We start from the raw sequence: 72089 nt of genomic DNA, 5'->3' as shown, positions 1-72089 counted from the left end.
CTTCACTTAGAGAAAGTATTTGAACAGGGATCTGCCCTCCTCTCCGGTGAGTGCTCTAGTCAGTGACCTAGGGTATATTCTGATGTGGGGCTTCCTCCATCTCTTCTGGTGAAGCTATTCCACTGTAGATAACTACTGAAAGACTCATCAGTGCTTGGGACTGGATTGTGAGGGTCCCACGTCCCAGGTTTTGCCAATAAGGCCACAGAGTCATATATTTTCTCTCTCTCACCCAGTGATTCTTTCATATTTATCCACAATGGAATATCTTACCACAGGTGAGAGGTAGCCCCACATCAGACTGTCCTGTAACCCAGTGGTTAGGGCACTCACCTGAGAGGTAGCAGATCTCTCAATTCTTTTTTCCCCCTCAGATGGAGGGGGACTTGAACCAGGGGTCTCCCACATTCCAGGTGAGAACTTTTAGCCCAGTGGCTAAGGTAATGAGGGAAGTTCTCTCTCCTTGCTTCTTACTAAAACAGCATAGGCACCTAACACCAAGAGAGGGCAGCTGAGAATCCCAAACAAAGGGAGGTGTCTTACTGCAGCCTAGAGTTGGGCCCTTATCTCCAAGAAAGGGGCAGAGCTTATCACAGGGCACTTGGCTTCGGATTGGCCCTTGGCTAGGTTAAGTGAAGAGCCACCTAGTATGCTGGGTTTTTGTGACTCCTATTCTTAGGCGCCTGTCTCTCCCCATTCATTGCATAGGAAGCCTAGGCACCAAGCTCAGGCTTTGTGAATCCCAGTGACTTTCTAGGTACCTGCGGGTTAGGCATGGCAACACTCACTATCACCATGCCTGCTCTGCAGGAGCATTTGACGCGTAGGCAAGCCCTTAATGTCTAATGGTAACTAGATGAGTAAGGGTAAAGCCATCAATCATTTTTAAAGAACTTTGTCGCTGAGTTGTTTCTGGTGATGAAGTATGAAAAAAATACTTTACGTGCTTCAAAATAGTAGGCAAGGAACCTTATGCCCAGGCCTAATCACACTGTAGTGAGATCTCTTCACTTCATTCAGTTAGGACTCAAGCAAATTCTATCAGGAGTACTGTGTTGCAGCACTATTTTCCACCACATCTGGAAAGACTGATGTCAGCCTGTTCTTACAAGAATGTTTGTTTCAGTTTTGCTCCTACCCAGTAAAGATCATATATACCTGACAGTCCCTTCCACTTCAAGACAATCACTTCTACATGGACATGCCTGTGGTACCACAATATTTGCCTGCTGGGGATGACTGACTGTAGATTTTAAGACCAGAAGGGATCATTAGATAAAATAACCAGACCTACTGAGTAGCACACCACAGAATTTCACCCTTTCTTTAGTCCAGTGACTTGTTTGACTAAAGCATATTTTCCAGAAAGCTATCTAGTCTTAATTTGAAAACATCAAGAGATGGATAATCCACTGCTTCCCCTGGTAATTTGTTCCATGTGTGGCTTGCCTGTAACAAAGTGCACCTAAAGTTATACCTAGAGTTATCTGCTGTAGCGTTGGATTGCTGTAAGGGGAAAAAATACTAGCTTGTACAACCATAAAACTGCCATTTATCTTGTTGCAGGTGCTGCTGGGGTGCTAGTAGGACATCCATTTGACACTGTTAAGGTGGGTTGATTTTAAACAGGTTTAACTTCTGCACACTCCAGGCAGAAAGTAGTGCAAAAGTATTTACAAGGGAAAAAATGCAAACACCAGCATTTCAGAAGCGTAAGCCTGATGGTCCAAATCTTGAAATAATCCTTTTCAAGTATTCTTCTAGACTTGCTGAAGTCCCAGAGCTTTAAAGCAAATGAAAATCATTTCAATGTAAGATTAAAACCAGAAACAGGACAGGGTTTAAACTTAAGAATTTAGATCCAGGCTTGCTTCCCTGCAGCTGTTTATCACTGACATCTAAAACTGCCTGTACCCTCTCTCGTAATTTAAACTTATTTTGTTATGGGCTGGAATTTTTCATTTAAAAAAAAAAAAAGCTTTCCTATTCACTGAAAGCATTCATTTGTTTGTTATATTGGCCAATAGTCCTATCATTAGTGAACAAAATCAATTAACTGCATGAAGCAGCAGTTTCACAATTTGACACATTGTTTTGGGCTTTTTTCTTTCTTCCTCTTCAAGGAATCCTTTTACCTTTCCTAGCCAGAATTGATTTTCCTTTGAGACACTAATGATTATCAGCTGTATGTATTGTATGCAGATAGGCTGAGATAGAAGACATATTAGATAAAAGGGTAGTATTTTCAGAATTGGCTATGTCTCTTGAAAAGTCAACGAGGCTTAGCCCTGGTCTACACTTGAGGGGTGGGGGGGGGAGATTCGACGTCAGTTATGTGAATAGCGTAGCTGAAGTCGGCGTATCTTAGGTCAGCTTACCTGGCCGTGAGGACGGTGGCGACTCCACCACTGCCACTCCCCTGTCGACTCCACTGCCGCCTCTTGCGAGCTGGAGTTCGGGAGTCGATGGGGAGCGTGTTCGGGGATCGATCACTAGCCGCCAATTTGGCAGGTAGTGAAGACCTGCCCTAAGTGTCTAAGTCACTTTTCAAAATGGGATATAGGCACTTTGAGAGCTTTACTCTGTCTAGTCATCTGTAAAGGCAGAATATAGTCTCCCAATAGAAGATGTACCCAGAACTAAATTAACATACTGTACTTGATAACTTTCTCCTCTACAGAGCATGCCATCTAACATTATACTTTTTAAGTTCAGGACAAAGCTGGATATCTAAATGCAATAAATAAGGGAAATATCTGACTGCTATTAAGGGTGTGCATCACCCTATTTTAGCCACATGGTTATTTATTATTGAAAAGCTCTCATATTACTGGGTAATAAGTTCCTATAAATCCAATGCAAGCTGTTCTAATATAAAGTTAAATACTTCAGGATATGTTAACCTTCGCTATTAAAGAGATTCAGCTGAATTTCACTAAACACATTCTCATTGATTGTATTACTTGGATTTGCAACTATTTTTAGAGTTGGTGCCAGAGGAAAAGTACTACAGCCCCACACCTACACAGATTTAATCACATGCTTAAATTTATGGCTTGTGTCTAGTTTAATTGACAAAAGTGGAACTACTAAAATACATGCTTAACTTCAGGTTTTGGGAGATGCTTAATTTTTATATCCTCTCAGTAGTTCCACTGACTTAAGCAAGTGCTTAAGTCTGAAGGATTGATGCTCTAGTGTTGAATATTGTAATTTTTTTAAATTAAGCATTATTTAATGCACAGTGAGAGCTGGATTGGCCGTAGACTAACTGGCATGACAGTTCAATGGAGTATTGTCAATTTCTGTAATTGTTTTAATAGTTGTTGCTTTATTAAATCCAGGGTAATTTATTTTCTTAGTGGTAGAAGGAAATAGGGAAGGCTATCTTTTCCATGCTGGAGAATACAATATAACCAGTATTTGTATAATCAGCCAGTGTAAACACTAGTAAAGTGTGGGGAAAACTAAGAATTTGTAACCAATCTTTAAAAAGAGAGAACTGTTTATAAAATGCTGTCTTTTGTGTGTTCTGAGATTAACTCTACAGGACTGATGAGGATTAGATGATTAATTGGATTGCCTTTATTTATTTATTTATTTTATTTTTAACTATACTAAAGTGTTAATACAGTAGCTTCAAAATGAGGAAGCTGCACCAGTAGAGCCAGAATTCTGCTTCCTTCTCAACTTTTCAACCTTTTTGCCAGTGATCATGCTTCATAAGGGCAAAAACATGGGGGAGAGGGAAGGTGGGATGGCGGGGGAGGGGATGGTGGAAACACATAGGATAAAGAATTAATTTCTAAATCATGCTAAAACAAATCAAACTGATTTTGAGTCTAATCTCAAAAGTGGCAAACTCCCTTTCCCTGGTTTGTTGATGTAATATGTAAAATTGCTTTGTTGCTTTTAACTGCCTTTACTTTCTGAGCTAGGGGCTGTCTTCATTAACAGCAAAAGTGTTACTTTGTTGTAGATGACAGATAAGCCTCATCACTGGAGAGTTACCTAGTAAGTATAGACCAGGTGAACACTTCTGTTTCTCTCAGTCTTAATTTATTCCAAAATGTATGATTAGTTCAAACAGACAACCTTATATAGTTTTTAAACTGATGTGTCCCATTACTAGTGTTCTGAATTGGAGGGAGTGGGGTATGAGAATCCCTTTTTAATGGGAACATTTAAGTCTTTTTTGTTTTCTTCTGAAACTCTTTCTGGTGTGCATTTCTCACCAGGTGCTTAAGGTTGTGCACAAAGTGGTTGTGAAACTGGATCTTGGGCACACTTTCAATTGATCTGTTTCATCTGCTTCTTAAATTTGGAGGGCATATGTTTAGCTTAGACGTATCTAAAATGCACCAAACTTGTACATACGAAATATTTGCACGCTTTTTTTTTTGCTGCTCACTCTTTGGTATCTTAAAACAAATTTTCAGTAACTTGAAATTGTGAAATGAAGTTACTTTTGGGCCAGCCTGTTTAAATCACCATGAACTGTCAGATACAGGAAGGAGGAGGAGAAGAATTTATCAGCAGATCAATGACACAGTATAATTTTGTAATAAAATCCACCTCTGCACAGACTTTTTTAAGCCAAATTACATAGCATAAAAGCATCAAACTTTATTTTCTGCTCAAAATATTAAAATGTGGCAGTGAGCCATAGATAAATGCAGTTTATCAAGCATTTACCTCCACTATGCCAGTTAACACATCTCTGCCCTGACTAGTTCTGACATTAACAATTGAAGTGTCTTTAAAAGGCTGCCATTTAAAAAACAAACAAAATCCCTCCCTTCACCTCTAGATTTGGTGTTTTTAGGCCCAATTATACTGGCCTAAGGTTTGAGAGGTAGTATTCAGTCCTGTCCAGTGATCGGTTCAAGATCCAATATTTCACAGTTAGGGCTAGAAACTGAAGCTTTATACCAAGGGTTCCAACTTGGATACAGAGCATGCTTTTGGTAGCTTTTATCTGCAAACACTTACGTACAAAAAAGTTATTGGGCAATGAAAGGTCTTAAGTTAAAATAAACTTAAGTTATTTTCTTTACTTCCAAGGCCTATACAGTTGGGACTCATTGTAAACAAGGCAACTTGGCTTTACAGCCGGGGATATGAAAAATAGAACCAATAAAATTAAACCGATTGCTCTCTTATTCATGATAGTGAAGTATACAATTTATTGGCACTGCTTGCAATGAGCTTCATAGCTCACTTAACAGCTCTGCTACTTTTAACAATCCCAAACTCAGGCTGATAAATCCTTTACACCACACTATCACCTATTCAGTAATCTGTAGGAAATTAAGAGGCTATGATCTCTTTAAATCACATTGTAAACTTAGTTGAGGGTGGTTTGTAACTGGTTCAATATCTCACTCTGTACTGCAGTATTTTAACGGTTTCTTCCCTGGAGTGAGTTGTCTTGCCATAAGGCAGGCAAAAAAGGGTATTCTTGTGCTTAGATAGTTCAAACCATCTTTTGTTTTTAAAAAGTGACCCTTGACGTTTAGTTTGCATATTACATCGTCTAGTATTTACTTTGAGGAAAATACTAATATTTAACTTTTGAAAGTAAATTTTACTGTCTCTTTAAAAGTGAAAACTAAATATGAAACTTGAACAAAAAACTAACAAGGCCAATATCCTTTCCTGACCTGTATGTTGCCTTCACTATCATAGATATTCTGCTGTTGCTGTATGCATGGGTCTTCCATTGACACCAGTGGGAGCTTTAAGCAGATAGGGAGAACAGTTATGGGGGTCAATAATCCATCATGCAAATTGGCGAACTACAGTATCTAGAATTAAAACTTCTTTTAAAAACCATGTTTTGCTTTGAAATTGCAGCATATTGGATAGCTTATAGGTATCCCCTCCCCAAAATGCTTACAACCCTGCACTCTGATAAACAAAGACAAAGTTCTAGCTTTATCATTCTAGCCAGAATCAATGTTAGTTACTGGAATATGGCTTTTTACATGTGTGTATCTGAGTTTAAAAATGTTTTTAAAGTGCAGGAGACACATTTGATCCCCCCCACCCCACCCATAATTTAAGCCTTAAAGGAGTGGCCTATAAATACATGAGAATATGGGGCCTTCCTCTAACACCCTACCCCATCTGACTCCACACACAGTTATGGTGGCATCTTCCTGACCAAAAATATACTAAGGGTAAAGTGCATGTTACATAGGGAATATATATATACAAATCAGTAAATAAAGATCACTTAGAGCACTGTAGCTTAGAAATATGCTTTATAAAGCTTATTGAAATCTTAAGTTAGCATTCTGCCTTTATGGAAAAAAGAGGAGGAGAAAAAGAAAAGCAGGCCCAGGATTTAAAGAGTCTTGTGATTTTTTTGGGGGGGGGGGTATGCCCAATTTGAGACACCTTAGCAGTTCCTGATTTTTCAGAAAGTGCTGAGCACCTGTGAGAAAAATCAGACCTTCTTAAGGTGTCTTAAGTTGGGCATCCACAAACACTAGCCACTTTTTGAAAACCTTGATCCAGACATTCTAAAATTGTTCATTTGAGGACTGTTAGTATGTCACTGGCCACATTTCATGCCTAATTTGTAGATCAGTTATAAAAATTCTCCATTACATCCCAAAGCGTTGACAAATCATTAACATCTAGATTAAGAAAGCGTTGGTTTTTAGCGTTGGTTAAACCTATAGCCACTTTTCACTGTATTGCACTTTCAAATTGGCTAAATATTTCCCATTTGTTTTGTAAAAAGGACTTAGTTTAATGAATGCTTCCCCCCAGGTTTTATCATCATCTCAAAAGCAATCAACTCTGAACGTCTCTTTAAAACGATTTTACATTGCCGTTATGGCATTCTGGAATCTTTACTGTGCGCTTTGTGTAGACATTACTATAATGTACCTCCATATATAGGTACCAACACTAGTGTACCAGTTACATCAATATTGCCATACAAATAATTTCTTCTCACTAAACTTCTTGTAGGTGCGTCTTCAAGTACAAAGTGTAGAGAAACCTCTCTACCGTGGGACCTACCATTGCTTTCAGTCTATCATAAAGCATGAATCAGTAAGTAGCTAATTGCTGTTTTATACAAGGATAAATAATGTATTTAATGCGATTAGAAAAACTATGAAATGATAGTGTTTTACATTGATCTTAATTGAGCTCCAGATGAAATGTGAGAGTTTCACATCAGGACAGGTTAAGAATTTGCACCAAAACTTTTCAAACCTGGTTGTCAAAGCACTGAAATGGTTTGTAATCCAGATGTCGAATGCATAAACAAGATCCAGTGCTTGGAAATTGAAGTCAACAAAGTTAACGCTTTGGAAATAAGATACAATTTTAAAAAAAGGAAATTAACAATTGAACATCTTAAATCCCTGTGGAGGGCTCATCACTAGGAGCAGTGGTCCCCAGACTGTAAGGCATGCGCCCCTAGTGGGGCATGGAGAAACTTCAGGGAGGCATGTTGTGGCCTCTGGGCCAGTCCCCACAGTATGGTGTGGAGGCAGCACAGCAGCTCTGCTCTGCCCCCAGATGTAGCTCCTCTGCTGAGCCAGCTGCATTAATGGAGTGGGTGTAGACAGAGCCCACTATTAGTAAGGGGGGGGGAGCGTGACAGGAAAAATTTGGACACCACTGACTCAAAGTCTTTAAACAAGACATGATGTCTTTCTGCAAGATGCTCTAATTCAACCACAAGTTATTGGGCTGGATACAAAAATAGTGGCGTGAAATGTGTGGTATGTATAATACAGGAAATCGGATGAGATTATCATAATTGTACGTGCGACCATTAAGTAAATTCGAGAACTTTAAACATTTAACTGACCATGTTCTTATGCTGAAAGATGCTTTTTGGAGTTCTAGCTGTTGATCAAATTACTGCTTAATGCAAACAGAAAATGTTGTACTTCGTAGGGAAGCTCTCTGTCTGCCACCAGCCACCTTGTTGAGAGGTTAGAGCAGGGGTGGGCAAGCTTTTTGCCCTGAGGGCCACATCGGGGTGTGAAACTGTATGGAGGGCCGGGTAGGGAAGGCTGTGCCTCCCCAAACAGCCTGGCCCCCACCCCCCCTCAAAACCCTCGACCCATCCAACCCCCTCTGCTCCCTGTCCCCTGATTGCCCTGCCCCCTATCCACACCCCTGACAGGCCCCTGGGGACCCCACCCCCTATCTAACCCCCCCTCCCTCCCAAACCTCCACGCCATCTAACTGCCCCCCCCCCCGCCCCTTATCCAACCCCCTGCCCCCTTATCATGCAGCTCAGAGCAGCAGGAGCTCGCAGCCCCAGCGGAGTCAGCCATGCTGCCTACACAGTGGCATAACTGCAGGGGAGGAGGGACAGCAGGGGAGGGGCCGGGAGCTAGCCTCCCTAGCCAGGAGCTCAAGGGCTGGGCAGGAGCTCAAGGGCCCGCAGACCGTACTTTGCCCACCTCTGAGTTAGAGCAACAGTTGTACAAGAGCTGAAGAGAAGCTTATTTTCTTAGAAAATCATTAACGCTATTCTTAAACAGCATTTTGTTTTTAATTTATTTCCTAGGCATTTGGACTTTATAAAGGTATTGGGTCACCAATGATGGGACTTACCTTCATTAACGCACTTGTGTTTGGCGTTCAGGGAAACACAATTCGTGCTCTCGGAAAAGACACTCCTCTAAACCAGTTTCTTGCAGGTTCGGCAGCAGGAGCCATTCAGTGTGTGATCTGCTGCCCTATGGAGTTAGCTAAGACAAGAATGCAACTTCAGGGAACAGGTGAATACAATCTAAAGTCAAAGAATTACAAGAATTCTCTAGATTGCTTGCTTAAAATCTACCAAAAGGAAGGTTTGAGAGGTATCAACAGGGGCATGGTGTCCACATTCCTAAGAGAGACCCCGAGCTTTGGCTTTTACTTCCTGACATACGACTCTTTGACCAGATACCTAGGCTGTGAAGTGGAGGACAGTTACATCATCCCCAAATTGCTGTTGGCTGGAGGCATGTCAGGAATTGTATCCTGGCTGTCTACCTATCCTGTGGATGTGATCAAGTCCCGGCTTCAGGCAGATGGAGTCAGAGGAGTTGTTCAATACAATGGAATTCTGGACTGCGTTAGAAAGAGTTACCATGAGGAAGGTTGGAAGGTGTTTACAAGAGGTCTTACTTCTACACTTCTCCGAGCTTTCCCTGTCAATGCAGCTACTTTTGCCACTGTCACGGTGTTTCTTATGTATATGAGGTCAGAGGAGAATCTACGTGACTGTGAGGCAGGTCCAGCAATCCAGCAGCCTTCAAGCTTGTGAAATCATTGTTCAGTGATTTAACACGTCTGTTACATGTTTATTTTCTGGAGTTAATTTTACTTGGCTTATTTTTGTAAACATTTTATCTATAGAAATTGTGTAAATAAATTTTATCTGTATAAAGGCTGTTACTTAGAATTTCATCTCATCACTCCTGTAAGCAGCTTATTGCCTTTATAATGATCAAAATGTGTTAATTCAGGCAATGTAGGGATCTGACTTTAGAAACATACTGTACAGACAGTGCTGCTATATCGCTATGTATGGTCTGGAGAATCTTATAGTACCAGAAACCAAGTTTTCTTCCAATCGTGTTTTGAATGACCAAGTCGATCATATTTGAATACAAAAGAGCATTTTTTTTATTTGACAGGGACACCTGTAGCCTTCATAGAAGTCATGGTTTATTATGCTGGAGATGTTACAGAGATAAGGCTTAAATGTTTAAGACATGAAGTAGCCTTCAGCTAGCTGTGGCTTTTTTTTTTTTTTCCTTCCCCTTGGCTTTTGTAAATTTCAGTTTAGTTATTTAAGTAGCCAGCCTAGTTTATTAAAACTTGATCTGTTCCATAACTTCTCACTTCCTTCCTTCTATACACACATGTATTTCTTTTTTCATTGTACTTAAAAGGAGCATTTGAATCCCACCTACATTTGTTTCTTTAAATTGCAGAGTTAAGGAGACTCAAGGCAAGTGAGCTTGATGGCATGATTTGCTTTTACCTTCAACTTTATTCATTTTTGTGTGTGCATGGAATGTGTTAACTAGCTTTAGTGCAAGCAACTTTCATTCTTCTGGAGAGGTTTATGTAATTACATGCCACTGCTGGCCATTCGCAGAACAGGCGATATGGCAGTCAGTGATGTGTAATACAAAGTCTATTCTTTTACTGCTCAAATTGTTACATGTATTAAACTGTTGGGTCATCACTTATATAGTCACTTTTTTTTTTTAAATATATAGTGGTGAAAATACACAGTGGCATAGAGGTGGAGGTTCCATTCCACACCATGCAGTGATGGATAAGGGTGTTATGCTGAAATGCCTAAAAGGGGATTAGGGTTTGATGGTATTATATTAAGTTCTTATACTACACTGTCCTGATTTACTTTGTGTGTTTGGTTACAGCACATTGGAATAAAGTCATACTGAAAAGGGTTCTGGAGAACCTTTTGTAACATTCACCAAGTGTTATATTTATAGCAGTGTGCCCAAAAGGGGATTGCTTTAAACAAAACTATTCATGTTGGATAATAACCACGATTGCTTGGCACAAACAGATGGAGGGGAAGCATGTTAAAAGCATCAAGCTTGCTCAGTGGATGTTGAACATGTTACACTTCTACTTGGGACAGGTGCAATATGTATTTCTATTTTTTTAAGAAGAAACTTTCAGTTTATAGCATTTTGTACTGTAACAAAATATGCTGGAGAAACCTGTAAAACTGGTATGTCTCTTTATACCTTGGAGGTATGTTGGATGTTTTGGTGCCTACTTGCACTGAGATTCAAACCATGTGAAACATGTCTAAGCTGTATATGCGTAATTCAGAGCAAAGACAATTTACACCTTTGTACAGTATTCTGTATTTACTGTAATAAACTTAGGGAATAAATTTTTTTTTTAAATTGACACCAGTCCTCTGCTCTCTTTATAAATAGAAGTGAACCTCTATTAACTTCTGTATTTAAACACCCTTTTGATGTGTCTAATATACCTAGCTTCCAAATGGAGTAGAAGATGCACTTTTCTGCCTGAAGGAAGCTATTTTCCACACATGCTACTGATAGCCCATTGCCATAGCTTTTGCTGTTTTCAGCATGAGTGTAAAAGCTGAGCTAAACTGATCTCTTTAAAACAGCAACATTTTAAGGTGTGTTTCAAGCTGCTTACTAACTGCTTTTTCTTTATGGCCAGAAGAGTAGGGTGACGAGAGACCCTGATATTAAGGGCTTTATCTTAGATCCAGCTACACCATCTCTCTTCTTCCCCCCTACCCCCCAATTCTTTCACTCATCTGTAGGGTGACTAGTTAGCAAGTGTGACAGGGTACACAGTACCTCCTTACACAACAGCTCTGGGCCTACTCTTCAGTGTTTTATTGATTTCCTTAGTCTTGTTAACTGTGTTAATTCTCCAGAACGATGCAGGCTTGCTGATGAACAGAGTTAAGTTCTGATTGTGCAATCAGGGGTATTGATGCGTGAGCCAGAAATAAGTTTGATTTCCAGATTCATGTGCAAATGTGCAGGGCTAGTCATTTTTTGGGGGCGTGAAAGCTTTTCTAGTAAAGTGAAGCAAACTCATGGAAGAAACACACTGAGAAGTCAGTAATGTTGCTTTTTCAGAAGTAATAATTGTTTAAAAGGGATATATACAGTTAGAACATGCTGTTACTGGGATTCCTCCCAACACTTAATTGTATTATAATTAAAATGCCTCAGCACAGCTTCTTTACATTCACCTAAAGGAAAAATAGATCTGGTTACAGGCTAAAAACCTGACTGACTACAGGCTGCACTTCATGGAAATGAAAAAGGGCATGATGTTGCAGGATAAGAGATCCTCTTGAGATGAGCAGGTTTCTGATGTATGTTATCTAATAATTCCTACCAGCAATGGAGTTATCTCCATGGCTGTTCACATTTCCTTATATTTCATGATGCTTGGCAAAGGGAGGGTCATGTTTGGCTTAGCACAATTCACCTGTAGTTGGCTCTCCCCAACCACAGGGAAGACTAACTGTTCCTTTTCATTACTAACCAGTTTGACTAGAACTGCTCCTCCTTTCCCTTTACTGCTCTAGGAACCAGCCATGATCTTTGAACTATTGTCCAGGCTGCCATATTGCTTTAGTTATCACAGCAGTAGCACCTTGGAAGTAGCAGGGAAGAAGCAAGAGGGAGGTGGTTTGAAGGGACAGCATACCACGCTGCTCAAACCACACACTTGCAAAGCCCTCTAGGAATAAAAACTGAAATAGAATTCCAAAAAAAAAAGTGTAATACTGCTACTACTGTGGTGGTGAAGGCAGCCATCTTGCTCCAGTGAAACCAGTTGCCAATCCATCTTGAATGCCAGTTAATTGACAGAGTGGGTGAGGTAATACCATTTATTGTGCCAATTTCTGTTGGTGAGAGAGTGCTGCTTTCAACCTTGCTGCTTTTCTTCAGCTCTGTGGAGGTTCAAAAGTTTGCTCAATACCAGGTGGATGAGGTAATATCTTTTATCTCTAGTATCCTAGGACCATCAGGGCTACAACAACACTGCACACAAGGGTAGCTATTTGACAAACATTGTGCTATTAAAGCAAGTTAGGCAACAGCTTAAGTCCTCTCAAGGGGATTCATGGTATTTGTGTCACAAATGATTTCATTTTCCTGTCAGGTGTTCACATACCAAGCAGTAAATCAGGATTATTAGATAATTGGGCACACATCTCACCAATAGCATACTGTGCCTTCATCCAGCTGAGATGGAGACATGCACCAGCAGTTAACAGCAAGCCCATTCAAGGTCTACATCAGAATATAGCTCATTGCTCTAATTGTTTAAAAGAAACCCAAAGAGTCCTTGGAATTGTGTGTAAATTAATCTTTCCCCTATAAACAGTTCCTAGTAGCTGAACACTGGCCCTAGTTCTCTCTTCTATTTTTATTAGCTTTCCCTTGCAACCTAGTGTAACAAAATGGGTGAGAGGGGGGACAGAGAATTTCCATTTAAAATAAGTTTAGGTTTTGGCCACTAAAGCAAATACTACCACCTACCTTTTTATATAGAGTTTAAGCTGTAGATCTCAAAGTGCTTTACAGAGGAGATAAGTAGCATTAGCACCTCACTGACCCCCTTTTTAGAAAGAAAGGGAACAATTTAAGCACTGGTTTAGGATACAAAACTGAATTAAAAGGAAACCCTATACTCTCATTCCATGGGAATGCAACTGTTGGAATTATTTCCTTTCTTTCACCCATTTAACATAAGGCAGATACACACTCTTAAGTAAGCAAGACCCAATAGTGGACATCAAAAAGGCCAAGCAGGCCCCCTCAAACATTGTTATAGATAATGGGGTGCTCTCAACTCCCATTTTTACTTATTGAGCAAAATATAATGGCACATTTGTCTTACGACTTATTGTTGGGATGCTCCTTATTTAAAGGGAATACAAATGTCAGATCCTTAACCCTTGTAAAGGCAGCTCTTAGAGGTGGATGAGAACATGAGTGTTGGGGCAGTACTTTCTAACAAATTTCTACTTCAAAAGTTTCTCTATCCCAGTAAAATCTCAAATTGGGTTTAGGGAATATACTGCTGTGTAGATTGGTAGCCTTAGATGAAAGCTGTTCTAAGGTGCTCTAACAGACCTCCTTCCTTACCCCTGGCCAATAGGTAAGTAATTATCCCTGTTTTACAGTGGGAAGGGGAGAAGCAGAGCCCATTTCACTTGTGTGTCAAGGACCCACTGCAGTCAAACAGAGGTAGAAATAAAACCTAGGACTCAACTCCCAGTCCTCTCCTCCAACCCCCAAGAGAACAGTTCCTTGATACTACTATTGTTTTTGATGGAATACAACAGCAACAGGTACCTACAGTTAATGCAAGAGACAATCACCCAAAGTGGTGGTGGGACTAAAAAAAGACCAGTCTGTCCAGAGACCTTAACAGATGAGGTCTTTTAAACTAGTTTAATTTGGAAATTGTACATAAACAGTTCTTTGAGACAAGTCACCCTGTCTAAAATAAAATACTGATGGAACCCTAAAGTACTATATTTCATGAAGCATTTGGAGGTCAGCTGTGGAATGTCCTGGCTGAATTCTACTCACTTATCAGATCTTTCATCAAAATATCATGGATTCACTACTACTCTATAGCCATCCTCATCTCCTCCTTGTCCTTAAGATTGTACTCTTACAGTTATTTTGTACAGCTCATGTTGAAAATGCATGAAAAACAACAAAAGTAGTATGTACCTAATACAAAAGTGTTGTTCACCTAATACAAGTAAGGTAACAGACTGGGTAGAACCAGGCAAGGATTCCTTTTCTCGTGAAAATGATTGATAGTATAACTAGTTCAAGACTGGTTTTCAACATATTACTTAGAGGAGGCGATGTACTATTTATAACCATGCATAGGTCAGCACTTACTGCCATGGTGGTATGGTGCCATATGCAAGGGCTGGGTTATGAACCCTGAGTAGATGGGTTTTAAGTTTCCCATTCTAGCCTCACATCAGTATATCACACAGTTAAGTTTGGTCAGCTAGTATTGCAAAATCATCTTATTTCAAACTAGTTTGGGACCAGAAGTGGAGATTGAGTTCTTTACTGGACCTCTGGGACTTTGGCTTCAATTGTCAGCAGCCTCTGGGCCATGTACCCCTCTCTGTGCCCCGCTGCTGCAGCCCAAGCTGGGGCAGTGCCTCAGCCCTGTGGCTTCAGTGGGTCTGGAACAGGATTGTGCCGCCCCCTCCTCCTTTATGGCAGTAAGGCTGGGGCTGTCAATCCTCCACCCCTATGGAGGTCCAGGTGTCATTCCCTAAAAGTCATGGATAAGTTAGGGCTCTTGTGAATGTGTTTATTGCCCATGACCTCAGTGATTTTTACTAAAAATTACCATGACAAAATCTTAACCTTAAATATTAGGTACAAACCATAGCAAGGACGATCCTTAAATACCCATTTAACACTCAAAGGGAGAACAGCATGGGAAAGCAACAATTTTTCCAGTTTCACATTGATTCCCTTGCTGAAAGCCAAATACCACGAAGTTGCCTATCAAAGGTCTGTGGAAATAGAGTAGAGTAGTTTGGCTTCCATGTTCGAGCATTCCTTTCAGTGAACCCAGATATCACAGCCTCTGATGTAGCACACATTAATGCCAGCTAATGGCATCTCATTGGTGCTCGGTTATTTGCTCTGACAGGGAACTAGTAGTTTTTCAGTTTCACAACCAGGCCTCAGACTCCTGGATGGTTACATAAATTGCTCTGGTCTGAATTAAAATGTGTTAGCTTGGTAAAATGGCTACAACCAAACATTCCCACTCCAGCAGCCTGGCAGCATGTTCTATCTCACCAATGTACAAGTTACTTACTTTGAAGTTTATCTGGTGAGTTTTTTGGGCCTTTTGTTGGGAATCCAGAGGGTAAAAAATTGGTGGTCTGCTAACATGCACTGCTCTAGCATTAAGTGTCTTGGACTGTGGCCAACAGTCCTCAGAAAGCTGGTAGATAACATGGCGCTAATTTAGCACCTGGAAAAAAGAAGCAAAATTATAATTAGAAACAGATTTAAAAATTTTATTAAAACAAATGTTAAAATTATATAATACATAGGTTGAGAAAAGAGTGTCTGCACATCTGGGTATAGTGCTTATATTATCCACAAATAAAAAGTTTGTTTTTAAAGTCAAAAGATACATATCGTACATAATCAGCAACAACCCAAATGTAGGTGAATGAATTTACGGCACTCCAGGTCATTCCTCCGGATATTGCCAATGTCCGGTGAGGTGTTCTGTGTAGATGTCCCTCAACCACCTGATGGCATCCAACACCATAAGTTGCCGCATCAGCCGAGCGTAGCATCGACCGACTCCACGTTCTCTCAGCACTCACTCGTTACAGGGGTCTCATGCACCCATGGCTCCGATGATCAGCATGTGAGTTTGGACCTCGTCACCCTCTCAGGGTGTTGGCCAGAGGGGTGTATTTCTCCAGCTTTCGAGATTGGGTGTCATGGAAAGCCAGGGTCCTGTTTTCGAAGGGCACTGTGACTTTGCTAATATTACTTTCAGTTGAGCAACTGCTAACAATGACACAGGGAAGTGGAGAGAAAGGCTGTCTGTGGGATTACGAATTGTTCACGAGACTGAATATTGAAATGTGATCCTCCAATAAGAAAATGCTTGATAAGCTGCATGTAGTAAAATCAGGGCCTTAACCTGTACTGCTGTACAGAACACCTTTTTGTTAAAGGGCAAGATAGTCGCTTGTGACAGGGTGTCAGTATTTGCACCCCACTAGCAAGCACTGATAATGCTGGGAAAGAGTTAAGTGGGTTCTAATGACTCATTGGGTCCTGTCTAGACTCTAAAAAGGGGAGGTGTATTTAGCAAACATGTTAACCAAATAAGTTGTTAAAGCGTTAGCTAACACTTCTTTGTCTACACTACGTTAAGTGGTGTGTGATTACCAAACATGTTAGCTAACACTTGTTCAACACACACCTCATTCTTCTAGATGTAGAGGCAGGAAGCCTCAATGACATACAAGGGAGATGGGAGTGGCTTAGGCTCTAGGTGAAATTTTTGCAAACCCAAGGCAAGAGTTTTAGGAGAGCCAAGCCTGAAGAAAATGCTTGAGGTGATTTTTTTTTTTTTAAATAAAGCCAATGCCCATCAAGGAGGACCTAGAAGATTTCTGTCCCCTAACCCTGTTGCAGGGGTGGGCACAAGAGAAGACAACCTAGGACACAGTCTCCCCCTCCTCCCCCCCAAATAATCATTAAGGGCACAAAGCTTCCCCTGCCTGCGGCTGCAGGGGTAGAGGGAGCTCCTCAAGCCTAGGAGCTGTGGGGGGAGCGGACAGCTGTTTTGACCCTCAGATGTGGGGGGCACCTGTCCCCCAATTTTTGTACTGGAGGTCTGCTCACAGTGCACGCCTAGGCAGAACTCTTAGCTGCAGCGCTGGGCAGCTGGATCCCCTCCTGCATGAGCCAGTGTTTTCCAGAGCTCACCCACTCCATGATACACAGAGAGAATCCTCCTAACCAATAGTAGTGGGGCAGTGAGCAGAGGCTCTGGGTGTGGGGCAGAGAAAGAAGGGATCAGTTGAGGGGGGAGATGGTGCAGGGAGTACAGAGTACCCCGTGGCAGGAGTAGGTAGGAGGGAGAAGTACAGGGGCCCTGGAGGAGCAAAGAATGTGCTCCCCCAAAAGGGGTCGTTTTTATCTCTGCACACCCCGCCCTGTGCTATAGGAGAATGTCTCCGTTTCTGACCTTTACTCCGCTTAGAGGGAAGACAAACGGGAGAGGGGGCCTAGGAGTAAGGAGAGAAATGCCTCTGCTCTTCTGCTGAGGGGACTCTAAGATGGCTGCTGAAAAGACAGGCCAGGAGCGTGTTCTAAAATGGCTTCCTGGCTGTAGCACATGAGCTCCCGACACCAAAATGGCTGCCATGACCTCGCTACCAAAAAAAAAAAAAAGAGGAAGAGGCAGAGGCAGGAAACTGATTTCTCTGTGCCACCAACAGTTTGGGATCCTGGAGAAACTGAAGGGTTGTCCTGGCCATAGCAAACCTGCTGGCAGGGTCATAACAAAAAAACAAAAAAACACGTCTCACCCCATCACGATGCTTTGGCAGATGGAAGGGAGGAGGAAAGGTGACTGGGGCTCTGGTGTTTTACCACAAGCTGGCTCTGTTGACTGGAACCTCCTTAGTGCACCTTCCTGTGGGGCAATACCCAGCAGTGGGGGCCAGGTCTGAATCAGTGGCTATGGATGGGGCCCAGTTCTCCTGGGCTCTTCCTTCAGCACCTTGACTTACTGGGTCCCTCATTTGCTAGCAACCGCCAACGTGCAGTCCTATAGGGCAGGCTGCTACTTTCAGCAGTGCTACAGCCTACCTTCTAGCTGTGGTAGCACCAAGGTTGAGAGCATGAAAGGAACACTTTTCTCCTTCAATGCATTCAGCCTAAGAGTGTTGAGCACAGGATACAGACCTGCCCTTCCCCTTCTGTTATATTTTTTCAGCCATTATCAGAGCTAATTGGAGGGGATCACTTGATTTAAGCCCTCAATTGCACAGCCCTTAAAAAAACCCAGTAACCCCCATGCAAAAGAGGAGTGTGGAGTTAAAAAAGGAACCTCAGAAAAAGATCACAAAATTAACCAGGTTATGCACAATCAGAGGACCTGACTCTTAAGCCTGCTGTGCCTTTGAAGGCAGAGAAAATTCTGGAGGAGCTCTTCAGTGTGAGGAGTTATCTGGTGAGCCATCCCAGCCAACCAAAATATCTGCCTCTTACCAAATCCAGGGCCAGCCCACAACATTTTGGCACCTGAGGCTGGGAGCTCAAATGACCCCCCCATATCTGCTTGCTTGGGCCAAAACTTTGAAAGGTCTCAATTCTGCCTTCTTCCTGTTCTACTCCTCTCATGGTACTGCTCTGCTACCTACCCCAATAAAGGAGAACAACTTAAAATGTCTCGTTCAAAAATTTTAAGTAACACTTAACTCTAACGCCTGAACAGCAAATGTAACTTTTCTTGTCTGCATAGTAAACACTGGCATTTTTATCTGTTTGAATAATCAAAGTGGTGCTTTCCATGCCTTCTTGGTTGCAAAGATTTGAACTGCTTCCTGAAGGTCCACAGTCTGGGCCAGCTCATGTTATATTGAGATGGTTGCAAGGCCAACCAGCCTCTGTCTCATTGTGGAGCGTAGATGTGTTTTATTAACTTCAGCTTGGAGAAGCTGCATTTTCCACTGGCAACTGTTATAGGCAGTGGTGAGCTGGAGCTGGTTGTTAAATTTTGAAGCCGGTTTAGAACCGGTTGTTAAAGGGGTGGTCAAACTCCGGCTCGTGGGCCACATGTGCCCCCCGTGGGACCGTCCTGTCCTTCCCGCCTGAGCTCTCGGCTGGGGAGGTTCCCCTGTGAATTTTTACTCACCCAGCAGCACTCTGAGCCTTCGGTGGCAGGTCCTTCAGTGCCGCCGCAGACCCGGAGCGACTGAAGGAACTGGTTCTTCAGCTTCTGGCAGCTCATCACTGGTTACAGGAAGTGTTAGAAATATGCGTAGAGCAACAAAAGCATTTGGAAAGAGGGTGTTCATCTTATTTGTCCACATATTTTCCAGAACAGCCTTTGGAGTTGATCCTGCTGAAATGCATCTTGAAAGAGCTTTCAGTTCATCACCTAAAATCACTCACATCAATATAGCGCATGTCATTGTGTCACTGTCTCTAGTGCCCTGCATTGCTGGTGTACGTCTGCAGGTATAGTGAGGAGTTTTGGAATATCATACAACATCCCAAATATACTGCTGTGTTCCTTGAGCTGCATGAAACGTTCAACTGACTGTATTGCACAATCTAGCACCTGGTTAAAGAATTCAACTTTGAATTGTTGTTTGGGGTCTCTTACCCCATGCCTCATCATCAAAATGTCTTCTTCGGTGACTTGTATTCATGAATGGGTGGGAAAATAGCTTCAGTGTGAAGTTCCTCTGCCAACTTCTGTGCACTCTTCAGAACATTTTGAAATCCCTCATCTGACCGGTAAGACTGTAGGTATGACTTTGCTTTGTCCAGTTGTTCTATTGCTCCAGATACATCAAGGTCAACACCTTAGAGTCTCTTGCTTACAAGATTTATTTCAAACAGTATGTCATGCCACAACACAAAGCCACACAGAAATTTGAAGTTATGTATGTCTCTGGTGATTCCATTTCCCTCTGCCACTGTTCTCCCACAAACAGTTCCTGTCATAGCATTATCCTCCATAATGGCAACTATGGCATCATCTATCTTCCCAACTTGGTGTTTGATAGGCTTTATTGCCTCCACTCAACTTTCCCATTGTGTGGCACTCAGTTGTTTCAGTGTCAGAGGATGTTCCCATATGTTGCTTCAAAATTTGCCATGAGCTGATTCAGAGAAAGATTCAAAGCATCTATGTATTACATTAAAAAAATTCAGCAGCCTCACTAGAAGCTGATGCTGCATCACTGACTATCAAGTTCAATGAATGGGAACTGCACGGGACAAAAAAAGCTTGAGGGTTTAACTCTTGGATCCATGTCTGCACTCCTCTGTTCTTTCCTCTCATGTTGGCACCATCATCGTAGCCCTGACCTCTCAGCTAATTTGTTAGTCTCTAAGGTGCCACAAGTACTCCTTTTCTTTTTGCGAATACAGACTAATACGGCTGCTACTCTGAAACCCTTAATTTGTTGCATATGGCGGATGTCAGGTGTGCAGCCCAGAATAATAGAGTAATATCTTGCTGACTTCAGATCTGCCACAATCTTCTGTTTGACTTTTGTTGCCAGTAACTGTATGATCTCATTTTGATTTGTTTTTCCAAGGTAGTGGTGTGTGTACATTTCTTGTGTGGTGACTCTTCTTAGGTGCTTCTGGAGTACAGGATCAAACTCAGCCATTAGCTCTGCAATTTTAAGGAAGTTTCCATTGTTTGGCACATACAGCTGATCTGAAGTGCCACGCAGTGCTAGGTTTTGGGTAGCAAGCATTCTCACAATGGCAATGAGCCTTTTCAGAACATTTTGCCAGTAAAGAGACTCTGATGCAATCTTCCCTTGATGCTGATCTATGGTGGCCTTTAACCGTAATCTTATCTCAAGCTCTTTCCACCTATGGAATGCTCTCTGGGGATTTGCTGCCTTCTCATGGCATGCCAGATTTCTAGCCAGATTTTTCCAGTCCTTTCTTCCTGTAGAACCCTATGTGACTGGAACATTAGACTGGAAGAGTTTGCAATAAAAACAGTATGCAGCATTCTGGGTTTTTGAGTACATGAGCCATGGCCTCTCCATTTTGTCACCATTGGGGATTTCATGCCAGTAATGTGTTGGATGGAAACTTCTATTTTCATTGTCTTTGGGGAACATGAAGTTTTTCACTTGCTGTGGCCCATGCAGTACAAGGAAGTCCCTCAGGCTACTGCTCAAGTGGGTCCACAGTCCTGGATCATCTAGACCTGAGGTGGGCAAAGTACGGCCCACGGGCCACATGTGGTGCATGGGACCATGCTGCTCAGCCCCTGAGCTCCTGGCCTGGGAGGCTGTCCCCCCTCCCCTGCAGCCACGTCACACAATGCTCTGGGAGATGGAGCTGCAGAGCCCAGCCTGACCCAGTGCTCTGTGCTGCGCATCTGCCTGCCCTGGTGCAGCAGCGCTGCCAGTCACCAGTGCGCCAGGCAGCATGGTAAGGGGGCAGTGAGCGGGGGGGAAGTTGGATAAAGGGCAGAGGAGTTGGCGGGGTCAGCGTGGCGGATAGGGGTCAGGGTGGTCAGAGGGCAGGGAACGGCGGTTGAATGGGGGCAGGGGTCCCAGAGGGGCAGTCAGAAAGGAAAGGGGGGTTGAATGGGGTTGTGGTGGGCAGTTAGGGGCAGGAGGCATTTGGGGTGAGGTGTCCGGGGCAGTCTGGAAAGAGGGGGGTTGGATAGGGTGGGGGGGCAATTAGGGGAGGGGAGTCTGCAGGCGGTCAGGAGACCAAGACCAGGGGGTGTGAATGGGGCAGGAGTCCCAGGGGGCCGCCGGGGGAAAGAAGCCGGGCGAGGTTCGGATAGGGGGCAGGGGCCGGGCCATGCCTGGCTGTTTGGGGTGGTACAGCCTCCCCTAACCAGCCCTCCATACACAGTGCAGCCTTCAGGCCAAAAAGTTTGCCCGCCCCGATCTAGACTTAAGAAACTAAACTCAGCAGCAGCTGTTTCTTGCGCCTCCACCACACTCTTCTCTGATCTACACTTTTCTTCAGGAATGTGCATGGTTACATCCATTTGAGATGGAGATATGGATGCTGCAGTAGCTGCCAGGTCACCTGCACTCTGACTAAGTGGAAGATCAGGCATCTCCTCACCACTCACATCCTCACTGGGGCTGGAAGGCTCACTGTGAACATATGCGTCTATGTATCTAAGGAAAACTCCTTCCTGTGTTGATAGGAAAGCTTCCTTTGCTTTCTTTCTTCTTCTGAATGCTGCACCAGAGGGGCATTTTCTTCTTTCACTCATGACTGCTGTTCTGTGCCAGCTACAGTGGCTCTCAACACTCATTTGAAGGGGACAAATAAGCAGACTGGTAGCAGGGCCTGAGTGAGGGAAGATACCAGCGTCTTAAGGGCCTAACTGGCTTCTACTACTTCAGCTGACTGCCTGTTCTCCTCAAGTGGGTTCAGGGAAGCAGCAGGAAACAGGAAGCTCCCTGAGAAGCTGGCGTTAATCAGTCCAGAGTCCTGGGGGTGCTAGACAGGTACATAAGAGGCTGCTGCTCCTCCTCCCTCTTTTCCTGCAGCTCTGCCGCTTTCTGTTTTCCCTTTCACATTTTCTCCTGCCTGCCTGCCATGTCTCGTGCCCTCCTTCCTCCAGCATAGCACTCCACCATCTCTGTGCATCTAGAGCAGAGAGAATACACATGCACCAGTAGCAGACAATTTTCTATACTCTCGGTCCTAGTGGCGCCCTCTACAGAGTCTGGCACCTGAGGCAGCCGCCTCAGTTCACCTCATGGCCAGCCCTGACCACATCAAGACTGAAGACCCTATCACTACTGAATTTATGGACCCATCCCACAGCACAAGAACCCCCTTGTTTGTTCAGTACTATGGAGTACAAGCTGCAACTGTTTAGAGGGAAATGGGGAGGGGCTAATCACAACCTAGGACAGAGTGCATCATTTGTGAATGGAATTTTAAGAAATATTCATGGTTCACACTGTCATCAGCACCTGGAATTTCAGGTGATGTGATTTGGAAGTAGATTAGCTAAGACTTCAGTCTCAAAGTAAAATTATGAGAGACACAAAGTGCGGGAGGTAATCTTATTGGACCAATTTCTGTTGATGAGAGAAGTTTTGAGACAAGCTTTTGAGCTTACAGAGGAAGAGCTCTGTGTAAGCTCAAAAGCTTCTCTCTCTCTCTCTCACCAACAGAAGTTGGTCCAATAAGATATTACCTCACCCAGCTGGTCTCTCTAATATCCTGAGACTGACATGGCTACAAGAATACTGCTTATAACAATGTAAAATTAGGCATTCAATGTAGATGCCTCACAAATGATGATGTTCCATACCTTTTGCTTTAGTTATGGACACATTAATATATTTTAGTGCCTTTGGCAAAATAGGTCATCTCTTCTAGGCAGGGACCACATCTTTGTTCTGTAAAGTGGCATATATGTTTACTATATTGAAGCTTGAAGATGTTGACAGTCATTAAGCAGGTCTCTGATCTAGAGACAATCACAGACCTGGGTAAATCCCATGGGTGTATTACACCCCCTTCTTTCAGGCTTAATGGAAGGAGCAATTAAGCCCCATTCTGTAGAGAGAGCTGGAAACAAGGCCTGATCAGAAGTTAAGCTGTGTGGACTGTGGGCACTGTCACAGTGGCCTGTTAAGGGGAGTCAGAAGACCAGCCTACCTGTCACAGTCTCTACTGAAGGGAATGAACCAACCCAGGGTCCACACAGCAGCGACTCTCAGAGCCCAGGTTAACTGACCTGGGCTCATGCTACGGGGCTAATAGCTGTGTAGACATTCCTACATGGGCACTGAAACCTGGTCACAGAGCCTGAGCTCCTGCCCAAGTGGGATGGTCTACACTGCTATTTTTAGCCCCATAGTGTAAGCTGGAGTCAGTTGACCTGGATTCAGACTCACTTATGTGCATAGGTGGCTGGTATAATAGGCCAGGAGAGGCTTAGCCTCCCTTGGCGCAGCCACAGCACACCTGGTTGCGGGTTTTAGTAGTTTGCACAGGGGAAGGTTTTGCTTATTATTATGCCCCATGCAGGTTCTCGGGCAGCTGAGGTGGTGGCATGTACCACTCAGCTTCCTGGGTTCATCGGTAATCTCCCTGGACTTCAGGGCTTTGTGTACCTTATCTGTAAGTAAACAGGACTGCACCAAAGAACATACCTGACTCTCATCATCCATTTCTCTTCCTAATGGAAACAATCATGCAAGGGCCCGAATACTAAGCACTAGAGCCAAAGAGACAACAATCGTATATAAATGCTGATTACTAATGGAAAAAGATATAACAAGGCTTTCACAGAAAAAAAAAAATCATGAAGAAAAGTTAAACATAGAACATATAAAATGTGAGCCAATATACGTTAAAAGACTTGCTTATACAGTTTTTGTATTGATTTAACCATACTGGTTTAGAAACAGATTAAGCATTTTTTAATACCAGATTTCAGAGTAGCAGCCGTGTTAGTCTGTCTTTGCAAAAAGAAAAGGAGTACTTGTGGCACCTTAGAGACTAACCAATTTATTTGAGCATAAGCTTTTGTGAGCTACAGCTCACTTCATCGGTTGCATAAAAAAAGTACTCCTTTTTTTAATACCAGAGTAACTGCGATAACGCTTGGGGGGGGGGTAGGGGGGGGGGATGTATAGCTTTAACTATACACATTTCCAACCTGATGTGTAGATAAGTCCTAAGGTACCAGTCCTCTTGAGGTTTGCAGGGGAAGTGGTTTGTATGAGCCACCAGATTCAGACAAATATAAAACCACTACATGCAAAAATTGCAGCCTTGCAAACACCATCTAGCTTTTGTACAGCTCTTTGTGTCAATAGATCTCAAAACTTTACACACAAGAAAAGCATCATTATCCCCATTTCACAATAAGGGAACTGAGCCACAGAAATGATTTGCCCAAGGTCACCCAGTAGGCCAGTGGCAGAGTTGGGAATAGAAGCTGGTATAGGTCTCCTGAGTACCAACCCAGTGTTGTCTACTAAACACTGCCTTCTCTTCCTTCCTAGTCATCCTTCCATCTAGACTGAGACAGACTATTTGACACACACAAAAATTGTAGGTAGATTTTTCTGCTGAATTAGTACCTTTTCATTATGATTTTGCAGAGCTCTTATTGCAGTGTTAAAGCTACAAATGCCAAAAGAAAGAGGAGTTAGCCTGCTGAAAAAAAAAAAAAGTCTTGCCTAGACAGTATGTGGTTTGGAAGAGAAAATATTTTTCATTGGCTAGGATCTAGGGCTGTTGATTAATCGCAGTTAACTCATGCGATTAATATAAATTGTGCACTGTACACTTCGTATTCTGTGTTGTAATTGAAATCAATATATTTGAAAATGTAGAAAAACATACAAAATATTAAATTTCAATGGGTATTCTATTGTTTAACTGCGATTAATCACAATTAAAAATTGTGATTAATCGCAGTTAAACAATAGAATACCCATTGAAATTTAATATTTTGTATGTTTTTCTACATTTTCAAATATATTGATTTCAATTACAACACAGAATACGAAGTGTACAGTGCACAATTTATATTACTTTTATTAAATATTTGCACTGTAAAAATGATAAACAGTATTTTTCAATTCACCTCATACAAATACTGTAGTATAATCTATCATTAAAGTGCAGCTTACAAATGTCAATTTTTTTGTTACATAACTGAACTCAAAAACAAAAACAATGGAAAACTTTAGGGCCTACAAGTCCACTCAGTCCTACTTCTTGTTCAACCAATTGCTAACACAAAAATTTGTTTACATTTATGGGACAGAACGCTGCCCGCTTCTTGTTTACAATGTCACCTGAAAATGAGAACAAGCATTTGCATGGCACTTTTGTAGCCAGCATTGCAAGGTATTTACATGCCAGATACGCTAAATATTCATATGCCCCTTCATGCTTTGTCCATCATTTCAGAGGACATACTTCATTGCTGATGATACTTGTTAAAAAAAATAATTAAAAAACATGCATTCATTAAATTTGTGACTGAACTCCTTGGGGAAGAATTGTATGTCTCCTGCTCTGTTTTACCCACATTCTGCCATACATTTCATGTTACAGCAATCTCGGATGACCCAGCACATATTGTTTGTTTTAAGAGCACTTTCACTTCAGATCTGACAAAAAGCAAAGAAGGCAACAATGTGAGATTTCTAAAGACAGCTACACCACCTGACCCAAGGTTTAAGAATCTGAAGTTCCTTCCAAAATCTGAGAGGGACGAGGTGTGGAGCATGCTTTCAGAAGTCTTAAAAGAGCAACACTCCAAGGCGGAAGCTACAGAACTGAACCACAAAAAAGAAAATCAACCATCTGCTGGTGGCATCTGACTCCAATGATTAAAATGAACGTGTGTTGGTCCGCACTGCTTTGGATTGTTATCGAGCAGAACCCATCATCGGCATGGACGCAGGTCCTCTGGAAGGATGGCTGAAGCATGAAGGGACATATGAATCTTTAGAGCATCTGGCACGTAAATATCTTGCGACACTGGCTACAACAGTGCCAGGCAAACACCTTTTGTCACTTTCAGGTGACACTGTAAACAAGAAGAGGGCAGCATTATCTCCCGCAAATGTAAACAAACTTGTTTGAGCGATTGGCTGAACAAGAAGTTGACTGAGTTGACTTGTAGGCTCTAAGTTTTAGAGAGTTTTGTTTTTTGAGTGGAGTTTTTTTTTTTTGTATGTAATTCTACCTTTGTAAGTTCAACTTTCATGATAAAGAGATTGCACTACACCAGGGGTGGGCAAACTTTGTGGCCCAAGGGCCACATCTGGGTATGGAAATTGTATGGCGGGGCATGAAAGCTCACGAAATTGGGGGTTGGGGTGAGAGCTCCGGGGTGGGACTGGGGCTACAGGAGGGTGCTCCAGGCTGGGAGTGAGGGCAGGAGGGGGAGAAGGGCTGGGGAAGGGGGTTGGGGTGCAGGAGGGTCGGGGTGCAGGCTCCAGGCAGTGCTTACCTCAAGCAGCTCCCAGAAGTAGTGCCATGTCATTCCTTTGACTCCTTTGCAGAGGTGCAGCCAGGCAACACTGCTCGTTGCCCGGTTTGCAGGCACTGCCCCTGCAGCTCCCATTGGCTGCGTTCCCTAGACAATGGGAGCTGCAGAGCAGCGCCTGGGGCAGGGGCAGAGTGCAGAGCCCTTTGGCTGCCCCTACATGTAGGGGCCAAAAGGGAGACAAGCCACTGCTTCTGGGAGCCACACAACAGGGCAAGCCCCTGATCCCACTCCCCAATGGGAGCTCGAGGGACAGATTAAAAACGTCTGGAGAGCCAGATGCGGCTCCCGGGCCATACTTTGCCCACCACTGCATTACACTATTTGTATTCAGTGAATTGAAAAATACTATTTTTTTTTTTTTACACTGTGCAAATATTTGTAATAAAAAATAATATAAAGTGAGCACTGTGCACTTTGTATTCTGTGTGGTAACAGAAATCAATATATTTGAAAATGTAGAAAACATCCACAATTATTTAAATAAATGGTATTCTATTATTCTTTAACAATGCCATTAATCATGGTTAATTTTTTTTTTTAATTGCTTGACAGCCCTAGTAGGATCAAACCTAGTCAGTCCTGTAACTGAAAAGCATGTTTTAAGGTTTGTGGCAGAGCGAGGGTTTGGTCCCTTTCTCCGATGTTATACAAGGTATTCCTCTCCATATATGGGGTGCAGTACCTCAATTATAGCACTCCCAAAAGTTTTATGATAAGCCTCTACACTAGACCACGTGGACTACCCTATAACCGTACCACCTTAAAAAAATAGTCTCTCTCTATACAGGAAGTATCTATAATTTGCCACTGAGAAAGCTGCCTGTAAATTTCCACCTGAGGAAGACTATGATAGAGAACATCCACATAAGCTTCATAATGTGTTTGAAGACCTAAAGCGTTCACATCTATTATTAGACAGCACTTAACGGAGAGAGGTAAAAATAAGCTTCCTTACCTTAATTTTATTTTCTCCAAATGGGTACTGGGTACTGCTGCTCACTCAGGGCAGTACCAATGGGCTATTCACCTTCATACCATTTGCTGGAGGTGCGTGACATCCCTCTTGTCTTTTGCCCCCTCTCAAGTGAGCTGCCAACCCTCCCCCCCCTTCAGCATAATTGAGGTAATGCAGACAGCCCAGACAAACTGCCATAGCGGAGGACACACAGAAGAACTGTGTTAAACTATTCCCAGAAGGATAAAGTTGTCCAAGCAGGAGGAAGAGAAACCTTTTCAAGTAAACTAAAATGCCTACCAGACTGTTCTCTCCCCCAGCCATCCAGTCCCAAACAAGGAATGTTAGTCACATGCCCTTTCAAAACTGAGGCTTAGCCTTTATATGAATACAGGGTATGTTCCTTCAAAGGACCAGATACCCACTTTGAAAGGGTACAATTTACAGGTAACTAACTATCTTGCTCTTGTGGAGGCACCTGCTACTCCACCAGTTCAGTGCTAATGGAAAAGTAACAAACAGTAAGAAACATCCTCCCAAAAAAGGACCGAAAACATTTACTCCAAACAAAACAAAAATTTGAAAAAGCGTTAGGGTCTTTGATTCAGCCTATCAGTGACAGGCCAGATCATGGGACTCTTTGTCCAAAGGTCAAATCTCTATTTTGCAGAGTTTAGCGAAGAGATATAGTGCACCAACTTACTTTCCACAATACATTTCCCAATAACATGCTCTGTGCTGCACTGCCTGGGATGGCCATGTCTCAGGTCGAGTGAACCGTAACTATTGCAAGATGTTAGTGGGGTCCTCACTGGAGGATTTATAATTCAGAAGAAATAGTTGATTTTATTCATCTAGAAACAGGATATAGAAGTTTTGCACCCTTGTATAGATGCCCCATTAACAACCACGGCATAGAAGAAATCTTTTAAAGAAGTCTATTCAAATAGAATTTTACCTCTTATACCATATCTAGATTGTTGGAAGGCTAGGAGTAAAGTAAGGGGACTGGTTTCCTTATCAGAAAAAAAAGGATAAAAATTGCGTATCTTCCCTACCTACCACCACCTCTTCCACCTGAAATCCTCTTCCACCTAAAGAAAAGGATGCTTCTCTTTGAATGGTTCAAAGGGGCACGGTGAGGATCTTCAGAACAAACAGGCTCCTTATCAGCCACCCTCCTGGCCAAGATCTTTGAAAGGAAGTTAAATTTAGAAGCTGGGAAGCATACTGGTGAAGCAATAAAGTGGACTTTGATGGAATAAGGACATCTCCTAGTGCCAATATTTACATAATGAAAAAACTGGAGTTAGCCATTTAGGAGGAATTCTAAGACACATGCTAGAGAAGCACAAGGGATTTGCCTGGTTTTGTACATGCCAGAACCATCTCACTCCAAATACCCTTCCCCCCTCCCCCCCCACAAATGCAATTCCTTGGAAGCTTTCTTGTTCTGAGCAAGAAGCCCACTAGGTTCTGTGAGTGACCTCTAGTGAATAAGATCTCATAACATTGGTCAGACCCACAGCTGGCAAATGGGCATCCGAAGAAGTCTGGGAACCTTGGGCACATGGGCCTTCATGGGGTAATTACTACTATCACTACTTGGTAACTTTTCTGGCCCCCTTGCAATCAGAGGGATTAGAAAAAGAGGCTTAAGCCAGAAAGCCCTGTCCAAAGGAATGAAAATGTCCTCCCTCCCAGCCTGGGAGTACTGGTAAAATTTGAGTATTTTCCTGTTGCATTAGCTAGCAAAGAAAGCCACTTGAGGCAGGAACCACATCTTCAACTATACAAAAGTGCTTTTATTTAGTTCCCGCTCCCCTGTTCGTTTTGTTGGTCCTGCATATGTGGCCTCAATTGACAGGTACAGATCTAAGGACAGGAGAAGATCTCACCTCATATTCAGGCGAGTTCCCTATTTTGCTTTGGCAGTTCAGAGACACTGTAGCTTTGTTGTTGCTTTCCATATGTAGAAATGTAGGTTTCCGAGGAATTCTTAGGAGCAGACAGAATACTGCATTTACTCCTCTCTCCCAGAAAATTGATGCTGTGTTGGAGATCTGAGGAGTCCATTTGCCCTGAGCCATATAGGGTCCCACACCTGTGCCCACCAAGAGAGACACTGACATTTATCATTCATAGGTTTGCCCTTGAGCAGATGAAGAAAACATTTCTGTCAGATGAAGGAAAAGCAAACCAATGGTGGAGTTCAGCTGCTGATCCACCAACTGTTCCTGGCAGACGGTCAATCAGGAAATACTGCAAAGGCTGAGATGAAGCATTACCCATGGCACTGTCTCCATACAGGCTACCATCATGCCAGTATTAGGGGCAGTGAGTGTGTGCCAATAGTCTCTGGTTACTCAATATTACTTTTATCTCTTTGAAATCCTCCTCAATGACCTTCTTCCTACCAGAATACTTAAGATGGAGGAAAGAGAAGCCAAAATCTTGGGAGGAATGGAAGACACAGAGGCCTGTGAAACCTTTCCCTACTTTTCAGATGCATTTCCACTGAATGCATCCGATGAAGTGAGCTGTAGCTCACGAAAGCTTATGCTCAAATAGATTTGTTAGTCTAAGGTGCCACAAGTACTCCTTTTCTTTTTGACCGATTAGATTAATCCCCTGGGGAAAGAAAAGGGAGAGGGACTGGCTCTCTAAAACAAACAAACAAACAAAAAAAATGAACAGCAAGAAATCAGTATTAAAGTATCAAAAAATGTTTTTCCAAGACTTGCAGGAGCACTTGCACCTAAGCTAGAACCCACAATGTTAGGGACTGATGTAGCTTCCTTTTCTAGATGGCCGGTCCTTTGAAAGCTATGTTTCTTGATGTTTGGATTTTCCCTCACTTTAGGCAGAGTCACCTTTCAAAATAGTAATTTTGAAATAGTAATTACTGAGGGGTAGCTTGGATTCAAGCCCCTGATATGCTTGTCTCCCTTAAAGAAGGTTTGATTGCTGTGCGGGTGGGGAGAAAGTCCAGGACAGACTTGGGCCAACATCCACTGGGGAGGAGCAATATCGCCAACAGGCTGCTTGTATGACCACAATGAGGACAGGACAGGACAGAATAAGCTAGGTTAAACTAGGTGATTGAAAAGGGGCCCTGGCAGGGAAAAATAGCACTTTGCCACTATTCTGTTATAAAAATCACATTCATCCGGTAGGATTGAAACAGGTTGGATGGGGTGAGGTGGAAAAGAAAGATTTGTTAGGCTGTGTCTACACTACAGAGGAAAGTCAATCTAAGCCACACAATTTGGGTTACGTGAACAGCATAACTCAAATTGATGTGGTTTGGATCTACTTATCGCGGGGTCCACACTATGCAATGTTGACAGGAGACACCCTCCCGTTGACTCCCATACTCATCTCGATCCAGTGGAGTACAGGAGCCGATGGGAGAGTGATCTGTGGTCGATTTAGTGGGTCTTCACTAGACCTGCTAAATTGACTGCCGATGTATCGATCGCCGCTCAGTAAGCGTAGACAAGCCCTCAGTCTTTTCTTTCAGGCAGAAGGGCTCTCTAAAAGTTCCTCCTCTGAGCATAAGGAGGCAAACAGAGCAGTTACTGTGACTAACAGTGGGGTTCCCCCTACACCCCATGAATTTGCTGATGTTCTTGAGGCAGACAGGCAGTGAAAATGGTAGAAAGCTTTTGCAAATTAGCCAGGGCTTTTTAAAAACTATTTCAAGTCCAAAGACCTACAAGCTTTGGGAACCAGAGTCCTAACCCACACACAAGCATAGCTAAAGTTCCTCCCCTTCTCTCTGCTGCCTATGTGACAGTTAGTTGGACTACAGGGAGTGCAAGAGTAACTAGACTATGAAACAAGCATGATGCATAGGGCATAGACACTAATGCCCTCCCTGAAACTCCCTGGCAATTACAAATGGTTGCACTGTGGGGCCCCAGAAAAGTTTTTCTCCCCTTACCTCATATTGCTTGCAGGCTTGGTGGCATGATGCAGGTTCTTGTGGTAGCAGACTGACAGTGCTGGTTTCCCAAGGTTGACTTCCTCCTACTTGCAATATCCTCAAAGAATCCACAATAGGAGCTGCTGAATCAGTGAAGTGTGGAGCTTTAAGAATAAGATGTGCCAATTATATTTTTAAAAGCTTTTCCAAGAAGTGAATTTAACTTAATTATAAAAGCTATTAAAATAAGATGTGTTCAATTTGACTATAGAAATTCCTAATCATTCACCACCAGAGTTATGTAAGCACAACTGTGAGAAACTTTTTTGGTAACAAGAGTCAACATCTACTCAGGGGATCCAATACTCCAAAGAAGCTGCTCAATGGGATCTCTGCTTTCTCATACACAATATATACACTGGGTGACAATGCTGATTTATGTTTCTAAGATAACAAAGCTGATCAATACAGAATACAATTAAATAACCTGGCCTCAAATGGCATTCTTGTTCTAATGGCAAAACTGGTTAAAGATGAAGTGCAATATATACTTCACCCTAAGCAAACCTCAAAACAAACCAAACCAAAAAACCAAAAAAAAAACCCCCACAAACAAAAAAACCCAACCCCACATTGAACAAAATAGATACCGTTTCCAACAGAATGGAGAGGGGAGAATGGGGAGAGAAATATACCTTCTTTAGTGGAGATGCTCAGACACCACATGTGCTGTATTAAAATACAGATAAAATCTGCTTGGATAACACTAGACTAAGTTGTTCTTGTCCTTTTCGAAAAACAAAATGCCACATTTATGCAACTACTATGATGATCAGTTCCTGTAGAAAGTAAGTTAACTTTAAACTATCTGCCACTGCCTCCCAAAAATGTAGCCATGTTGGGGGGGGAAACAAAAACAAAACCCCAAAAAACCCCAAAACAAAACTAGTATTGTCTTTTCAATAGTCCAATGTACATTTTTAAGTTACCCAACCACTTCACTATTCTTCTGCCTCCAAAACCAGAGACGCAGGGTCTATTTTAGGAATAAAATTAAATTAGTTGTAAATGAAAATCCTTCCTTGGTATTTGTAAAATGGCCTGTGTGTTATGCAAGCACTTAACATCGCTAGTTGAAACCAAAGTCCAACAATTTGGAAAGAAGTTTTGCTACCTAATTTTAATCTTGTAAAATTTGATGGATTATATTCTCATAACAGATGCAGAGACTGAGGTCTACAAACATATTACTACCAGACACTGTTTGGAACAACTTTCTTTAAGCCTTTTTTTTTTTCACATTCTTTTAAAACAATACATATGCATTCTTTGTGCAAATTCTTGTGTTTGTCACTCTTTCACTGTTTACTACAGTACACACAGATTTATTACTCAACATTTGTAACAAAGTGTTAGAAATCATTTGTGATTAGACCATCAAAAGAATATTGTGTATGTTAAAACTTATTGGGAATTTTCATGGTTTTTTGTTCCTTGCTCTAAGCATGGATCTCCATTACTGCACCTGGTCCAAAACTGAAGGCTAGCCCAATCAGACAACAAAGAGTTCTCTCAATATTCCAGTGTCACCACTGAACCCACCCACCCACCCCTTGACTAAGTAAAGAAGCACCCCACCCACACACCTCCACTCCACCCACCCCTTACCTTGATTAAGGAGAGAAACACAATTAATTTAGACACTGTACTGTTCCACTGATTGGCTGGCTGTGGGTGCTGAAAACTGTCACCAACTCCATTATTCCAGTTAATAGGAGTCCAGGTCACTCCCAAACCCAGAATTACTGTCACCAATTCTGACTAAAATTACCACCTTTGGTATATTCTGTTTTGCCACAGATGTATTACTTAATCAAAAATCATTGTAATTGAATGCAAAGTAAAGGAAACTTGAGTTTTATTTAAGCTTCCAATTTCTGGGAGGTTCAAGAACTGTAATTATTCTGGACAAAAAAAGAAAATATAGACTGTGCTTACAGATCATCTTCTGCCATACTCTTTCTTTAGGACCACTGTTTTATTGTTGTCCTTTCTATTACATGGGTTGTACATATTATCAGGTGTTAATAAAAGGTCAGTGCCTGTACAATACATTCTACAACTGAGCACCACTTTCCGTAACTGAACAGGCAAAGAGAAATTACACTGAACATCAGCATCTGGCAGTATTTTTCCAAAAAAAGTGACTAAAATGGGTTTAAATTGATTAACACTATTAAATCACATCTAATATTTGATACTACATGATTTCATTACAGCTATACGATACAATTATACAAAAATGTGTTAACATCAAAGAATACAACCAAAATTAAGATAGCAAACAAAACCTATATAACTTTTTTCTTTACAGGAAAATACTTTTGAAGTATGCATGTAACTGCCCATTCTTTTAAAGAAAATCTACTGCAAGCAAAGTTATCAACCTCCAGAAAAATCACACATAGCATTACTAAGCATATCCCCAAAAAGTGTACAATATGCACACTTGGAAAATACAAAATTAAAAAAATTGTAAGCAACAGGTGAGCTTCATATTTATAAGAATGTGAAAAGAAGTCCAATTTTAGCACTGTTGTATAAAGAATTGTCTCTTTTTGATGCAAGTTCATCAATTGTCCCCTCCTGCTGGGAGCACACTTTACAAAACACCGTGTTCTTGAAACTGGATTACAGAGCAAGGTAGAGCATCTTAGCAACGTCATCTTAAAGTTTTTATTTATTTATTTATTTACTACTTTATCAAAACATGTCCTTTAGGTGGGTAGGGTTCTTTTTTTAAAATTCTTTCCTAGAAACAATATACAAAGGGGAGGCATATTTATTCCCATACTCCTGTAAGATGCTTTGAGAGTTCAAGAGCTTTCTTCTTGCTTACTTTCACTGGTTGTTTTTGGCCTTAGCATGTGTTAAGATGTGAGATTTCAGGTTAGTTGATTGAGCAAACTTCTTATTACAGCCGTCAAATGGGCACACATAGGGCCTGTCGCCAGTGTGAATTCGCACATGTGTGCGTAAATTGAAGTCCAGTGAAAATCGCTTTCCACATCCTTCAAATGTGCACTGTTGAAAGGAAAGGTCATAGATTAAAAACAGTCCCAACAGGAGCAATGGATACTTGATAAGTCAGCAAAAGATTCTTGCTTGCATTACTGAATTCCCTTTACAAATATCAGGTCCTGATCCTGCAGTCCATTTTCCCTGAAAACTCCCACTAAAACCAGTGGGAGCTTTGCCTGAGAAATAAATTGCAGGTCTTAGCATATCAACATTGAATTCATTACATCTCATTTAACATATGAAGTTTTGGTTTTTTTAGTGAAAGCCTAAAGAGAAAACTGATGACTGGTATTTTTCTCAAAATAGTTGCAATGTACACAGTAGACTACTGTGAACGAAAATTCTGAAGACAGCAGAGCTCCAAGCTTGCAAAAAGTAAGCACTTTCTCTACACACTCCCTCTTTTACTCCTAGAAGGATTCTGCACCACTGTGCAATGCAGAATTTCACAGAAATTAACACTGTGCACACAGAATTTCCTTTCCCCCCACAGAAATGGGCTACAGTGCTTGCTAGCTGCCAATAGGGGTCACTTGACATGCTGGGGAAGGGAGAGGGAGCTAGAGAGTTCCGGGCAGTTGCAGTTCCCAGCATGCCTTGAGGGAAGGAGAGGGTGGCAAGGAGAAAACTCCATGCAAGCCTGGGACCAAGCATCAGGCTGCTTCTCAATCTGGATCCCCAGGAGGGAGGAGGGTGTCGGGGGGGGAGGGGCAGGGGGAAGAGAGGAAAGGGATTGTGGGTGTCTGGTCCCCTGGCTGGGCCTGGGGGAGGGGAGGGAGCAGAGAAACAGGAACTGGGTTGTCATAGAGTTTCTTTAACTCTCAGTTAAAGAAGCCCTCAGCTTTAGAATTTGGTACCCCTCCTTCCCACTTGCTCCAAAAAGCAGCTAGACTCCATTCAACTGCAGGGACTCAGACTGCAATTTCCCCCAGGTTTTTGGGGAGAGAAGCGCACAGAACAATAATGGTTATTTGTGGGTCAGATGGGCTACTGTTCAGATAAGATATTTTATGAGTTGTTGCCACACAGGGGCGAGATGAGCAGCTAACTCATGCTTTATACAATTGTTCTTAATGTACATAGAAGAGCCACAAGAGCCTGGATCAGAATATTTTTTTTTTTTGTGTGCTACAAATAAAAACAGATAAATGTATGAATAATAACTCCACAGCCACAAGGAATATTTGCTTCTGGGAAACAAACAACAAAACCCACAACTTACTGAATTCAAGCCATCACGTTCTATGAAAAGTATAAATTTTAAGGCCAAAAGGAACTACTGTGATAATCTAGTCTAGTCTGACTTCCTGCATAACTCATGCAATACTGAGTAGAGCAAGAACTTGAACTTGGGTATCCCGTCTTCCAGGTGACTACTCTAACCACTGGGCTAGAGAATCACTCAGAGGTGGATAATTCAGGAAATGACTTGGGGACTTTTAACTCTTAAAATGATTAGGAACAATATTTAGTGGCTTTTTTTTTTTAAGACCAGAAGAAGTGGTAGGTTTGGAGGTTTTCTGTATTAAAGAATCTCATTTTTAGATTATCAGTTTGTCTTATGACAGATTAGTTTCTTGAAGAAACAAATTAAAAGAGGATATCTTAACTGAACTGATGTGCATCAGTTATTTCTGCATGTTGTATAATTCAGAGTCTAGAGTAATTTTTGAATGATATTTACCATATGAAGAAGGCTGGGGACCTCTGGTGGCAGGAGCTCAAGCGTCTCCTACATTGTCGTAGCATCAGAGGATATTCAGTGGGTAGTTCATGGCTTTAATTTTAAGTTGATTAACACTCAGAACTTGAAAGTTAAGCATTCTGATTAGCCAATGGTGCAAACAACAGCACAAGAAAAAAAGTGTGTCTGCTGACAATATGGGGGACATTAAAAAAAGGAAAGAGAATGAAACAATTTCTCCCCCCATGGGGAGTATCCCCACTGTAGATTTTAACGTAAAGAATTCAGGCAGTTTGTTTACAAATGTGTTCCAAAAACAGCCTCTAAAGAAAACAAAAATCCACACAATTAATATATTGTTATCCAGCTTTGCAGTCTTAATCTGCCAAGCTACACAGTAGGACTCTTAATAGCGAAAGACATTCCACTTACACACCCTAATCAGCATAACCTGAGGCCTTGTTTACATTGGTAAAATACATCAAGTTGAAAAAGAGGAAGCAATGAGGGTTTCCTCAAATATGGTTTCAAAGTCTAATTTTCTTGCAAGTAGGCTAGAATGATAGTTACATTTAAATGTGCTGATGTGTGTGCTATAATGCACCCCGCTTCCAAAGTATACCTGGAAATAAACAATCATAATTTTGTCTAAGCATTAATAATTAGTGAACAGAGAACTTGTTCTAACTTCTCTAAGGATCTGATCCAATGCCCTCTAAAGTCAATGAAAAGGCTGCTATTGGTATCAACAGACTTTGGATCATGTTTTGATTTTGCCTGTCAAGTAACTACATGCAATTTTATTTTGAGACAAGGTGCTTCCTTGCCTCAACTGGAAGGAAAGCCAGGTAAGCATGGTCTCTTGCCTTATTTTTGTTTTTATTATTATTATTATTAAAAAAACTTGAATACTCTGCATGTCTCGAAAGTGGCCATACCTGAAAGGGCTTCTCTCCAGTATGAACTAGCTGATGTCGCTTTAGTTTGGAACTCTCCACAAAGGCCTTGCCACATTCTGCACATACATGTACTCGAGGACCATGAGTGTGCAGATGCTTCCTCATAGCAGAGTTGTCCCTGAACATTTTTGTGCAGCCCTTAAAGAGAATAATAAAAAAAACTTAGTCAATACATAAACACGTTCCGATAATAAAATGTCTAGCATCTTAGTAAATGAAAGTTTAGTTACCCCTCCCTTTTCCCTGGAAAAATACCTTAAAATAGAAGCTGGCCCTGAAAAGACATACTCCCTCACATTGATACATATTTTACTTTGACTTAGGAGGCTAAAAATAAAACACTTTTACAGTAAAATTATCACAAACTCTTACTATAGACACACTAAATATCAATAATTTAAGAGGTGAGGAAAAAAATCCAACTCACTCACCCATACAACATTAGTGTACTACATGCAGTCAAGTTTTATTAACATATACTGCATCTTCCCCATAAGATCATATCCTATTAACAGAAGCACAGGTGACAAACTGAAGAAAATTTACGGTAGTCCGAGGGCTAGCAAAAGGTAAAATGATGGTAGTCCACCGCTACCTTTGGTGGGCCCCATATTCTTTGTGCAAGTGATGTCTGTCTCTGTCCATCTCCTACTGTCCCTCTTTCTTCTTTCTTTGTCTGTTTCCCGTTCCTGACAGAGAAAGAAGCAAGAGGGTCTCCAAGGCACAGCAGCTACAGAAGAAATCTATTCCATAATGCACTGAGAGCAGAATGAATCTGATAAATTGACTAGGATTACAAAGGTAACAGCTGTGTGGTTTCTAGGGAGGGGAAAGGAGGATCTGGTGCTGCTGGGTCATGAAGACTGAAGACCACCACCTGCATCACAGGAAGGCAGAATACAGATCTCACACCTGAGCAACAAGAGAGTCTATGACCCCAAGTAATGGGAACTCACCCCCACTTCTTGAAGATCCTGCATCTGCAGATTCACTTATTTTTTGAATATTGCATTTGCAGAGAGAGACTAAAGACAGACAAGATTAGGCTGAAGTCCTACCTAGTTATAATGGTTCTTCATTGAGCTATTCCCTTTCTGCATCCCTAATCTATGAACTTCCCATTCTATCTTTCCTGGTTGCTAAGATTTGGAAAAGAGAATTATGATCATTTTTACAGAATTCTGTTGTCCCAGATATCATACTTGTTCAAAATTCATGTTAACTTTAAAATTCTCAAATCTTTCACCACACATTTCTATCCCCCTTCTTACTGATCAACTGTGCTCTATTCCTTCTTTGTTTGCCTGCTGCTTCTGCCATCCTCTAGGCATCCTTTTTTAAAAGAGCTTTTCCCAATCCCCTTGCCAACTTTAAATGCCACTAAACACCAACCAATAGACAGACGAAGGACAGAAGTTACTTACTTATAAATATTACCACCTATCTTTTTCATCAGATCTCGAAGGACTCACCAAAAGTGGTAAATATACTCCACATTTTATAGATGGGGATACTGAGGCACAGAGGGGTGAAGTAACATGCCCAAGGTCACCCAGCAGGCCAGTGACAGAACTAGGAGTAGAGCCAGTGTCTTTTGAATCCCTCCCCCTACAATACTAGGCAGCCTCACCTTCTATACCACTGAGCAAGCCCAGACCCTTTTTGAAAAAGCACCCCTTTACAAAGCTAGTCCACGAAAGGACGAAGACTAGCTACAATGTTAATAATCTAGAGGCTTTATATTTCATACATAAACCATTACATCAAAAATAAACCAACTGGATTATGAAAAAGTCCCCAAATGCCTCTTTGGCTAATTACCATACATAGGGCCCTATGAAATCTGCATTACTGAGAACATGGACAGAATCAAAACATTAATGTGGAATTCTGCTCTCCCCAGCACTTGGATCAAAGAGGCAGGCAGGCTAAGAGTCAAACCTTCTGATCTGATGTGCAGAGCCAGTCCAGGGTGGGGGCTGATGTTGGGGTGTCTCCTTCCCCTCACTGGTGTGCCCAGTCTCCACTGAGCGAGGGGGGGGCACATGGGAGAACGGGGGGGCACTTGTCTGTACACCAGCCTCTGGCTCAGGAGTGGTTGCAGTAGCTGCTGTCTGAACAAGTGTTCAGGCTGGTGAGTGCTCGGCTTAAAGAGAGACTGTGCAGACACTCCCACCAGTTTTGTGGACTTCTTGTGTTACTGTTCACAATTGTCAGTTTGGTCATATTACTGAGTGTGACTTTAAAAAGCAATTTAAAATGTATTACTTTTACCTTATACTGTATATCTGCCGGACGTTTTGTTTAAATTGTAGGGGGGTTTTTTTTGTGTAAGATCAATTTTTCCCATTGCAATCCAATTCTGAACATTTGAATGCATTTACAGTAAGGCTACTTAAATTGTGGTCAATGTATCAAACAATTTTTATTTAAAAAGACCATAAACGTGGAATTATTAAAAAAACAAAACCGAAATCAAAATAAATCCAAAAATCCACAATAAAACTGATTTCTTCAGGCCCTACATACACAGAAGATCTAACCAGATGACTTTCTTAGTCACTCATACCAAAAAAATCACCTCTACTATCCAGCATAAAAGTTGGGGCAATGGATTTGTGGGAAGACGACTGTATTTCATGATAAAGACAGAAACCTTTCTTACAAATTCAACCCAGTTAAATTAACTGCGCTACCAGGGCTTCCCTGTTGAATAAATGTAAGATGGGAATATAGATGAACTCATTTGTCAAAGGTCCCTCAAAGCATATCAGAAACTTTAATAAATTCTTAAGTTTTGTTAAGGAGTTTCAGATTCCATATGAATTTTGAAGTGTACATGAAAATAAACCAGAACTGGTAGTACCATACAACTGCATGAGGAGTGCAAGTTCGAAAACAGCAACTGATTGAGCGATCCACCTTCCAATCTATCAGGGTGTAGCCGTGTTAGTCTGTATCCACAAAAACAACAAGGAGTCCGGTGGCACCTTAAAGACGAACAGATTTATTTGAGCATGCTCAAATAAATCTGTTCGTCTTTAAGGTGCCACCGGACTCCTTGTTCCGATCTGCAATTCTGCAGGCTCTCTCTTTGGGAGCTACTTCTGCCAAACTGGGAATAACCATATCTGAACAGGTCTTAAGTTCTGAAAAACCAAGGAGCCACCACTTCTAAATAAAAAAAGTTTCCCCCACAGGCTTCACAATCCCTTTGACTAACAGGCTTCAAGATTTCTATGTCTTTATTCAAAAGTTAAACTTCACAAATGGGTGGGATGAAAAAAAAAAACCTATTTATATTGACTCTGAAATCCCAACTACTCTGTGGAAAGGAGAAGGGAAGCCTTAAGACGTATTTCTTGGTTACACAGAAGTAACAAAGTTGTCCTAAGAGTTACCTCTATACTGATAGAGGAACTTTTTGGGGAGCGGAAGTGGAAAAGCAGCAATAAGGAAGTATTACTTTTCTTCTCCCACTTAACATAGACAACTTAACGTTTATCAGAAGTATAATTAAATCAGAGAAATAAGAGCAGGATTGATTTCAAGTTGTGAAGAACTAACATCTCTCCTCAGAGGAAGAATAATTTAACTCTGGGTCTCCAAGTACAACTTTAAGGAAAGGTGAACATACATCCTGAAAGTGTGGGATTAGAACAGGGGTTGGCAAACTATGACCCACGCCTGCATCTGGCCCACCAGCTGATTTAATCTGGCCCTCAAGCTCCCACTGGGGAGCAGGGTTGGGTGCTGCACTGTGCATGCTTGCTGTGGCTCTGCGTGGCTCCCGGAAGCAGCGACATGTCCTCCCTCTGGCTCCTACACATGGGGCAGCCAGGGGGCTCAGCACGCTGCCCCCACCCTAAGCACCACCCCCATTGACCAAGAATATGGCCAATGGGAACTGCAGGCGTGGCGCCTGTGGACAGGGCAGCATGCAGAGGCGCCTGATTGCGGCTCCACGTAGGAGCCGGAGGGGAGACACGCTGCTGCTTCCTGGAGCCCCTCCCATGCCCCAACCCCCTGCCCCACCCCACCCTCCAAACCCCTCAGTCCCAGCCCAGGGCACCCTTCTGCACCCCAAACTCCTCATCCCCAGCCTCACCCCAGAGCCTGCACCCCCAGCCGGAGCCCTCACCCACCCCATTCCCCAATCCCCCTCCCACACTCTGAACCCCTTGGCCCCAGATTGGAGCACCCTCCTACGCCCCAAACCCCTCATCCTCAGCCACACCCCCAGCCAGAGCCCTCACCTGCATCCTGAACTCCTCATTTCTGGCCTCACCTCAGAGCCCTCACCCCCTCTTGCGCCCCAAACCCAATTTCGTGAGCCCACCATACCATTTCCATACCCAGATGTGGCCCTCGGGCCAAAAAGTTTGCCCACCCCTGGATTAGAAAGTCAACATATAGAGCCTGAATAGGAACTCCGTGTTCCCAGACTGGATGCTTGGGCTCAAGGCTAGTAAGGAACAAATCTTCGGTCTATGTTACTGATCTGTAATGTGCACTATTAAATATCTGCACAGGCAAACATTCTTAGGCTCACACTATCTAGAAACCAAGCCCCACAACCTGTAATGATTTCATATCAAGGCTGGGTACACCTAGATCTCAAGAATACACTTTGGACAGTTTTCAGAACAGGTTCATGCCATCAAATAAGTATTCTAAATTATTGTTGCAATATCCTTGTCCATAATAGTGTATGGTAGCTATCAAAAGACAACATACAGAAGTGCTAACCATAAGAGTAGGGACCAAGAGTGCTCTCCTTTATTTAAGAAGTGGCCACAGAAAAGATCTGATTAAATAGTCTAGGGCAGCGGTTCTCAACCAGGGATACGTGTACGTCTGGGGGTACTCAGAGGTCTTCCGGGGGTACATCAACTCCTCTAGATATTTGCCTAGTTTTACAACAGGCTACTTGAAAAGCACTAGTGAAGTCAGTACAAACTAAAATTTCATAGACAATGATTTGTTTATACTGCTTTGTATACTATACACTGAAATGTAAGTACAATATTAATATTCCGATTAATTTTATTATATGGTAAAAATGAGAAAGTAAGCAATTGTTCAGTAATAGTGTGCTGTGACACTTATATTTGTGTCTGATTTTGTAAGTTTTTAAGTGAGGTGAAACTTGGGGAGTACACAAGACAAATCACTCTTTAAAGTGGTACAGCAGTCTGGAAAGGTTGAGAGCCACTAATCTAGGGGTATATCTACATTGCAGCTGGGAGCCAGCCTTACAGCGTGGATAGAAACTTGTGCTAGAGGGGCTCACACTAATGTGCTAGAAATAGCTGTGTGGACATTGTGGCACTGGCGGAGGCTCACACCAGCCGGACAAGCTTGGCACCAAGGTGGGCTTGAGCTGCTCCTGGGGGAATTATGTGCACAATATTTTAAAATTCTGCAGATTTTGTTAAGAACACCACTATATAATCATGCCAGTTTCAATTATTTGGTAATTTATTTCAAGATACCTGCCAGCAAAAATTCACCCACAAGTAGAGAGTTAAAGAAACCCCTACGACAACTCAGTTTCTCTGCCCCCTTCCCTCCCAGAGCCCAGCTAGGGGGCCAGACACTCACCCCCGCCCAGACACTCTCACCCTCCAAGACCAGAGGGAGAAACAGCCTGATGCTGGGTCCAAGACTTGCATGCCGCCACCTCCTTCCTTCAGGACATGCTGAGAACTGCAGCTACTGGGAACCCTCCAGTTCCCGCCTGTTCCCCCTAGCCCTGTGCCAGGTCCAGTGGCCTCTAGTGGTGGCCAACATCTCTGCAGCCCATTTCTAGGAGGAAAAAAGGAAATTCTGCATGCATAACATTAATTTATGCAAATTTCTGCATTGTGCCGTGGCACAGAATTCCTCCAAGAGTAGCTTGAGCTCAGGTGCTTCTGCCAGTGCCACAACGTCCACACAGCTATTTCTAGCACAAATCCGTATACCGGAGCTGGGAGGCTAGCTCCCCGCTGCAACACAGACATACCCTTGACCTTTATTGAATAAAAGTTCTCCAATGATCTTTCATGTTATCAGTATCATGAGCCAGGTGTGAGTCACAGCAGTACAAAAACTTAAAGGAATATAGTTTGGGTTGAGTCTAGAGGATTAATGAGGTATTTCATAGAGTGACAGAAAATTACATTACTGGGACAAAGGGTCCTGCCATACTCCTATGATTACCTTACATGCATACAAGATTCCCTTTTGTGTTATGACATTCACACTGTGTAGGAAGAGTTGAGGAAATCTTTTGGCATCTGGAAAGCACCTAAAGAGAGGCAACTGTATTTAAAGTAATAGGCCTCAATATTTAGCTTTAATACAAATATTCAGCTATTCCTACCCTAATAGAAAAAAGCTAGCCACACAAAATTCATTTCCACAAGTGACTAATCACTGAAATGCTTTAAGTTCAGAGAGTTTCACTTACTTTGTGAGGACATGCTATCGTTCTTGGAGCATCATCTTCTTTAATTTTTCGTGGCTTCATTCTTACAAAACAAAGAAGAAAACACTGATAAGTGTGTAGAAGCAACTTTCCTAAAACGGTTTGCTTTAATATTAAAAAAAATCCTGCAAGTTACATACACATCAACTGTGCTTGGAGTTTAATGCTGTAGTGAGGCTATATTAAAATAAAAAAAAAATACCGTAACAGTATATTTTTGCATTTTGAAAAAGCAATTTAGTCCATACAACACGAACTTTCAAATCTGAAGATCTTTATATAAGCAACTTTCAGATACAGAACACTGTACATTTAAAAGTATGACTGTCAATTAATTGCAGTTAACAAGCAAGAAACACAAAACTAGATTAAAAATAGTTGCAATTAATCACAGGTTTAAACGCATTGTTAAACAGAATACCAATTTAAATTATACATATTTTTGGATATTTTTCTACATTTCCAAATATACGGATTTCAATTACAGCATGAATACAAAGGGTACAGTGCTCACTTTATTTTTTATTACAAATATTTGCACTGTAAAAAAGAAAAAAATAGTATGAGGTGAATTGAAAAATACAAGTACTGTAGTGCAATCTTTATCGTGCAAGTGCAGAGCTGTGGAGAGGGCAGACGACCTGTACTGACAGAGATGTTGTCACTAGGAACCCAAATAGTTTCTTGTGGGCTGGACGAATGGATACCTGAAAATAGGCATCTTGCAGACTGAGAACCACAAAACAGTCTTGAAGTATTTAATGAGGGAACCATAGAGGTCAGAGTCACCATTCTGAACTTGAAACACTGGATGAACTCGTAGACCTTTAATGTTTCAACTCTTATAGATTCCAAATCCAGAAGGGACCACTCTGATTATCTAGCCCAGAGATGGGCAAACTACGGCCCGCGGGACCGTCTTGCCTGGCCCCTGAGCTTCCGGCCAGGGAGGCTACCCCAGCTCCTCCCCTGCTATCCCCTCTGCCCCGCAGCCTCAGCACAGTGCGCCGCCGGTGCTCTGGCTTGCCACTCCTGCCGGGCAGGGTGGCAGTGTGGTAAGGGGCCGGAGAGGGATTGGAGAATGGGCAGGCGGTCCCGGGGGGCGGGGCAGTCAGGGAGCAGTTGGATGGGGTGGAGGGGGAGGGAGTCAGGGGTGGATAGTGGTTGGGGCAGTCAGGGAACAGGGGGGTGGTTGGATAGGTGTGGGAGTCCCAGGGGGCCTGTCAGGGGGCAGTTGGATGGGGCAGAGGTTCTGGACAGTCAGACGGGGGAGGGGGCGGTGGTGTTTGGATGGGTTGGAGGTTCTGAGGGGGGCAGTCAGGGGGCGGGGTCCAGGCTGTTTGGGGAGGCACAGCCTTCCCTACCCAGCCCTCCATAAAGTTTTGCAACCCTGATGTGGCCCTCAGGCCAAAAAGTTTGCCCACCCCTGATCTAGCCTGACCAGTTGATAACACAGGCCACAGAACTTCTCCAAAATCATTCCTGGCGCTTATCTTTTAGATAAACATCCAATCGTGATTTTTAAAAATTGCCAGCGATAGAGAATCCACCACAATTTTTGAGTTTGATAAAAATGTACCCCTTCTTTCCACTCTGAATTTGTCTAGCATCAACTTCCAGTCATTGGATCGTGTTATACTTTTCTCTGCCAGATTGAAGAGCCCAATATTAAATATTTGTTCCAAGTAGATATTTATAGACTAATCAATTACCTCTTACCCTTCTCTTTATTAAGCTAAATAAAGAGAACTTCTTGAGTCTAATCACTATAATGGCAGCTTTTCTAATCCTTTAGAAATTCTTGTGGCTTTTCTCTGAACCCTCCCTAATCTATAAACATCCTCTTTAATCGTGGATACCAGAACTGGACAGTATTTCTAGCAGCAGTTGCACCAGTGCCAAAAACAGAGATAAAAACCTCTGGTCTGACCCAAGATTCCCGTTTATGCATCCAAGGATTGTTTTAGTCCTTTGTTTTTCTTTGGAATGAGAAAGATAATGGGACTAACCCCTTGTCCTATATCTCTGAGTCCCTCCTCCACTGCTCCAAATTGTAGAAGGGAGTCCACTTTTTGTTTGAACAGTATCTTGTGAAAATGGTCCCTCAAAAAAAAGAAGAAAAAAAAAGATGGGGAATGGGGCTAACAGGTCAGAAAGAGACTGGAATTGGATAGAATATCCATTGTTTACTATTTCCAAGACTCAGTAGTCTGAGTTGATCTGAGTCCAAACTTACCAAAAATAAAAGGAGATAGTTGCCAAGGTGGGGGGTGGCAGGGGAAGAGAGACAGAAGGGAAGAGATCTCAAGGTTCTGCCAGGCTCTCGGTAATGGCATCAAACCTGCTTCTTAGGGAAAAAACAGACTATGCAGCAGCAGAGAAAGGCTGAAACCTCTTCTTTCTGGACAGTTCCAAGGTCTGAGGACGGTAACAGTATGTGGGCACAGAAACGGTACCTGAAAGAAGTCCTGTCTCACTTACTTCCATCTTTGTACTGGAAAAGAGGTCCAGAGAATATAGTCACCCTAGATTCCTTTAAGGATTAGAGGAATTCACCACAGTTTGAAGTAAAAGTTAACTTCAAAAGGTCCTCAATTTTGGTTCGGACCTCCCTGGAAAATCCCTCAAAATTGGAAAACGTAAGGTCTTTTAGACAATAGACAAAGTATATTCCACTATATTGTTTACTGCAGCCTGCAACTGGATGCGGGTTATCAGCTATCCCTCAGATGGGGATGGTCTTTAGTTCTTTTCAGTGATCGAGGTAGCCTATCTACAAACAGTGTGTCTCAATTCAAATAATTTTATTTTGACAGAAGCACTTGGTAATTATCCAACAGCATATGGAGGCTGGTAAATAAATACTTTGCATCCAAACAGGTCCAGTTTCTAAGTCTCTCCCCTTACATATGGATTTGGGAGATCCCTGCCACTTTGATTTAGACCGCAGCTTCCAGAAACAATTTTGATACTGAGTGGGAATAAAAGTACTTCAAAGTTCTTTGGAAGGGATGTGGAATCTCCTGTCAGCCCACTTGGATGTGGCCAAAACAGAAGCTAGCGCATGTTGCAGGTCTTCTGTGGGCTGATCCTCATTTATAAGCAAGACGAGCCTGTCAACAATGGAAGTGTGTAAAATGTGCAGGAGTTTGAAAGGTTTCTCCTGCACCACTTCTAGAGTGTATCTAGAGTCTCTGCCATAGATCTGATGAGGTCCTGGAATGCCTTGAAGTCATCAACTAAAGACAATGTTAATTTACTGCCTCATTCTTCCCCTTATAGCATTCATCACTTTCCTCCTGATACTTTTTGAGGCTCTAAGGCTGCACTAGCTGACTTGACTGGTTATCTTGACTGCCTCTTTGGGCAGCAGTATCTAATCCACAAGGAGGCAGATTACTCAGGCTTGCATGAATACAGCTACATTCCCTTGGGTGTCTAGTCAAGCCAGAGCTGAAAAGGGTATGGATACTGGATTGAGGGACACATAGGGGTGTGCATGTAAAATCAAGAAGGATATTCCCCATGAGCCCTAAGTCATTTACTGCTGTCCCTTATAGATCCCTTTCTGATTCACATTGTACAACCCAAAAGGGATGGAAGGAGGAGTCCCTATTGTGCCCCAACAGGGATGCGGACAAAGAATACATGGCTTCCAAGACAGGGGTCATCCTGTCAGGAGTGCCGTGGCTCTGTTGTGCTCTCCCTAAGCAAGTAGCAGGTTAATTCAGTACTAGAGATATCTTCCTGACTTGCCACACCAACAGCTTGGTAGCTGATGCTTTTTCTTCTTCTGGTATATGGCTTTTGATGGCACAAAAAATGAATTAGATGGTGGGTATGTGATGTAGTCACTCTTAAGTGCATCCACCCACCATCAATATGATAAAGAGGGCATTCTATAAACCAAATAGCACATAGTTCTTGAGCTGCATAGGAGCAGGATGGGACGCTCAGGAAGACCCAATGGTAAAGATGCAAATTAAACTGCCCATGACCACAACACATCCCATTGTAACAAAAAAGGATCTTTTGGTTCATATGGTTATTCTGAAGGGCTTGAGAGAGCTAATCCTGAGAGCCTAGGAAACATAGATCTGAGTTGTCTAACTGCCAAGACATGTGCCATTGCTCCAAAAATATAGTCCTGCAGTACCTGTTGCCTTAGAAAGGTTGTCTGATAGGGTCAACTATTTCAGTGTTTCTGATATGACTTTGAGATAAAATTATGAAGTAAGCTGTCTTGATAGTTGGCTGTGCACAGTAATGAGGCCAGGGCCTTGCCTTATTCCTAATTACTGGGGAAGCAATTCCAGCCAGGACTGGAATGTCGGAAACTGGAGTTGTCTGGGTTGTACCACTGATGATATGCAAGGCAGAATTGATCACTGAGTCCAACTTGTCACAATGACAACTGGAGCCCTAAGGTGCTTCACAGTATTAAGCAGGTGTAATCATTAGGGCATTGGTAGCTATCCGTAAGGTTGCAACACTAATGCCCATGAGTTGCCAGCAAGTCTGCAACACAACCAGATTTTGCAAGTCTTCTTGATGTTTTGATGAATGGACAGAGCAGTCACGCTTTATTGCCAGATATGTAGGGTATGGCTCAAAAACGACTGGCTGATGTATAATGCTGTCTTGAGTGCATTTATGTCACCACTTCAAAAAAATACTTGGCCAAGGTGGATTAGTCATCACCATCTTTCAAGCTCTCAACGAGAGGAGACTCTGGTACTGAGCACACAGATGAAAAAAAAAAATCACTGTACCTTATATGCCCAGTGTACTGACCCAATAGGTATCAATCCACTGGACACTTTGAACACATTTGTGAGGTTACCTGAACAGGAGCCCTGGGAGATAAAGGACTGGTTCCGAGGGAGATGCAGTCCATAGCTTTAGTGGTTAGAGGTTGGGCCTGCTCTGCCCTTTAAGGTCCAAGAAGGGGTATAAGGACATCTAGGGCACAGATGTGGCCCCATCAGACACTGCTGGCCAAAGAACCTGATTTTGTGTACCTAGAGCACGTGTGCACCAAGAATGGAATCCTAGTGGACAATCGCTACTGCAAGAACTCAACTTTATATTTAAATTTATTAGAAAAAAGGAGATTTTGGTCTTTAGGAAGTCATTTTTAAATTTTGCACCACGAGAGTGGTACAAAGCTACCCTAATACAATCTATGATCTTTAAGGAGTTTTTAAACCTGGTGTTTCTAGGTAGTGTTTTAGCATAGTTGGATCAGAGTAAGGTAGAGATGCAATAAAATGCAATAAGAATTTCTCCTTCAATTCAAGGCCCTGGAAAATGCAATTATCATTTCTGTTGCAAATAGAGAAAACAATTCGTGTTTTGCACTGTGAAGGCCACATTCTCACAAAGTTGAGCAGAACAAGGTGTCTTATTTTGAAATGAACGTACAAATGCGCCATTTTTGTGAGGAAACAAGGTTTTTTTAGTTTACTGCTTTCCAAGCTTTTTTGGTGATAAAAACCCACTCAAGCATAACAATCACAGATGTCTTTAAGGCTATTAACCTAGGAGATTTAGGGCAGGTTTACACTTAAAACTGCAGCAGCATAGCTGCACCAATGCAGCTGTACCACCTTCATGAAGACTCTCTACACCAATGGGAAAGAATTCTCCCGTTAGCATAGGATTAACCATCTCCACAAGAAGCAGTAGCTATGCAGTCAAGAGAAGCTCTCCCGCTGACATACACCATCTACACTGGCGCTTAGGTCGCTATAAGTACGTCACTCAGATGTGAAAAATCCATACCCCTGATCAATGTAATTATAGCAAAGTAATTCTATAGTTTAGGCCTGCCCCCATTCCAGGAACAGAATGCCCAGAGCACTTCAGTTGGTGGCAGAAGTGGCAGTGGTCGACATGACCAATAGCTAAAAGTTTCCCCTCCTTTGCTCTATTAATTCTGGGAGGTGGGGTCAACTGCAAGGAGAGTTGCCACTACTGGCCCTCATCCAATGAGTGCACTAGGGAGGTGTGAAGGGGATGCAGGAGAGGAAGAAGATTACTGCTTGGACAGCATGCAGAAGGGGAGAAAGAAGAAAGGACGTGAATGAAAGAACAGAGGGGCCAAAAGGAAAAAAAAAGGGAGAAGCTGAACAAGGAAGAACGTTATGACTAAGACTCAAGCCTGTGGCAACTTCCCACCCGTTATATTTTCCCCTTTTTCTTTCTTCACATTTTACTTCCTTTTTCTTAGTTTGCACTTTTGCTGTTTCTAAGCAGTTCAGCCACATAAACAGTGCTTAGAAAAAAATCAGAGACCAACTTTTTAAACTTAAGTTTAAGTAAATGGATTTATTTTTTAAAGAAAAAGCAAAAAATAAGCCACCACTGTTCATAACTGCCAGAATTACAGCTACTGTTTACTTACTTCCACTAGGTTCTAGTACCAGACAATCATGGAATTGCTACACTTCAACATAAGTTTTGCTTAACACCAAATTTAGAAAATGCTCCATTTTAGTCTTTCATTTAAAGGGATTCTCACATCCCATGCAAAGACATAAAATCTACAGGATAGACCTATTAAATAGTTGACAATGTAAAGAGCTTAAAATCATTCACATTTTATATTTTAAATCCCCAACAGAAATGTTGGTCTGTAATAAGCAAACAGAAGAGAAAAAAATCGGCTATCAGTCACATTGTTTGACGTATATAGTTATTTATATTTTTTGGTCCTGTTTAAACACAAATAATGCCAGCACTCTTCATAAACCTTGTAAGAAGATTTGGAAGTGACAAAGACAACTAAAGTTTATGCTTTCATTCATGTCAGAATATGCCTTAACTGAATAGTGCTACCCAACAGATCATACTATTCTGATGCAACTTGTTATATACAATATTTTCAGCAATTTTAGAACTTATGAACTACTTTCAGGCATAGCTGTACTATCTCCTGCAAGGTTTAAAAAAGGGTCCAAAATTCCTGCTCCATACATCCGAGACAAAGGAACAACAACAGCTATTTTAAAAAGCATTTTAAAGGGACAAATCTGCCTACTCACTGTAACAGCAACACATGCTCTGAGATTAGTTCTTAAAAGAGTAAGTGAAATGGTATCTTTTAAAAAAGGGACAGGAGAATGTCCTAAATACCAGAAACTTGTCTGAAGTTGACCACTAAACATGAATGCAATCCCAACAAAGGCTCAAGTAGCAGAATATGTTACAGATGAGCATGAAAGAATTCTGCTAGGTTACCCAAGGGCACCTATAGTGTTAACTGACCCACAGCTGCCTGTGGGTTTGGAAATGAACTTTAGCCTCAGAACTTTGTTCTCGAGGATCAATAAAGATGCATCAATAGTGAACTTGGAAAGGGGATTTCTGCAAATCACTACTGAATATCCTCCTATCAATTTAAGGAATGTAGGGCTGCCGTGGTTGCCTCCATAACACTGTCTAGCCAGTTTTCCCATTTCCCCTTTAAGTTTGTGTGTATCTTATATACAGCAACAAGGAAGAGAAAACATTTTTAAAGCTAGCAAAATATGACTGGATTGTTAAACCATGAAAACTGCCAATGGGACTCAGGGGTAAATTTTATACTGTAAATTATTTCATTAATTCTTTAAAATTGACTGGATTTCAAGTTCCCTGTCACTTTCAAAATATTACTAGATGAGTAAAGTTTTAGAAATCCTTAAGTCATCAACATGGCTCAAATTTTGTGAAGTCGCTATGAACGAGAAACCACACACACTAAATATGACCATTTGCTACTATAGCAAAAACAAGCCTCCAAGCCCTTTATATGCCCTAATCAACTGTCAAATTTCAATTCTCACTTTTTATTCTGTCCTTGTTTTGTACTCACAGTTCCCTTTCCTTGCACTTGGGTATCTTAATCAAGATAAAAACTGCATCACTAGTAAACTTTAACCAAGGGAAAATTAGAGCTTGATCCTGCATCATTCAAGTTGACATTCCCCGCCATTGACCCAAACACAAACAGGACTGAGGCCCTAAACAGCAATGCATGGGCATCAGAGGATTAAAACCTGTTTACTGTGCCATCCATCCATAGTTTTATAAAACTGAATTATACACTAGTATGTCACTAGTTCTCTCTAAAACTGGCCCTATAAAAACTTACAACACAACAGCAAAGGTGGTAACAAAAAGAAGAGAGTTCTTGAAAGCGATTCTCTACTGACTGAAAACCTCAAAGCATTCACTTTTTAGGAAGGTTTTGTCCATCCTATTCTTCATATAAAACACAATTATACTAGTAGGTAGTGACATGGTTGGGTTTTCCTGACAGTGATGAATGGTTGGTAAGTCAAGTTTGAGGCTTGTCAATTTTGACAGTATTCCTAATGTGTTCAGATACCACAGGAATGGCACCAGTATAAAAACAGATGGAATAATTTTAAAGACATAACTGACTTCAAGGAAAATCTGAATAGCAACTGTATGCTCAAAAACTTAATTTACCCGTTAGATTCATAATGCTACTTGCTAAAAATTCTAGGATAGCAAAAAAGTTATGAACTAACTTGAAAACATCATCACTATTTGCTTATATGTCTCTTTTCTCTGTAAGATAACATATGCAATACATTTTTATTTTCTTTCTTTTTTTCTTTTTTTTAGTAAAAAGACCCAACAGAAGCAGCCATGTGGCAGTTAGAGCTAAAAACCTCAAACTCTAAACCTGGCAACAGACAATTCATCAATAAGAGAACAGTTTGAGTAGTCAGACAAGCCACAGTATAGCAACAATTCAGTATTTGCAAGAGTAATTCACATTAAAAAAATCCAGAGGAGCATTAAATAAATTCTGTAGCAGGTAACCACACTCAGTTATAAAGTAGCACAACAGAACCAAACATTTAAATTCATTTTAAAAACAAATGAACACCCAGATACTAGCCTGATGGATGCAACCCACAGCAATATGTATATGCGGCATAGCATACAGAACTAAACTTGCTTTGACAAAAATTCTAGATAATGCTGACATAAGTTAAGATCAAAGCAAGTGTTTTTCTTGTAATCTTATTTTCTGCAATTAGTTTATTATGATCAATAGCAAATGTAGGAATATATACACCAACACTTCATAAGTAGTTATGTAATATTATAAGCCACACAGGTGGAACCACCTATAGTTAATGTTCAGGCTGAACTTTTTCATGTCTGCTGCAGGCTGACTTACTGGAAAAAGTTTCAAATAAATACGTAAATAAATAAATCCCACAGTTGAACCATTTCCTAGAATAAGGACAGGAAAAAAAAATTTTTTGCCCATATTAAAAAATTCTTACCACCATTTAATTGAAACGCTCCAGTACCTCCACACTTTGACTAACGTATTTTAAGTCCATGCTCCAATCATGTCAGCAATGTACTTTTTGCTATCCTTGGAAAAATCTGCACAAATTTGGCCAACATATAAGAATTTTGGGGGAAAAAAATTGCAGTTTGCACATTTTCGGTAAAGGCTGGTGGAAGCTAGCAGCCTTACAGTCAGATTTTATATACACTGAACATACTCTATTGCCACGCAGTTCCTACAGGCCAGCTGAACTGCACATGCACCATCCTCAGATTTTGAGCATACCCCACCATGGAGACAAACATTTTCCCCACAGTTGTTCTTCCCAGCTGCTGGGGAGCCATTCTGGTACCAGAAACAGCAGGAAGACTATATTCTGTTTTGTCAGTGCTACTCTGCTAGCACCTAAGCAGCATAAGGGAGATGACAAAAGCAGAAGTAGACTATGAGCAACAGGAGCTGTGGAAGGGGAACAGGAATAGAGGGAGCAGAGACAGAAGGGTCTATGTACACTCCCCACCAAAACCTGGAATTGAACCCAGTATTCCCCTGCTGTCTAGCAAACAGCTGTGAATCCCACTGGCAGAAATTACAGTAGAACCTCAGAGTTATAAATGCCTAGTAACTGAACAAAACGTTACGGTTCTTTTAAAAGTTTACAACTGAAATTGACTTAATATAGCTTTGAAACTTTACTATGCAGAAGAAAAATGCTGCTTTCCATTTATTTTTTAGTAGTTTACGTTTAACACGGTACTGTACTTGGGGTTTTTTTGGTGGTCTCTGCTGCTGCCTGATTGTGTACTTCTAGTTCCAAATGAGGTATGTGGTTGACTGGTCAGTTTGTGACTCTCGTGCTTGTAACTGAGGTTCTACTGTTCATCTCTTCCCTCTCTAGTGGCTGGCCCATACACAGATAACAGCTGACTACTGCTACTGATTTTGCTATTATCTCAAGTGGTAGAAATCTGGGCTGTGGGTCTAATGTTCCCAAGCTCTGCTAACAAATCATGTGGTACCACACCACATGGGCTAATATTTCAGTTTTAAAAACAAGATTACTTAAATGCTCAAAGTTTAGGAAATGCCAGAATTAAGGATGCTTATACAAGCAACCAGTCATTGATCATGTAATTAGATGCTGCATCATAATGCATACGCACAATGGACCAAATTAAGATTGCACAGGCAACCTGAGCTGATGTTTCCTAAACTTTTAAGTGCTACCTATACAACCTTTACCATTCTTTTGATGTTAAGGTTTTTTGTGATAAACACAATATAAAAAATATTCTTCATTACTAAGGAAAAAAAGGATCAGATTGGTTTTGTAGTTTTACAATTGTTGAAAACTAAATTTGATATAGTGCAGCAAGTTGTAGAACCCACAAACACTGGTAGGGGTTGAGGTAGTCAAGAATGAAAATAAAACTAATAAATAGATCTTCATACTGAACTCTACTGGTCTGTTCTTATTGTACTGAACAACTTTTGAGTGTCGCACATTTGATTTGTCAAATCTAACAAGGAAGTAGCCACTTCTCTCTCAAATGCATTTTTAGCCTCAGGTAATCTTTCAAAACAGTAATAGTAAGGACACGTGTAAAGATGCAGCTTCTCAAGGTATCCGATTCCTGTCAGCCACAAAAAAACTAAAGATTAAAAAAAAATTATCTGGCATAGATAAAAAATCAAATATTTAAAAGACTATAGCTTTTGGGAAATGGAAACTAAGTATTAAGAATACCGTGTTGTAAGGACCCAAGTTCCTGTTACTTTAACTGCTTGTTTCACATGCTCTTTACGTGAAGTAATATAGGCCACAATGGAGTCAGGCAAAAGTAATTTGACAACTAGTATTCATATTTTTTTGAAGGTTTTATTTAAGAAAACAATGGAATGATAGTCATTTAGATTTAACAAATGCTCTTTTGTGACTTACCTAGCAAATTCAGCTAGCTGCTTGGGGTCTGAAAGGTCAATGCCTGGTATTCCTCCAGGAGGAAGTTTCTTTCCTGTCATGTACTCTGAGTAATCAGGTGGAGAGTTCTCGCCAATGATCTGTTCTTCCACCACTGTTTCATGGTCAATATCTTTTTTATCATCTGAAATAGACAAAATTACCCTGTTGGTTTACATATATTAAATCAAACACCATGAACACTATCATTATGCATCTTGCATGGCTAGTATTTCAATGCAAATTAGATACTGCAACAAGTAAAATTCTACTGTTCTCCAGCCAATCTCAGTGCACTTCTAGACTCCTATGCTACTTGTAAGGAGTCTACAGGAATCAGTTCCACAAATTATAAAAGCCACAACAGACATTTTCTGAGGCATGATGAACACATGCACACACTTTTTAATTAGGTGTGTATACAGATCTAGCAATAGTGCAAGTTTTGGGGAATAACTAGGAACATCCTAGAGATGACACATACATTGAAAAGGTGGATCTTGGAATGTGCCAAAGTATGTATTTAAAAAAAAGAAAAAAGGAAACCGGCATGCCACAACACTCAAATAAAGTGTCTGGGTAAAAGCACCTCCAGAGATCACCTTTGAAGGCAAAATACTGAGGATCTGGTGGAGGATTTTAGTAGCCAGAGCCAACAGGTGTGTAGATGATAATGGAAGACAAAAACACATCTACATTCCTATACCTGACCTGTTTCCCTGCAGCAAACCCTAATATGTCTAACTTCGGCCTGATCTACACCTAAAACTTAGGTCAACCTAGCTACATTGCTCAGGGCTATGAAAAGTTTTGCCTTGTGCAACCTATCCCCACAGTAGCTGCAGCTAAGTCAACAGAAGACTTCCTCCATCAACCTACTTACTGCCTCTCAGAGGTAGATTACATACAGCTATGGAAAAACCCCTTCCATCAGTACAGGAAGCGTCTATGCCATGGGTTCTCAAACTTCATTGCACCACGACCCTCTTCTGACAACAAAGTTACTACTTTGTTGACACTTGAAGGGTGTGGGGGAGGGGTAGAGCCCGAGCACCCCGCCCCGGATGGAGGTTGGAGCTCAGGCTTAAGCCCCGAGTCCCAGCACTTCATCTGATGAAGTGAGCTGTAGGTCACGAAAGCTTATGCTTAAATAAACTTGTAGTGTAAACATGGCCTAAATAGGATATCTTTACTGCCTACTTTGGCAACAGTCCTGCCAACTCTAGGGTTTTTCCTTTAAACTGCAGGTTTTCAGACCTTCCTTGTAGGTCCTACAAGGAAAATCCATGAATCAGTAGAGACAACTCTGTTGGCTGCCTTCCTAATCACACAGCATGAGAGCAAAGGACAGTCAATGAAATCTCCTGCACAAGCTGAGGGGCTCTCTCTTCCAGCATGGACATCAGACTGTGCTCCCACTTCCCTATCCCATCGTGTAAACAAACGACAGGATAACTCAGACCTTTGATCACAAAGCTAAGTAGGGAGTATTCCTCTCTGCCAGCTCTGCAGATCCTCCTTTGGATTCCCTTTTCCCACCAGGCCGGGGAGCAGGGAGGAGTCCCCAGTGCTGCTGCCCACTCACCCCCAAGCCTGCTGAAGTGGTGAAGATATTGGTTTCTCTACTGATGTTTTAAAGCCCCTGAGCCAGCAGGTGGAGCTGGCTAATAGCTCTCTTCAGTTTGGAGAGGGCTTTAGGGAAGTATTCATCTCAGAGTGTTTCCCTGCTGGGAGAAAGACTCCCAGAGCCATCTCCCCTTTCCCCCACATCCACAAGGAGCCTTCCCAAAATACAGTGAGGATCAGAGTAATGAAACATCAGGTATGATGTTAACAGGTATGGGGCACCTTTATTCTACTCATAATGCCTCTACCACAGCTCACAGTGGCTATGTCTACACTACCGTGGTAAGTCGACCTACGCTACATAACTCCAGCTATGTGAAGTACGTAGCTGGAGTCAACACCATGGGGGGTCGACAGGAGAAAAATCTCCCATCGACTTGCCTTACTCTTTTCATCAGGGGTAAAGTACAGGGGTTGACTGGAGAGCAATCTTTACTAGACCCACGAAATCCACCGCCAGTAGATCGATCTCAGAGCGTCGATCCCTGCCGTAGTGTATACCTGTCCAGTACGTACAGTGTTATAAATAACCTCCTTGCCAGTATAATCTTACTTCCACTGCACTGCTTATTTAGGGTAGCTCTGTCAAGCCACCTTTGTCCCATGAGCGAACTCCAGACCCACACCAGAAAAATATCAACTCCCTCCCACTTTGTAGCGCAACAGAAAAGAGCGAAGACTCAGCATAAGAGGGGGCAGATATAGCTCCCCCAGTTTTAAGAAAAGGCAAGGCAAAGGAAGTAGAAAGAAAATTTACTAGATGGGGCAGAAAGACTACAGTAAACAAGGAAAAAGAAAACTAGCCTGGGTTAGTATGCTCCAGTTATTCATGATACAGAAATACAATAAAATGCAAAAAGTAACAAACCACCTTTGTTCAGTAAGGTAGAGAAGAGAAAAAAAGAGTACTAAAAGACTTGCATTGTAGGAAGTTTCTCTTTTCTTTTAGCTTTGTGTTTAAAAATACCACCAAAATGACAACTCTCTCTCCAATTTGTAATGCCTGCTTTTAAACTATGCCACACCAAGCTATTTCTAGAATTGTTACTGCTAGTTTGAAGTTTAATCTTATCTACCAGCTCAAAGAGCAGTTCACTTAAATGTTTCATGGTGAAAAATGAAATACATTTTCATTTTGTTAGAAAAATGTGTTAAAGAGTTATAAAGAGAAAGCTCTAATATACTTATTGAACAAAAAAACCTGGAAAGTCTTCCTACTCTTCATATTACAGATTCTCCATGTTTCTGTCTCTAGTAACTGCTGAAAATACTGTTCACATTTAACTAAAAGTGAAAGTACAAAATGTTTAACATATACGTTTTCCAGCACCTACAAGAGAAGCCACCACTCTAATTTAGGAAGGTGTTATAAATGCAGAAGCCTCAAGCTCAACAGTGTTCTTCCAAATGGTTAGTAGCTTATGAACAGTAATAAGTGACATTTATGACAGGTAGAAACAGAACTATAAACTTCCTAGAAGTTTTATGTATTTCTGAATACAGTTTTACACCTCCTGAATCCTTGGAGCAGAACAAATTTTGATAGCCTCTCTTGTTTAGCTAGTTCTATACCCTCTCCCAACTTCCAATCTGAGTTTGGCGATATTTACAAGAGACAGAGGTTAGTTTTCACTTTCAGCCTCATGTCAGATGAGCTAGTAAATAAGAAAATTGTATACATATATTCCTAAAGAGTATCCTTTTTTCTAGTAGCACGAGCCACAGATTCTATAATGCTTACTTACAGCTTTGGGGGAAGAATTCAGAACTGTCAGAGACTACCTCAGAGATATGCCTCTCCTTCTGAAGAGCCTGCCAACTAAGATCATTTCCACAAATATGTTGAAAACCATGTTCTACATGAGTAAATTACTGAGTAAAACACTAGTAACTATGAGTGCGCCTACCACAAAGCATGAAAACTTTGTTTTGGTACCTAGCAAATAGTGATTTTTTTTAGCCACAAGGCTAACAAAACAAAAACAAAAAACACTATCTGGGGAACTTACCCAAAATTTTCTTTTTGGCAGGTAGGTAGTAAATGTTTTTCAGCACAGTAGTTTCTATAGTTTTTACAATGGAATTTCATCAGTATGTACCCTAGAGTGAGAAAATTTTCCAACGTAACCTAAAACAAATTAAAATAACTATGCATAAAGCAGTTCCTGAGACACTACAGCATTCAATATCCTCCCCAAGACAGCAACAGATCAGGCCTGCACCTCTATTACGAAGTATTTTATAAGTGAATGAACACGACCACCAAGTAGCTGTTTGGGAGATTTCTTCTTAGGAAGCATACATTTCCAAAGAGCCCGTTACTGCTGTTAGGATCTCTCTGTAAGCCATGGTTCTTACTTAGGGACTGCCTCTAACCACAATCCTTTCCACACACAAAACTTTCACCCAAAGTTACTGGTGCTTTCAACCTTTGCTAGCTGGCTCATGTGGGGCTATAGACAAAAGCCCAAGTCAGACTTTCACTCTTGCTGGTAACCCACCACTTGTAGTGAGAATGCAGGCTCAACTACTTTAGTGCTAATAGTCCCCCAAGGTCTTCACAGAATCAGATATATACAGGGCCAGAAGGGACCTTCCCACTCCCCACCCTGCTGACAATGTCCAGAAAGAGAAAAAGATCTTCCACAATTCACTGGGAAAGATGCATATAGCAGCTCAATTTACTGCAGCATAAAGAACCATGGGATACGCCCCCAGAAGTCCTAGTACCACACAGGTGAGTAAAGCACCACTGAGCCTCATACCTGGGCTAGGCTAATCCATATGCTGATCACCAACTAACTCTACAGTAGTTGACATGGGTGAAGGCAATCTAAGCCCTGTATATCAGACACCAGCTATGCCCCTAGATATTTTAGGCTTCAAGACTTTTTTCCCTTACAGCCATGTGAGAGCCCTGATTATCTCGATTTTCTCAACAGTCTGGATTTGACTAAACATATTTTAGTACAGTGTCCATATGCCAGGTGTGCCACAGCTTTTCCAATGGTAACATGGGACAGGACTAATATGTGCTATCTCCTGTGATTTATGGAATCTAGAAGTGACTTCACGGACAAATGCCAGGTTTGCCCATCAAGAACCACTTTATCAGCATGAAAATTGCACTACCAGCACTCTAAGGAGAGAGTGTCTACTTCCAGTACTCATCAGGCTGACATGACTGCTAACAAAAAACCAAACACAAAAAAACCTGACAGAGGGCATACAGAGATACTGCCTTTAAGAGAATCAAGAGAGACACTGGGATGTCTGCATCATGCTAAACATCCTCTTGCAAAGTGGAATCCGGAGTCTCTGCTGAGGACACGAGAGGATACTTGGATAAAGCTCCATACCTGAAGTGGAAGTTCTTCCTACTGGACAGTTCAAGTACCGTGGATATAGGCGATACACATCTTAAGCTGGGCACCTTCAAATTCATACTGACACTATCGTGAAGAAAAGGTGTTCACAACAGTAACTTAAGTTATGCTCAAGCTAACTGTGTTGTGAAGACACCCCCTAGCATACAACGTATTTTACTGATTTTGGTGCAACTCCACTGTGTACGGCAGATTTTAAATTACAGTAACATTACAAGATACATTCTGCTGTTGGATTTTATCTGGAAAGTGAAAGGGTAGAGATTACCCTGTCCAAATATCTTGTCAAGTGGCAGCCAGCTGGTTTGGTAGGAAAAGTGGAAATGGTCATGTTTATTAGGTTCGATAATTAGGGTCCTCCGTACTCTGGGACAATAGGACAAAATTCTGTAGCAAACACACCCAAATGCCATGAAAAGAACTCTTAGCTTTTGCAGTCAGTATTTTTGTTTAGATCTCCGTAGATACCCTTCATTTCCATGACCTGTTTTTTCCAGAGCCCTGTTATCTGGCTCTATCGATTACAGAGCAAGGAGAACATACTGTAATTGAAATAAATCCCACTTCTGGGAAAGCTGGAGAACATAAGGGAGCTGCAGACAACTCCTAAGAGTGCACAAGGACAGAAAGTCGCTGGTTGCTTGGTTCATTAAATGCCAAATTCTTGCATCCCTCCTTCCCCCACCAATCCCCAAGATGCCACAAATTTTGCAATCTTTGAACCTCCTGACTGAGATGCAGGGCAGATGCATCTAAGAGCTATTGTTTCAGGCCTTCTGTAAACTCGGAAAGACAACATTCCATCATCTTATTCTCAGTTCACCTTTTCAATGTTATCTTCATAATCACAAGATTAGAATGTTTGGTTTAAAAAAGTTAAAATTTTGGAATAAAATTCTGTGGTAAAGAATGAATTCAGTGGCTGAGGAATACACAGGACCATCTGCTAATAGTAATAGTCTCTTCAAGCCTTGTCACCAGAATCACAATCTCCTGCAACATGCTGACTTTCTGCATTGTCCTGGACAATGGCAAGAATGGTTAAAAGACATACAAGCAGATTTGTGTGGCAGGACTGGTACAGCACATCTGTGGCCACTGCTCGTTGATCTCTTCTGGCAAAATGGCTTCTTAGTTATTATGTTTGGAAGAAAATTGTTGCTAGCTTGCTAAATTCTCTAGTTATGTGCCAAACCTCTTGTTATAAGTTCCATTCTGCCTCACCTACTGTTTACCTAATTGACTGCTGGGTTGTGTGTAATGTGCATTGCACGTATTGTGAACAGGGTTCTTCTCTGCCCAGGTCACCCAACCTGATTATCACATCACTAGATGATATATGAATTGATTAAGTGCTGCACATATTGATCTTGCCATGATTTGACTTCAACATTTATGTGAGGCCACCATGAAACATGACAATGACACTTACATTAACTCTCCAGGTCACCAAACATCCAGTGGAAGGGAGAAGAAAGCCACAGTGTGAGGATTTGGGAACTGGTTGGTACTGTGACTTCACCCTCCATTAACATGGACTACCCATTAGCGGTCAAGGTAGTATGCAGTCCACCTTGCACAAAAGCTCTTACAGCACTTATAATTATTACAAAATACACACATTGCAGCAGTAACCAGAAACCTCACTGGTTTGGGGTGACCAGTCTGCTGTGTGCTCCTCCCCAGCCAAACAGTTCAAACATTTGTCACCTCCACATAATATTTTGTGACACTTCACCTGGGGCTGATCTTGAAGGCCACCTGGTAAAAAAAAAGTAAATGGGAAGTCAAAAAATGGAGTGAGAATGGTAATAAAGAGTAGACCATGCGTGTAAGGCACCAAAAGGAGTGTTTTTGTGCACACGTCTATGCCCACACACAAGATTTTATTTTCGAGAACTAAGCCAATAAAGTTGCATTACGCAAAGCGGAACACAACTTCAGCTACTAAGCAAATGCTGAAAATATGTGTTCTTCCCCTCATTCACATATGCACCATTAATGAAGGACTGAAAATTAGACCTTAGATCAGTGTGAGATTTCCTATACCAACTCCTGGATTGGTACCAAAAGAGCACTGCACTTGTCCAAACAATCCACACCAGATTTAAGGTACTTTTTCTCTGTCTGCCCGTGCCAGAAATGAATGCCACCCACCACTGGAAAGATGGGTGTCCACCTATACAGTGGTGGACTCTATTCATTTCCAGCTGGGGCAGTTGAAAAAAATACCAACTTTAACTTAAGTCATTCTAATTAACTTCATGCCTCAGCTCCCCATCTCCATTCCAACCCAATTTTAATGACTGTTACCTCAAGCACTGAGATGGAACAAAGCTTTTTAAAGCTACCTGAAGCTTAAGAATTCCAGTTCTCAATGGAAGATGACAACAACAACAAAAAACAAACATTTTTTCTGTATTTCACTGGGTTACTTAACCTCTTCCTAAGCATAGAAACAGCAACTCCTGATAACATATACAGCCTAACCTTTCACCGCTGCGCAGGATGCTGCGACCACAAAGGTATAAATAAGATAAAGAACTACCTAAAAATCCAGCTTAAAAACTCCTTTGTATCCGATTCTTTATGATTTAGGAAAAAGTTCTGAAAAGTTCTCTCTCCCCTTAGAAAGATCAGGAACATGAAGTCTGATGTTTTGTTTTGCTGGAGGACTTATAGGGTTCTTAGATATGTTGTGCGTGCTCTCATTTTAATTGCAAGGCGCAAGTCTTTAACTGAACCTTTAACAAAAGCACTTTCTCCTATATGTTAATTATGCATTATAGTTATTTTAATCTATTTAAAACTAAAACAAGTTGACTAAAAGACTAGGACTCTAGTATAGAAACAACCAAGTGAGAAGCAACTTGATAGGTATTTAAAATAATTAATGCTACAAATGTGAGACTTACCCTCACAATTGAAAGACATTACATTTAAGACAGGGGAAAGAAAATATTTACAGTTGAACTTGTGACAGTTTTACAGGCTGACAGCAGATTAATACTTAAGGATCCCCAAAATGTCCACTGTTTTATGAATCAGGATTAAAAAAAAAGGTTATTGTCCTCTGCTTGAGGATATAGGCCAATCACTACTTGCCTCAACTGGGAATAAGTTCTCCGATAAGCACCTTATTCCATAGTTGTTCATTACCTGGAGATTTTTGCACCTTCCTGAATTAGGAGTCTGGTCTGGTAAGTATGGCAGTTACTGTACTTCTAATGACAGACAACACTAGATGCTGGACAAGGAAAAACAACCCACGAAAGGCAGAAGTCAAAGCTTCCTAGATGCTTTGATGTGACGCTGAGCATAATCTTAAACTGACATTTAAATGGAAGTCCACTGAGATGGAACTATAAAATTATCAAGAATACTACAATTTTTATCATTCATGTATTTTGGCCCTCTCAGACTACTACATCTTGTATTCCCAGGGGAATTATGTGACAATTAAAATTCTGCATATTTTATTTGTCAAAACACCACAATAGAACCACACCAGTTTCAATTAGTTTGAGAATTTATTTCAAAATACCTGTCAGCAAGTAAGTCTAACAAAACAGATCATCTCCCCCCCACCACTCCCCAAAAAAGTCAGGAAATGTTTTGACAAATAGATTCCTAACAAGGCATATTAATACAGAACTTTGAGTAATTCATTTAAACTACAAAACAAGAACATATTTCCTGCAGCCCTCAGAAGCAAAGGCTTGGGGGAGTCAGGGGCTGAGGGAGAGGGAAGGAGCCTGGGAATGAACTGACATCTCTTCTGGCACCATGGCAGCCCCTGGTGGGCGAAAGGTGTAACTGCAACACCTCTCCAGTAGAACCTATATTTTGCAGGGGGGGAGAGGGGGAGAGAATATCTGTGGGGGGACAAATTGTGCACAGGCACAGAATTCCCCCAGGAGTAATTTTTCTGTCAACTCCTGTCCAAGCATATGACACTCAAAAATGTGTTTGTTTTTTTGAACACAATGCTCAACAGCTGAAGGGGATGGCTTAGGACTGGTCTACTCACAGAAACTGCACAATTTAACTAAATCAATGCAACTCTTTTGTGGTATTACCAAATTAAGCTAAATCAATTTTAGCCACAACCCTATTTTAAGAGGCCTCACAGAAGTAAGTTATAATTTAGAAGCTAATTTAGTTGAATCCATGCAGTGTGTGTAAACCAGGCCCTCATGTTCTAAGCTTAGCGTTTAAAACAACAAGTCTTTCTGGAGCCACAATTTCAGCAGTCATCCCCAGTCTGCAAAGAGCTCCAGTGCTGCTCAGAGCTTTGACAAGCTTCAGTAAGAGTGCAATCTGACTGGGGTTTTGTAAGTTTTTACTGCTACTATCCAGAACCCAGCACTGACCCTATTCATTGAAGATGAGGACTCAAATCGAAGCTTGGAGGGTAGTGGAAGAGAGCTATGATGCTGGGGAGGAGGGAGGTGTAGAATCGCATTTCCTCAACCCATTCTCCCTAAAACCAAGAAGCACGTAGTCGTTCCACATTTCCAGAAAACAAAAGTTGTAAGGTGTCAGGGAAACATCAAGAACACAGAAGGGTAAAGAGAGAGACAACTTGATTATAGAAAGGAAAAAACAAAGCTGTTTGCATACTCCCTACCATAACGAGGCTCCGATCCAGACTGTGGCCTCTGAGTACTACTACAGTATATATTTTAACAACAGTGGGGTCTGAAGCCAGGAACAGAAAACAGGTATAACAAAAAGCAACAGATCTAGTAAGTTACAGATTTTGAAGTATCAGTTAAAAAGCTAAATAGCAATGCATTACTTTAAATTACAGATTATATTTAAAAGTTATAAAAAAACAAGTGTGCATTCTTGTGCCACAAAAATCCCAGAATTTTCCCAGTTTATAAAAGAGAATCAGGGCCTTTTCCTCACTGGAGCAAACAGCACCATTCATTCCACACACGATTTTCTCCGATCATGAATGGCACCCAATGCATACATTGGAGATAAACTATGGACAGTACAGAGAGGCTACTCAGTGTAGGACAGGGGTTCCCAAACACTGGCCAGGAACGGCAAACCACAGCCCCTGGGAGCCGCAAGCGGCTGTACCTGCGGACGCTCAGGTAAACAAAGCGTCTTGCGGCCTGCCAGGGGCTTACCCTGAACAAGTCACAAACCAAGTTTGGGAACATCTGGTGTAAGAATACGCTTGAAGAGTTTATAATAATTTTCAAATATCTGAAGAAATATTTAACAGATCAGAGATCACTGTTCCTTGTACTTCCACATATATGAAAGGAAGTAAGTCAGAAAGCTTTCCAGATGCAAAGCTGAAGTTAGCTTGAAGAACTGCCATAAAGCATTACTGTTTTCAAACTAATATTTTATTTAAAACCAACCTTGTGTTTGTCAAGTTCTGATATGGCAGAATACAGAAGGAGACATAAGAGCACTTTTATGGAAAGCCTAAATGGTTACCAACAACAGTGCTGCAACGGACAACCGGACAACCATACAACACTAAATACTCACCTTTTAAGGTACACAGGCTCACATCTAATAGATTACTATATATGCATGATTTTAGAAGATGTATGGTAACGCTCATTTGAAAGAAAGATCTGAGCCCTAAATTTACCAATACTGGTTTATCAATCACTTTAATAGCATTGGAAAATGGCATGGATCTGTTAATTTATATTGCTCAGTAGCAGTGGTAACCAACCGGTTGATCCTGGAGACTCTTCCAGTTGATTGCAATCTCCGGCCGCTAAAAGTCCAGTGGTGTAACGGGGCTGCTGCGAAGGCAGGCTCCCTGCCTTCCCTGGCCCCACACCACTCCCAGAAGCAGTCAACATGCCCTCGCGGCCTCAGTGGGGCAGAGGGGGAAAAAAAAAAAAAAAAGAAGGTGCAAGGGTCTCTGCACGCTGCTCTTGCCTGCAAGCACCGCCCCTGCAGCTCCCATTGGCTGGGAATGGGGAACTGTAGCCAATGGGAGCAGTGCCGGCAGAGAGGCAGCACGCGGAGCCATGTGCCCCACTCCAGGGGCATGTTGACCGCTTCTGGGAGCCTTGTGGGGCCGGGAGCCTGCCTTAGCCCCACCAACTAGGAGCCACCAGAGGTAAGTTCCCCCTGACAGGAGCCTGCATCCCAACCCCCAGCCCCCTCCTGGAGCCAACACCCCATATGCAGTCCTGCACCCCAAATCGCTGCCCCAGCTCTGAGCTCACTCCCAGAGCCAGCACCCCATACTTCCTCCTGCACCCCAACACTCTGCCCCAGCCCAGAACACCCTCCTGCATCCAAACTCCCTCCCAGAGCCCGTACCCCCTCCTGCACTCCTCATCTCCTGCCCTGATCCCCCTCCCTGAGCCCGCACCCCACACCCCAACACTCTGCCCCAGCCTGGAGCCCCCTCCTGCACCAAAACTTCCTCCCAGAGCTTGCACCCATCACCCCCTCCACAGGCTCAGCCCAGAGTCCTCTCCCACACCCTGAACCCCTCAGCCCCAGGCCAGAGCCCGCACGCCCTCCCAAACCCCAACCCTGTGAAAGTGAGTTAAGGGTGGGGGAGAGCAAGCAACTGGAGATGGGGGGGGGCACACAACCTTGGGGAAAGGTAGATCCTAGGTTTCACTTAAATTCAAAATGTGATCTTATGCATAAAAAGGTTGGAGACCACTGCTTGACAGTGTTTGAAGGCAAAGTGCCCTTGTTCCTCGTTGAAACACCCAGAGGCAAGCCACACAGAATCCATATCTTGACATGCCACTTGTTTATTTTTCTCTCTTTGATGAGCTTTTTACTAAATTTCTAAGTCAGACATGAAGTCTTACCAGGTAATTAAGGACTTGTTCATGCCATACAGTTTGCACAGTTGGCTCAATGGTGCAAAACATTTAAAAGCCACTAATTTAAGCCTTGTTTAGTTGAAATATGTGATGTCAAAAGTCCTATTTTATTATCTTCTGTGATAACAGTATACTACTAACAAGCTTCTCCCCTGTTGAGGGAGGTGGAGTTTTTGGGTATGCTGCTTGTGGAGTTGTGATTTTTCACACCCCTGAGCCAGCAAGTTAGAGCGCTATAAAATGTAAGTGTAGCCAAGCCCTAAGTGTGCTATTGTAGCACTTCAGCATAGGTAATGTCTACACTGACAGGAGGGGCTCTCCCATCTGTGTAATACACCTCCATGAGAGAAGCTAGGTGGACGGAAGAATTCTTCCACTGGCCAAGCACCGTCTAGAACAGGGGTAGAGTCAGCATAGCTATGTCTCTCTCAAGGGTGTGGATTTTTCATACCCAAGACTCATACCACACCCGAGAGATGCAGCTCTGCCAGTAAATTCCTGGTGTAGACCAGCCCTAACAAAGAAAGTAGCCCTGATTTCTAGCAAAAGACTATTACTATAAGAATTAAAAATAAGCAACCCCACACCATTGGATTACAATCTAAATATGTGGAGCAGTCAGTTGTGCCAGTATAATTCAAAAATCTCTGATAAACTATTACAAACATGGACAAATTCTCCTCTCATTAGTATAAGGAACAGAGTCCACTGATATCAATGGGGTTTCTCTCATTTATACCAGTTTTATATTAGGATATCAGGCTCATTCATTACATCTATTTTACTTCTTTTAAATGAAGTACTAATCTGTATGTATAACAGTATGGTGCTTGCTAAAAGCTTAGACACTTTGAAGTGCAGAATTCAAATGCACACTAGCACTTGCTAACGGATTTTGGCAATCTCCTGTAGCCTGTTTATTCAGTTGTCCCCTGGTCATTTGTTTTCAGCTATCTTAACAGTACCTTCAACTGACCACAACTAGACACAGGCTATGGCAACACTACACAGCTTAGTTTACAGCTTACAGTGGCAGATGCTCTAAACTGTATTTTTTGTGCACATTGTCTCTTCTACCTGCTTGACCACTATTGCATTCTATGAGTTAAAATTCAGAGTATAAATTTTTTTTCAAAGTTATGACACTCGAGGTAATAGTAGTAGTTAGCAGTGGAAGATGGAATTCCAACCTCTTCCTCAAGACTCATAACAGCCAGCTCTCCATGAACAGCGTACACACATTCACACAGTTTCAGCGAACAACTGATCTACTAATATATTTTGCTGGAGGGCAGGTGTTAATGTGATTCTTACAGAGAAGACACAGCAAGTAACAATTCTGCACTGCTTGTTGCCTAGCTCTTCCAGAAATCTACAAAACACTTCAAAAGTAAGAGAGAGAAAACCATACCTGGAATAAAACACATTCGCAAATCCAGAAACAAAATCAGGTTGATTCCTAACCCTGCAAGCACAACCGTCCACCATCCCTATCACAAAAGGTTAAAATGTTGTATTACACTGGATTTTACATTTTCTAAGAATTTCTTTGACAGGTGTAAATTCCCCGCCCCTAAAACAGACGAACTGAAAGAGCATCTGACACGGTTATTATCAAATGGGAAAAGGCAGAGCTGAAACATTTCCAAGCGCAAGACAGGATCCACAGGCAAACCCTCCCCCACCCTCCAAGATGCTGCCAAGGACCAAGGCTTCTCTGACATAAGATCCACCCCCTTCCTCCAGAGCTGCTGACAAGAGATCCACGCTCCTATCTTGGTTATTTCTAAGGCCCCTATCATTTTGGTATCTGATCACCCTCTAGATAGAGAAGAGTGCGCGCACACACACAGTCATAAGAAAGGTGTTTTCCTCTCTTAGCCTCCACCCCATGTCAGGCAAAGTAGCCACCCACACCCAGCCCCTCTTGCAAAGGGCTTGAGTCCCCAGTGTAGAAGCACACCAGAGCGGGCTCGCCCACTGGGCTCACTTGGAACCAGGGAAGTCACAAGTGCCCCAATGAGGCACAAGCACCCACCCCTCGGCAGGCAGCGCCCGTAACCCTCCCACTGCCCTAACGACCAACTTGCAGCGTGAGCGCTGAGGCGGGCGGCGCTCAGGCAGCCATTTATTCTCCTCCGCCCCCCTCATATAACGGTCACGGGCTGAAGTACACGCGTCATCCGGGGCTGCGGCCCATGTTCAGCATTAAAATGCAGCCCAATGGGGCCCCGGGTGTGCGGCGGACAGAAGGGAGGGAAAGGAGGGAACCGGCAGGCAGAGCGAGACGGGGCGCGGAAGGGGCGCTGGTGGAGGCGGCTGCGAGAGAGACGAGGCGGAGAGCCGACGCGGAGAAGTGGGAGCAGGAAAGGGAGAGAGCCGATGGCAGGGAAGAGAGAGCCGGGGAGAAAGAGAAGCGGGGGGGGGGGGAGATGGAGCCAATGGGGGCGAGGAAAGGAGGCTGGGTTCACCCCGCACCGTGCCCGCCCGCACACCCCGCCTCCCCCTGCTGCAGAAACTACGCCATTGCGGCCTAGTCCAGAAGCCAGCAGCGCGCTGCCTCCCTCTCGCTCCCCCTCCCCCCCGCCGCCATCTTGGCGGCCGCCGCCATCTTTCCTTCCCCCCACCGGAGCCGGGCAGGAGCAGGAGCAGCAGCAGCGCAGACCCCGCCATCTTTTCGGGGGAGCCGCCATACTTGCCCTGGCGATGAACATGGCGGCGCCCATCACACACATCAAAACATGGCCTCCCTTCAAAACAAAACCGGCCTGGCAGAGCTGATGGGCGCCCGGCGGGGCCTAGGGCCCGGGGAGGGAGGGGCCCGGCGCGCACTTACCCGAGGCCCACATGGTGACTGAGAACTCCCCCTCCAGGGTCTTGATCTGCACCTGCTTCTGCTCCCATTTCCTGCCTCCGCCGCCTTCGGCCCCACCGCCGCCTCCCCCGCTCAGGTAACTCTTCTTGCTGCTTTTCTTTCCGCTGCCGCCCTTCTTGACGCGGCCTCCGGCCGAGGACGAGCCGCCGCCCCCACCGCTCTTGCTGCCGGCGGCGGCCACGGTGACCAGGGTCTGCTCGATATACTCGTCCTCCCCGGCGGGGGCCGGCACCGGGATGAGGATCTGGTCCTCGAAACCGTCGTCGGCTCGCAGCCCGTCCGAGTCGTCTCCCCCCACCACCTCCTCACGGGTCTGCACCAGGATCACCTCCTGGTGATGGTGCAGGTGGAGCTGACCCCCGCCGCCGCCACCCGCGCCGCCACCCGCTCCGCTGGGGTCTCCGTCCGAGACGAGCGGCTGCAGCGCGATCATGGGCTGGTGGTGGTGGTGATAGTGATGGGGCGGGTGGTGCGGGCCGCACTCCTCGCAGCATTCATCCTCATCCTCCTCGTCCTCGTCCTCCTCGCCGCCCACCACGGTCGTCTCGATGGTCTCCACTGGGATGGTCTCCACCTCGATCTCGTGCAGCTCCACGATCTCGGCCGGCATCTCCGAGCCGTCCGTGGCGATGTAGAGGGTGTCTCCCGAGGCCATGGTGGGGCGAGGGAGGGGACGAGCGGGCGGAGGGTCCGGTCCGCTCCCCTCAGCGGGCAGGCGAAGGGGCTCGGGCTCCTCTCGCTTCCCTTCCTTCTCCTCCTCCCCCTTCCACACAAACACCAGGCAGCTCCTCGCAGCCAGCGAGAGGGAGGCAGCCAGCCGCCAAATCCCGGCTACGCTCCCTCGCGAGACTTCCGCCGCTACCGCCGAGACGGACCTCAGCCCCTGGAGGCTGCTGCCGCCGGGACTCACCCTCTCACGCTAAGCAGCCTATCATACCGCGCCTAGCACTGGGGACACGCCCCTTCAACCCGGACAGCCTACTGGAGAGCGTCTGGCACCGAGGCCCTGCCCTTTACCATAAACAGCCTATCGCTGGGCAGCAGGGCACGCCCCCTAGCCCTCCCAGCCTATCCCTGCTTCTTGCGGAAGACCCGAGTCGACAGCGACTAGGGAGGAAGCTGTCACTCTCTCCAGGTCCTTTCTTTTGCCCCTGCGGAGCGGAAACGACGTACGAGGACGGTTGCTATGCTCGTGACCCCGCTTCCCTCCCGGTCTCTGTGACGAGCCGTGGCGGAGCTGCAAGCGCCCCGGGGAACACGCCCCAGGGCTGAGCCGGGGTGAGTCACCCCCGTGGGCCTGCGGCGGGGCGCTCGCTCAGTGCTCCCGCCGCGCCCCTGGAAACCGGGCCGCACCGGCGGGCGGAGCCAACCGTGGTTCCAGCTTGTTCTTCTAGAGGGCCCGAGAGCTCGCACCTCTCGTCCGCAAGCTCCTGGCTCGGCACAGCTGGCAGGCGACTGTGGGCCCTTCCCTTTTTATTATTCCTAGTGCTGGGGTCGAGTAGCGCTCTCCCAAGCGATCCTCCTGCTCAGTGTCTGGCGCTTTCTGGCGAAGTTACATCTGATTTATAGTGAAGAAAAAGCACTTGCGGCGATACGGTTTTAGTGTAACGCATCCCTGTGTTTTAAACCGGATGACTCGCCCTGGCCAAAACAACAGACAAGTGTTAACCGGAAGACATGCACCTTAGCAGGAGGAGGGTGCTTTGGGATCTGTGCAACAAGTAAGATAAGAGGGGGAGACTATAGTAAATCTACAGGACTGTACTTTACAAGCTCGGTTAATTACTTTTACCCTGTCACTGCCATGCAGCTGGCTGCTGAAGGAGAAATCCTATACTTGTGTAAAATCAAACGGTTTAGGATAAAAAGTGAAGAACCCCTAGCAAACTGCAAAATAAACGGCTACTTACTAGCTGTTGTCCATTTAAAGGAAAACAAATAGGCTGTATCTCCTAGACTGTTCCACCCCTACCTCATGAAGTGTCTCACTGTCATCAGTGTAGACTGACTGCTGGCTAGCTGCTCTGCTCAGAGCAGGTCCAGGCAACAGCAATCAATAACACCAGTAGACAGTGACCTGACTACTCTCCTATCCTTGCTATTATTTAGGTAATTGTACAGTGTTAGAAATTGGAGTGTGTTGTTGTTTGTTTTTTAACTTTCGGGCAGGTAGTACAGTAAT

The 72089-nt window shown here is 42.8% G+C and overlaps 2 protein-coding genes across 4 annotated transcripts in view; one reads left to right on the top strand and one right to left on the bottom strand.

Moving 5' to 3' along the window:
• The window catches only part of SLC25A29 (solute carrier family 25 member 29), a 14149-nt gene extending 3223 nt beyond the window's left edge, over positions 1-10926 (top strand). The window contains exons 2-4 of one of the 2 annotated variants that reach the window (XM_048854673.2): positions 1567-1610; positions 6985-7068; positions 8549-10926. In XM_048854673.2, coding sequence (XP_048710630.1) covers positions 1567-1610; positions 6985-7068; positions 8549-9292 — 872 coding nt within the window. In that variant the 3' untranslated portion in view covers positions 9293-10926. The other variant, XM_075129869.1, reaches the window with a different exon arrangement.
• A 22681-nt stretch (positions 10927-33607) lies between these two features.
• On the bottom strand, positions 33608-70858 carry YY1 (YY1 transcription factor). 2 transcript variants are annotated; one of them, XM_048854669.2, is made up of 6 exons: positions 69869-70858; positions 55167-55329; positions 43885-43945; positions 38026-38119; positions 37410-37568; positions 34548-34790 (listed from the first exon to the last, which is right to left on the bottom strand). In XM_048854669.2, the coding sequence occupies exons 1-6, from the start codon at positions 70560-70562 to the stop codon at positions 34780-34782; spliced, it is 1182 nt and encodes a 393-aa protein (XP_048710626.1). In that variant the 5' UTR covers positions 70563-70858; the 3' UTR covers positions 34548-34779. The 2 variants fall into 2 exon arrangements, with proteins under 2 accessions (XP_048710623.1, XP_048710626.1); XM_048854666.2 differs by lacking the exon at positions 38026-38119 and having other exon boundaries at positions 33608-34790; positions 69869-70854.
• Positions 70859-72089: the final 1231 nt, after the last annotated feature.

Source organism: Caretta caretta, chromosome 6 (assembly GCF_965140235.1).
Source record: "Caretta caretta isolate rCarCar2 chromosome 6, rCarCar1.hap1, whole genome shotgun sequence".
Classification (NCBI taxonomy): domain Eukaryota; kingdom Metazoa; phylum Chordata; order Testudines; family Cheloniidae; genus Caretta; species Caretta caretta.
This window is presented reverse-complemented; position numbering and strand designations above follow the sequence as displayed.

Coding starts and splice junctions, on each gene's coding strand:
- YY1 (XM_048854666.2), bottom strand. CDS start 70,562: ATGGCCTCGGGAGACACCCTCTACATCGCCACGGACGGCTCGGAGATG. Junction 43,946..55,166: donor CAGCTAGCTGAATTTGCTAG/GTAAGTCACAAA, acceptor TTGTTTTGTAAG/AATGAAGCCACGAAAAATTA. Junction 37,569..43,884: donor CGATAGCATGTCCTCACAAA/GTAAGTGAAACT, acceptor ATTCTCTTTAAG/GGCTGCACAAAAATGTTCAG.